Source organism: Triturus cristatus, chromosome 7, assembly GCF_964204655.1.
Source record: "Triturus cristatus chromosome 7, aTriCri1.1, whole genome shotgun sequence".
NCBI classification, from domain to species: Eukaryota; Metazoa; Chordata; class Amphibia; order Caudata; family Salamandridae; genus Triturus; species Triturus cristatus.
Genome location: NC_140590.1, coordinates 1,473,339,492 through 1,473,411,580, shown reverse-complemented (window position 1 = coordinate 1,473,411,580; position 72,089 = coordinate 1,473,339,492).

The window sequence follows — 72,089 nt, the reverse complement described above, 5'->3', positions numbered from 1 at the left end:
TGTGCCTCATGTTGAATAATCACTTTTTAAAGCCTCAATGTGACCAAAATTGACATTTTTACAGACTTTTTCTCCTCCTCAGAAGCTTTTATTTTGACCAATTTCAGGCATTAAAATGACTCTAAACACACTTTTTTTTGTTCCTAAAGTGATAATTCACATGCAATAGTCACAGTCAAAATATTAAATATTAAAAAATTACCATTTTTGACCATCTGGAGAAAATTAGACAGGTCACGGGTCATCCTTTTTATCAGAATTTTTTTTTATGGACTGTAGAAAAATTGATTCAAAATGTCATTTGGATTGTGCCTCATGTTTAATAACTACTTTTTAAAGCCTCAATGTGACCAAAATTGACATTTTTACAGACTTTATCTCCTACTCAGAGGCTTCTATTTTGACCAATTTCAAGCATTAAAATGACTCTAAACACACTTATTTTAGTTCCAAAAGTGATAATTCACATGCAATAGTCATTCACAGTCAAAAAATTTAATATTAAAAAATTACCATTTTTGACCATCTGGAGAAAATTCGACAGGTCACGGGTCATCGTTTTTCATCAGAAAATAGATTTTTGGGACTTTAGAAAAATTGATTCAAAATGTCAATTGGATTGTGCCTCATGTTGAAAAATCACTTTTTAAAGCCTCAATGTGACCAAAATTGACATTTTTACAGACTTTTTCTCCTACTCAGAGGCTTCTATTTTGACCAATTTCAAGCATCAAAATGACTCTAAACACTCTTATTTTTGTTCCAAAAGTGATAATTCACATGCAATAGTCATTTACAGTCAAAAAATTAAATATTAAAAAATTACTATTTTTGACCATATGGAGAAAGTTCGACAGGTCACGGGTCATCGTTTTTCATCAGAAAATTGATTTTTTGGACTGTAGAAAAATTGATTCAAAATGTCATTTGGATTGTGCCTCATGTTGAATAACTACTTTTTAAAGCCTCAATGTGACCAAAATTGCCATTTTTACAGACTTTTTCTACTACTCAGAAGCTTCTATTTCAACCAATTTCAGGCATTAAAATGACTCTAAACACACTTATTTTAGTGCCAAAAGCGATAATTCACATGCAATAGTCATTTACAGTCATAAAATTAAATATTATAAAATTACTATTTTTGACCATATGGAGAAAGTTCGATAGGTCACGGGTCATCGTTTTTCATCAGAAAATTGATTTTTTGGACTGTAGAAAAATTGATTCAAAATGTCATTTGGATTGTGCCTCATGTTGAATAATCACTTTTTAAAGCCTCAATGTGACCAAAATTGACATTTTTACAGACTTTTTCTCCTACTCAGAGGCTTCTATTTTGACCAATTTCAGGCATTAAAATGACTCTAAACACACCTATTTTTGTTCCAAAAGGAATAATTCACATGCAATAGTCATTTACAGTCAAAAAATTAAATATTAAAAAACTTACCATCTGGAGAAAGTTTGACAGGTCACGGGTCATCGTTTTTCATCAAAAGATTGATTTTTTGGACTGTAGAAAAATTGATTCAAAATGTCATTTGGATTGTGCCTCATGTTGAATAATCACTTTTTGAAGCCTCAATGTGACCAAAATTGACATTTTTACAGACTTTTTCTCCTACTCAGAAGCTTTTATTTTGACCAATTTCAGGCATTAAAATGACTCTAAACACACTTATTTTTGTTCCAAAAGTGATAATTCACATGCAGTAGTCATTTACAGTCAAAAAATTTAATATTAAAAAATTACCATTTTTGACCATCTGGAGAAAATTCGACAGGTCACGGGTCATCGTTTTTCATCAGAAAATAGATTTTTTGGACTTTAGAAAAAGTGATTCAAAATGTCATTTAGATTGTGCCTCATGTTGAATAACTACTTTTTAAAGCCTCAATGTGACCAAAATTGCCAATTTTACAGACTTTTTCTCCGACTCTGAAGCTTCTATTTCGACCAATTTCAGGCATTAAAGTGACTCTAAACACACTTATTTTTGTTCCAAAAGTGATAATTCACATTCAATAGTCATTTACAGTCAAAAAATTAAATATTAAAAAATTACCGTTTTTGATAATCTGGAGAAATTTCGACAGGTCACGGGTCATCGTTTTTCATCAGAAAATTTATTTTATGGACTGTAGAAAAATTGATTCAAAATGTCATTTGGATTGTGCCTCATGTTGAATAACTACTTGTTAAAGCCTCAATGTGACCAAAATTGCCATTTTTACAGACTTTTTCTCCTACTCAGAAGCTTCTATTTTGACCAATTTCAGGCATTAAAATGACTCTAAACACACTCATTTTTGTTCCAAAAGTGATAATTCACATGCAATAGTCATTTACAGTCAAAAAATTCAATATTAAAAAATTACTATTTTTGACCATCTGGAGAAAGTTCGACAGGTCACGGGGTCATCGTTTTTCATCAAAAAATAGATTTTTTGGACAGTAGAAAAATTGATTCAAAATGTCATTTGGATTGTGCCTCATGTTGAATAACTACTTTTTAAAGCCTCAATGTTACCAAAATTGCCATTTTTACAGACTTTTTCTCCTACTCAGAAGCTTCTATTTCGACCAATTTCAGGCATTAAAATGACTCTAAACACACTTATTTTAGTTCCAAAAGCGATAATTCACATGCAATAGTCATTTATAGTCAAAAAATTAAATATTAAAAAATTACTATTTTTGACCATATGGAGAAAGTTCGACAGGTCACGGGTCATCGTTTTTCATCAGAAAATTGATTTTTTGGACTGTAGAAAAATTGATTCAAAATGTCATTTGGATTGTGCCTCATGTTGAATAACTACTTTTTAAAGCCTCAATGTGACCAAAATTGCCATTTTTACAGACTTTTTCTCCTACTCAGAAGCTTCTATTTCGACCAATTTCAGGCATTAAAATGACTCCAAACACACTTATTTTTGTTCCAAAAGTGATAATTCACATGCAATAGTCATTTACAGTCAAAAAATTAAATGACAAAATTACCATTTTTGACCATCTGGAGAAAGTTCGACAGGTCACGGGTCATTGTTTTTCATCAAAAGATTGATTTTTTGGACTGTAGAAAAATTGATTCAAAATGTCATTTGGATTGTGCCTCATGTTGAATAATCACTTTTTAAAGCCTCAATGTGACCAAAATTGACATTTTTACAGACTTTTTCTCCTACTCAGAGGCTTCTATTTTGACCAATTTCAAGCATTAAAATGACTCTAAACACACCTATTTTAGTTCCAAAAGTGATAATTCACATGCAATAGTCATTTACAGTCAAAAAATTAAATATTAAAAAATTACTATTTTTGACCATATGGAGAAAGTTCAACAGGTCACGGGTCATCGTTTTTCATCAGAAAATTGATTTTTTGGACTGTAGAAAAATTGATTCAAAATGTCATTTGGATTGTGCCTCATGTTTAATAACTACTTTTTAAAGCCTCAATGTGACCAAAATTGCCATTTTTACAGACTTTTTCTCCTACTCAGAAGCTTCTATTTCGACCAATTTCAGGCATTAAAGTGACTCTAAACACACTTATTTGTGTTCCAAAAGTGATAATTCACATGCAATAGTTATTTACAGTCAAAAAATTAAATATTAAAAAATTACTATTTTTGACCATATGGAGAAAGTTCGACAGGTCACGGGTCATCGTTTTTCATCAAAAAATAGATTTTTTGGACAGTAGAAAAATTGATTCAAAATGTCATTTGGATTGTGCCTCATGTTGAATAACTACTTTTTAAAGCCTCAATGTTACCAAAATTGCCATTTTTACAGACTTTTTCTCCTACTCAGAAGCTTCTATTTCGACCAATTTCAGGCATTAAAATGACTCTAAACACACTTATTTTAGTTCCAAAAGCGATAATTCACATGCAATAGTCATTTATAGTCAAAAAATTAAATATTAAAAAATTACTATTTTTGACCATATGGAGAAAGTTCGACAGGTCACGGGTCATCGTTTTTCATCAGAAAATTGATTTTTTGGACTGTAGAAAAATTGATTCAAAATGTCATTTGGATTGTGCCTCATGTTGAATAACTACTTTTTAAAGCCTCAATGTGACCAAAATTGCCATTTTTACAGACTTTTTCTACTACTCAGAAGCTTCTATTTCAACCAATTTCAGGCATTAAAATGACTCTAAACACGCTTATTTTAGTTCCAAAAGCGATAATTCACATGCAATAGTCATTTACAGTCATAAAATTAAATATTATAAAATTACTATTTTTGACCATATGGAGAAAGTTCGATAGGCAACGGGTCATCGTTTTTCATCAGAAAATTGATTTTTTGGACTGTAGAAAAATTGATTCAAAATGTCATTTGGATTGTGCCTCATGTTGAATAATCACTTTTTAAAGCCTCAATGTGACCAAAATTGACATTTTTACAGACTTTTTCTCCTACTCAGAGGCTTCTATTTTGACAAATTTCAGGCATTAAAATGACTCTAAACACACCTATTTTTGTTCCAAAAGGAATAATTCACATGCAATAGTCATTTACAGTCAAAAAATTAAATATTAAAAAATTACCATCTGGAGAAAGTTTGACAGGTCACGGGTCATCGTTTTTCATCAAAAGATTGATTTTTTGGACTGTAGAAAAATTGATTCAAAATGTCATTTGGATTGTGCCTCATGTTGAATAATCACTTTTTAAAGCCTCAATGTGACCAAAATTGACATTTTTACAGACTTTTTCTCCTACTCAGAGGCTTCTATTTTGAAAAATTTCAGGCATTAAATTGACTCTAAACACACTTATTTTAGTTCCAAAAGCGATAATTCACATGCAATAGTCATTTATAGTCAAAAAATTAAATATTAAAAAATTACTATTTTTGACCATATGGAGAAAGTTCGACAGGTCACGGGTCATCGTTTTTCATCAGAAAATTGATTTTTTGGACTGTAGAAAAATTGATTCAAAATGTCATTTGGATTGTGCCTCATGTTGAATAACTACTTTTTAAAGCCTCAATGTGACCAAAATTGCCATTTTTACAGACTTTTTCTACTACTCAGAAGCTTCTATTTCAACCAATTTCAAGCATTAAAATGACTCTAAACACACTTATTTTAGTTCCAAAAGTGATAATTCACATGCAATAGTCATTTACAGTCAAAAAATTAAATATTAAAAAATTACTATTTTTGACCATATGGAGAAAGTTCAACAGGTCACGGGTCATCGTTTTTCATCAGAAAATTGATTTTTTGGACTGTAGAAAAATTGATTCAAAATGTCATTTGGATTGTGCCTCATGTTGAATAACTACTTTTTAAAGCCTCAATGTGACCAAAATTGCCATTTTTACAGACTTTTTCTCCTACTCAGAAGCTTCTATTTCGACCAATTTCAGGCATTAGAATGACTCTAAACACACTTATTTTTGTTCCAAAAGTGATAATTCACATGCAATAGTCATTTACAGTCTAAATATTAAAAAATTACCATTTTTGACCATCTGGAGAAAATTAGACAGGTCACGGGTCATCGTTTTTCATCAGAAAATAGTTTTTTGGACTTTAGAAAAATTGATTCAAAATGTCATTTGGATTGTCCTCATGTTGAATAATCACGTTTTAAAGCCTCAATGTGACCAAAATTGACATTTTTACAGACTTTTTCTCCTACTCAGAGGCTTCTATTTTGACCAATTTAAAGCATTAAAATGACTCTAAACACACTTATTTTTGTTCCAAAAGTGATAATTCACATGCAATAGTCATTTACAGTCAAAAAATTAAATGACAAAATTACCATTTTTGACCATCTGGAGAAAGTTCGACAGGTCACGGGTCATTGTTTTTCATCAAAAGATTGATTTTTTGGACTGTAGAAAAATTGATTCAAAATGTCATTTGGATTGTGCCTCATGTTGAATAATCACTTTTTAAAGCCTCAATGTGACCAAAATTGACATTTTTACAGACTTTTTCTCCTCCTCAGAAGCTTTTATTTTGACCAATTTCAGGCATTAAAATGACTCTAAACACACTTTTTTTTGTTCCTAAAGTGATAATTCACATGCAATAGTCACAGTCAAAATATTAAATATTAAAAAATTACCATTTTTGACCATCTGGAGAAAATTAGACAGGTCACGGGTCATCCTTTTTATCAGAATTTTTTTTTATGGACTGTAGAAAAATTGATTCAAAATGTCATTTGGATTGTGCCTCATGTTTAATAACTACTTTTTAAAGCCTCAATGTGACCAAAATTGACATTTTTACAGACTTTATCTCCTACTCAGAGGCTTCTATTTTGACCAATTTCAAGCATTAAAATGACTCTAAACACACTTATTTTAGTTCCAAAAGTGATAATTCACATGCAATAGTCATTCACAGTCAAAAAATTTAATATTAAAAAATTACCATTTTTGACCATCTGGAGAAAATTCGACAGGTCACGGGTCATCGTTTTTCATCAGAAAATAGATTTTTGGGACTTTAGAAAAATTGATTCAAAATGTCAATTGGATTGTGCCTCATGTTGAAAAATCACTTTTTAAAGCCTCAATGTGACCAAAATTGACATTTTTACAGACTTTTTCTCCTACTCAGAGGCTTCTATTTTGACCAATTTCAAGCATCAAAATGACTCTAAACACTCTTATTTTTGTTCCAAAAGTGATAATTCACATGCAATAGTCATTTACAGTCAAAAAATTAAATATTAAAAAATTACTATTTTTGACCATATGGAGAAAGTTCGACAGGTCACGGGTCATCGTTTTTCATCAGAAAATTGATTTTTTGGACTGTAGAAAAATTGATTCAAAATGTCATTTGGATTGTGCCTCATGTTGAATAACTACTTTTTAAAGCCTCAATGTGACCAAAATTGCCATTTTTACAGACTTTTTCTACTACTCAGAAGCTTCTATTTCAACCAATTTCAGGCATTAAAATGACTCTAAACACACTTATTTTAGTGCCAAAAGCGATAATTCACATGCAATAGTCATTTACAGTCATAAAATTAAATATTATAAAATTACTATTTTTGACCATATGGAGAAAGTTCGATAGGTCACGGGTCATCGTTTTTCATCAGAAAATTGATTTTTTGGACTGTAGAAAAATTGATTCAAAATGTCATTTGGATTGTGCCTCATGTTGAATAATCACTTTTTAAAGCCTCAATGTGACCAAAATTGACATTTTTACAGACTTTTTCTCCTACTCAGAGGCTTCTATTTTGACCAATTTCAGGCATTAAAATGACTCTAAACACACCTATTTTTGTTCCAAAAGGAATAATTCACATGCAATAGTCATTTACAGTCAAAAAATTAAATATTAAAAAACTTACCATCTGGAGAAAGTTTGACAGGTCACGGGTCATCGTTTTTCATCAAAAGATTGATTTTTTGGACTGTAGAAAAATTGATTCAAAATGTCATTTGGATTGTGCCTCATGTTGAATAATCACTTTTTGAAGCCTCAATGTGACCAAAATTGACATTTTTACAGACTTTTTCTCCTACTCAGAAGCTTTTATTTTGACCAATTTCAGGCATTAAAATGACTCTAAACACACTTATTTTTGTTCCAAAAGTGATAATTCACATGCAGTAGTCATTTACAGTCAAAAAATTTAATATTAAAAAATTACCATTTTTGACCATCTGGAGAAAATTCGACAGGTCACGGGTCATCGTTTTTCATCAGAAAATAGATTTTTTGGACTTTAGAAAAAGTGATTCAAAATGTCATTTAGATTGTGCCTCATGTTGAATAACTACTTTTTAAAGCCTCAATGTGACCAAAATTGCCAATTTTACAGACTTTTTCTCCGACTCTGAAGCTTCTATTTCGACCAATTTCAGGCATTAAAGTGACTCTAAACACACTTATTTTTGTTCCAAAAGTGATAATTCACATTCAATAGTCATTTACAGTCAAAAAATTAAATATTAAAAAATTACCGTTTTTGATAATCTGGAGAAATTTCGACAGGTCACGGGTCATCGTTTTTCATCAGAAAATTTATTTTATGGACTGTAGAAAAATTGATTCAAAATGTCATTTGGATTGTGCCTCATGTTGAATAACTACTTGTTAAAGCCTCAATGTGACCAAAATTGCCATTTTTACAGACTTTTTCTCCTACTCAGAAGCTTCTATTTTGACCAATTTCAGGCATTAAAATGACTCTAAACACACTCATTTTTGTTCCAAAAGTGATAATTCACATGCAATAGTCATTTACAGTCAAAAAATTCAATATTAAAAAATTACTATTTTTGACCATCTGGAGAAAGTTCGACAGGTCACGGGGTCATCGTTTTTCATCAAAAAATAGATTTTTTGGACAGTAGAAAAATTGATTCAAAATGTCATTTGGATTGTGCCTCATGTTGAATAACTACTTTTTAAAGCCTCAATGTTACCAAAATTGCCATTTTTACAGACTTTTTCTCCTACTCAGAAGCTTCTATTTCGACCAATTTCAGGCATTAAAATGACTCTAAACACACTTATTTTAGTTCCAAAAGCGATAATTCACATGCAATAGTCATTTATAGTCAAAAAATTAAATATTAAAAAATTACTATTTTTGACCATATGGAGAAAGTTCGACAGGTCACGGGTCATCGTTTTTCATCAGAAAATTGATTTTTTGGACTGTAGAAAAATTGATTCAAAATGTCATTTGGATTGTGCCTCATGTTGAATAACTACTTTTTAAAGCCTCAATGTGACCAAAATTGCCATTTTTACAGACTTTTTCTCCTACTCAGAAGCTTCTATTTCGACCAATTTCAGGCATTAAAATGACTCTAAACACACTTATTTTTGTTCCAAAAGTGATAATTCACATGCAATAGTCATTTACAGTCTAAATATTAAAAAATTACCATTTTTGACCATCTGGAGAAAATTAGACAGGTCACGGGTCATCGTTTTTCATCAGAAAATAGATTTTTGGGACTTTAGAAAAATTGATTCAAAATGTCAATTGGATTGTGCCTCATGTTGAAAAATCACTTTTTAAAGCCTCAATGTGACCAAAATTGACATTTTTACAGACTTTTTCTCCTACTCAGAGGCTTCTATTTTGACCAATTTCAAGCATCAAAATGACTCTAAACACTCTTATTTTTGTTCCAAAAGTGATAATTCACATGCAATAGTCATTTACAGTCAAAAAATTAAATATTAAAAAATTACTATTTTTGACCATATGGAGAAAGTTCGACAGGTCACGGGTCATCGTTTTTCATCAGAAAATTGATTTTTTGGACTGTAGAAAAATTGATTCAAAATGTCATTTGGATTGTGCCTCATGTTGAATAACTACTTTTTAAAGCCTCAATGTGACCAAAATTGCCATTTTTACAGACTTTTTCTACTACTCAGAAGCTTCTATTTCAACCAATTTCAGGCATTAAAATGACTCTAAACACACTTATTTTAGTGCCAAAAGCGATAATTCACATGCAATAGTCATTTACAGTCATAAAATTAAATATTATAAAATTACTATTTTTGACCATATGGAGAAAGTTCGATAGGTCACGGGTCATCGTTTTTCATCAGAAAATTGATTTTTTGGACTGTAGAAAAATTGATTCAAAATGTCATTTGGATTGTGCCTCATGTTGAATAATCACTTTTTAAAGCCTCAATGTGACCAAAATTGACATTTTTACAGACTTTTTCTCCTACTCAGAGGCTTCTATTTTGACCAATTTCAGGCATTAAAATGACTCTAAACACACCTATTTTTGTTCCAAAAGGAATAATTCACATGCAATAGTCATTTACAGTCAAAAAATTAAATATTAAAAAACTTACCATCTGGAGAAAGTTTGACAGGTCACGGGTCATCGTTTTTCATCAAAAGATTGATTTTTTGGACTGTAGAAAAATTGATTCAAAATGTCATTTGGATTGTGCCTCATGTTGAATAATCACTTTTTGAAGCCTCAATGTGACAAAAATTGACATTTTTACAGACTTTTTCTCCTACTCAGAAGCTTTTATTTTGACCAATTTCAGGCATTAAAATGACTCTAAACACACTTATTTTTGTTCCAAAAGTGATAATTCACATGCAGTAGTCATTTACAGTCAAAAAATTTAATATTAAAAAATTACCATTTTTGACCATCTGGAGAAAATTCGACAGGTCACGGGTCATCGTTTTTCATCAGAAAATAGATTTTTTGGACTTTAGAAAAAGTGATTCAAAATGTCATTTAGATTGTGCCTCATGTTGAATAACTACTTTTTAAAGCCTCAATGTGACCAAAATTGCCAATTTTACAGACTTTTTCTCCGACTCTGAAGCTTCTATTTCGACCAATTTCAGGCATTAAAGTGACTCTAAACACACTTATTTTTGTTCCAAAAGTGATAATTCACATTCAATAGTCATTTACAGTCAAAAAATTAAATATTAAAAAATTACCGTTTTTGATAATCTGGAGAAATTTCGACAGGTCACGGGTCATCGTTTTTCATCAGAAAATTTATTTTATGGACTGTAGAAAAATTGATTCAAAATGTCATTTGGATTGTGCCTCATGTTGAATAACTACTTGTTAAAGCCTCAATGTGACCAAAATTGCCATTTTTACAGACTTTTTCTCCTACTCAGAAGCTTCTATTTTGACCAATTTCAGGCATTAAAATGACTCTAAACACACTCATTTTTGTTCCAAAAGTGATAATTCACATGCAATAGTCATTTACAGTCAAAAAATTCAATATTAAAAAATTACTATTTTTGACCATCTGGAGAAAGTTCGACAGGTCACGGGGTCATCGTTTTTCATCAAAAAATAGATTTTTTGGACAGTAGAAAAATTGATTCAAAATGTCATTTGGATTGTGCCTCATGTTGAATAACTACTTTTTAAAGCCTCAATGTTACCAAAATTGCCATTTTTACAGACTTTTTCTCCTACTCAGAAGCTTCTATTTCGACCAATTTCAGGCATTAAAATGACTCTAAACACACTTATTTTAGTTCCAAAAGCGATAATTCACATGCAATAGTCATTTATAGTCAAAAAATTAAATATTAAAAAATTACTATTTTTGACCATATGGAGAAAGTTCGACAGGTCACGGGTCATCGTTTTTCATCAGAAAATTGATTTTTTGGACTGTAGAAAAATTGATTCAAAATGTCATTTGGATTGTGCCTCATGTTGAATAACTACTTTTTAAAGCCTCAATGTGACCAAAATTGCCATTTTTACAGACTTTTTCTCCTACTCAGAAGCTTCTATTTCGACCAATTTCAGGCATTAAAATGACTCTAAACACACTTATTTTTGTTCCAAAAGTGATAATTCACATGCAATAGTCATTTACAGTCTAAATATTAAAAAATTACCATTTTTGACCATCTGGAGAAAATTAGACAGGTCACGGGTCATCGTTTTTCATCAGAAAATAGTTTTTTGGACTTTAGAAAAATTGATTCAAAATGTCATTTGGATTGTCCTCATGTTGAATAATCACGTTTTAAAGCCTCAATGTGACCAAAATTGACATTTTTACAGACTTTTTCTCCTACTCAGAGGCTTCTATTTTGACCAATTTAAAGCATTAAAATGACTCCAAACACACTTATTTTTGTTCCAAAAGTGATAATTCACATGCAATAGTCATTTACAGTCAAAAAATTAAATGACAAAATTACCATTTTTGACCATCTGGAGAAAGTTCGACAGGTCACGGGTCATTGTTTTTCATCAAAAGATTGATTTTTTGGACTGTAGAAAAATTGATTCAAAATGTCATTTGGATTGTGCCTCATGTTGAATAATCACTTTTTAAAGCCTCAATGTGACCAAAATTGACATTTTTACAGACTTTTTCTCCTCCTCAGAAGCTTTTATTTTGACCAATTTTAGGCATTAAAATGACTCTAAACACACTTATTTTTGTTCCAAAAGTGATAATTCACATGCAGTAGTCATTTACAGTCAAAATATTAAATATTAAAAAATTACCATTTTTGACCATCTGGAGAAAATTCGACAGGTCACGGGTCATCGTTTTTCATCAGAAAATAGATTTTTTGGACTTTAGAAAAATTGATTCAAAATGTCATTTGGATTGTGCCTCATGTTGAATAATCACTTTTTAAAGCCTCAATGTGACCAAAATTGACATTTTTACAGACTTTTTCTCCTACTCAGAGGCTTCTATTTTGACCAATTTCAAGCATTAAAATGACTCTAAACACACCTATTTTAGTTCCAAAAGTGATAATTCACATGCAATAGTCATTTACAGTCAAAAAATTAAATATTAAAAAATTACTATTTTTGACCATATGGAGAAAGTTCAACAGGTCACGGGTCATCGTTTTTCATCAGAAAATTGATTTTTTGGACTGTAGAAAAATTGATTCAAAATGTCATTTGGATTGTGCCTCATGTTTAATAACTACTTTTTAAAGCCTCAATGTGACCAAAATTGCCATTTTTACAGACTTTTTCTCCTACTCAGAAGCTTCTATTTCGACCAATTTCAGGCATTAAAGTGACTCTAAACACACTTATTTGTGTTCCAAAAGTGATAATTCACATGCAATAGTTATTTACAGTCAAAAAATTAAATATTAAAAAATTACTATTTTTGACCATATGGAGAAAGTTCGACAGGTCACGGGTCATCGTTTTTCATCAAAAAATAGATTTTTTGGACAGTAGAAAAATTGATTCAAAATGTCATTTGGATTGTGCCTCATGTTGAATAACTACTTTTTAAAGCCTCAATGTTACCAAAATTGCCATTTTTACAGACTTTTTCTCCTACTCAGAAGCTTCTATTTCGACCAATTTCAGGCATTAAAATGACTCTAAACACACTTATTTTAGTTCCAAAAGCGATAATTCACATGCAATAGTCATTTATAGTCAAAAAATTAAATATTAAAAAATTACTATTTTTGACCATATGGAGAAAGTTCGACAGGTCACGGGTCATCGTTTTTCATCAGAAAATTGATTTTTTGGACTGTAGAAAAATTGATTCAAAATGTCATTTGGATTGTGCCTCATGTTGAATAACTACTTTTTAAAGCCTCAATGTGACCAAAATTGCCATTTTTACAGACTTTTTCTACTACTCAGAAGCTTCTATTTCAACCAATTTCAGGCATTAAAATGACTCTAAACACGCTTATTTTAGTTCCAAAAGCGATAATTCACATGCAATAGTCATTTACAGTCATAAAATTAAATATTATAAAATTACTATTTTTGACCATATGGAGAAAGTTCGATAGGCAACGGGTCATCGTTTTTCATCAGAAAATTGATTTTTTGGACTGTAGAAAAATTGATTCAAAATGTCATTTGGATTGTGCCTCATGTTGAATAATCACTTTTTAAAGCCTCAATGTGACCAAAATTGACATTTTTACAGACTTTTTCTCCTACTCAGAGGCTTCTATTTTGACAAATTTCAGGCATTAAAATGACTCTAAACACACCTATTTTTGTTCCAAAAGGAATAATTCACATGCAATAGTCATTTACAGTCAAAAAATTAAATATTAAAAAATTACCATCTGGAGAAAGTTTGACAGGTCACGGGTCATCGTTTTTCATCAAAAGATTGATTTTTTGGACTGTAGAAAAATTGATTCAAAATGTCATTTGGATTGTGCCTCATGTTGAATAATCACTTTTTAAAGCCTCAATGTGACCAAAATTGACATTTTTACAGACTTTTTCTCCTACTCAGAGGCTTCTATTTTGAAAAATTTCAGGCATTAAAATGACTCTAAACACACTTATTTTAGTTCCAAAAGCGATAATTCACATGCAATAGTCATTTATAGTCAAAAAATTAAATATTAAAAAATTACTATTTTTGACCATATGGAGAAAGTTCGACAGGTCACGGGTCATCGTTTTTCATCAGAAAATTGATTTTTTGGACTGTAGAAAAATTGATTCAAAATGTCATTTGGATTGTGCCTCATGTTGAATAACTACTTTTTAAAGCCTCAATGTGACCAAAATTGCCATTTTTACAGACTTTTTCTACTACTCAGAAGCTTCTATTTCAACCAATTTCAGGCATTAAAATGACTCTAAACACACTTATTTTAGTTCCAAAAGCGATAATTCACATGCAATAGTCATTTACAGTCTTAAAATTAAATATTATAAAATTACTATTTTTGACCATATGGAGAAAGTTCGATAGGTCACGGGTCATCGTTTTTCATCAGAAAATTGATTTTTTGGACTGTAGAAAAATTGATTCAAAATGTCATTTGGATTGTGCCTCATGTTGAATAACTACTTGTTAAAGCCTCAATGTGACCAAAATTGCCATTTTTACAGACTTTTTCTCCTACTCAGAAGCTTCTATTTTGACCAATTTCAGGCATTAAAATGACTCTAAACACACTCATTTTTGTTCCAAAAGTGATAATTCACATGCAATAGTCATTTACAGTCAAAAAATTAAATATTAAAAAATTACTATTTTTGACCATATGGAGAAAGTTCGACAGGTCACGGGTCATCGTTTTTCATCAGAAAATTGATTTTTTGGACTGTAGAAAAATTGATTCAAAATGTCATTTGGATTGTGCCTCATGTTGAATAACTACTTTTTAAAGCCTCAATGTGACCAAAATTGCCATTTTTACAGACTTTTTCTCCTACTCAGAAGCTTCTATTTCGACCAATTTCAGGCATTAAAATGACTCTAAACACACTTATTTTTGTTCCAAAAGTGATAATTCACATGCAATAGTCATTTACAGTCTAAATATTAAAAAATTACCATTTTTGACCATCTGGAGAAAATTAGACAGGTCACGGGTCATCGTTTTTCATCAGAAAATAGTTTTTTGGACTTTAGAAAAATTGATTCAAAATGTCATTTGGATTGTCCTCATGTTGAATAATCACTTTTTAAAGCCTCAATGTGACCAAAATTGACATTTTTACAGACTTTTTCTCCTACTCAGAGGCTTCTATTTTGACCAATTTAAAGCATTAAAATGACTCTAAACACACTTATTTTTGTTCCAAAAGTGATAATTCACATGCAATAGTCATTTACAGTCAAAAAATTAAATGACAAAATTACCATTTTTGACCATCTGGAGAAAGTTCGACAGGTCACGGGTCATTGTTTTTCATCAAAAGATTGATTTTTTGGACTGTAGAAAAATTGATTCAAAATGTCATTTGGATTGTGCCTCATGTTGAATAATCACTTTTTAAAGCCTCAATGTGACCAAAATTGACATTTTTACAGACTTTTTCTCCTCCTCAGAAGCTTTTATTTTGACCAATTTTAGGCATTAAAATGACTCTAAACACACTTATTTTTGTTCCAAAAGTGATAATTCACATGCAGTAGTCATTTACAGTCAAAAAATTTAATATTAAAAAATTACCATTTTTGACCATCTGGAGAAAATTCGACAGGTCACGGGTCATCGTTTTTCATCAGAAAATAGATTTTTTGGACTTTAGAAAAAGTGATTCAAAATGTCATTTAGATTGTGCCTCATGTTGAATAACTACTTTTTAAAGCCTCAATGTGACCAAAATTGCCAATTTTACAGACTTTTTCTCCGACTCTGAAGCTTCTATTTCGACCAATTTCAGGCATTAAAGTGACTCTAAACACACTCATTTTTGTTCCAAAAGTGATAATTCACATGCAATAGTCATTTACAGTCAAAAAATTCAATATTAAAAAATTACTATTTTTGACCATCTGGAGACAGTTCGACAGGTCACGGGGTCATCGTTTTTCATCAAAAAATAGATTTTTTGGACAGTAGAAAAATTGATTCAAAATGTCATTTGGATTGTGCCTCATGTTGAATAACTACTTTTTAAAGCCTCAATGTTACCAAAATTGCCATTTTTACAGACTTTTTCTCCTACTCAGAAGCTTCTATTTCGACCAATTTCAGGCATTAAAATGACTCTAAACACACTTATTTTAGTTCCAAAAGCGATAATTCACATGCAATAGTCATTTATAGTCAAAAAATTAAATATTAAAAAATTACTATTTTTGACCATATGGAGAAAGTTCGACAGGTCACGGGTCAGCGTTTTTCATCAGAAAATTGATTTTTTGGACTGTAGAAAAATTGATTCAAAATGTCATTTGGATTGTGCCTCATGTTGAATAACTACTTTTTAAAGCCTCAATGTGACCAAAATTGCCATTTTTACAGACTTTTTCTACTACTCAGAAGCTTCTATTTCAACCAATTTCAGGCATTAAAATGACTCTAAACACGCTTATTTTAGTTCCAAAAGCGATAATTCACATGCAATAGTCATTTACAGTCATAAAATTAAATATTATAAAATTACTATTTTTGACCATATGGAGAAAGTTCGATAGGCAACGGGTCATCGTTTTTCATCAGAAAATTGATTTTTTGGACTGTAGAAAAATTGATTCAAAATGTCATTTGGATTGTGCCTCATGTTGAATAATCACTTTTTAAAGCCTCAATGTGACCAAAATTGACATTTTTACAGACTTTTTCTCCTACTCAGAGGCTTCTATTTTGACAAATTTCAGGCATTAAAATGACTCTAAACACACTTATTTTTGTTCCAAAAGTGATAATTCACATGCAATAGTCATTTACAGTCAAAAATTTATATGTTAAAAAATTACCATTTTTGACCATCTGGAGTAAGTTTGACAGGTCACAGGTCATCGTTTTTCATCAAAAAATTTATTTTATGGACTGTAGAAAAATTGATTCAAAATGTCATTTAGATTGTGCCTTATGTTGAATAACTACTTTTTAAAGCCTCAATGTGACCAAAATTGCCATTTTTACAGACTTTTTCTCCGACTCTGAAGCTTCTATTTCGACCAATTTCAGGCATTAAAGTGACTCTAAACACACTTATTTTTGTTCCAAAAGTGATAATTCACATTCAATAGTCATTTACAGTAAAAAAATTAAATATTAAAAAATTACCATTTTTGACAATCTGGAGAAATTTCGACAGGTCACGGGTCATCGTTTATCATCAGAAATTTTTTTTTATGGACTGTAGAAAAATTGATTCAAAATGTCATTTGGATTGTGCCTCATGTTGAATAACTACTTTTTAAAGCCTCAATGTGACCAAAATTGCCATTTTTACAGACTTTTTCTCCTACTCAGAGGCTTCTATTTTGACCAATTTCAGGCATTAAAGTGACTCTAAACACACTCATTTTTGTTCCAAAAGTGATAATTCACATGCAATAGTCATTTACAGTCTAAATATTAAAAAATTACCATTTTTGACCATCTGGAGAAAATTAGACAGGTCACGGGTCATCGTTTTTCATCAGAAAATAGTTTTTTGGACTTTAGAAAAATTGATTCAAAATGTCATTTGGATTGTCCTCATGTTGAATAATCACGTTTTAAAGCCTCAATGTGACCAAAATTGACATTTTTACAGACTTTTTCTCCTACTCAGAGGCTTCTATTTTGACCAATTTAAAGCATTAAAATGACTCTAAACACACTTATTTTTGTTCCAAAAGTGATAATTCACATGCAATAGTCATTTACAGTCAAAAAATTAAATGACAAAATTACCATTTTTGACCATCTGGAGAAAGTTCGACAGGTCACGGGTCATTGTTTTTCATCAAAAGATTGATTTTTTGGACTGTAGAAAAATTGATTCAAAATGTCATTTGGATTGTGCCTCATGTTGAATAATCACTTTTTAAAGCCTCAATGTGACCAAAATTGACATTTTTACAGACTTTTTCTCCTCCTCAGAAGCTTTTATTTTGACCAATTTTAGGCATTAAAATGACTCTAAACACACTTATTTTTGTTCCAAAAGTGATAATTCACATGCAGTAGTCATTTACAGTCAAAATATTAAATATTAAAAAATTACCATTTTTGACCATCTGGAGAAAATTCGACAGGTCACGGGTCATCGTTTTTCATCAAAAGATTGATTTTTTGGACTGTAGAAAAATTGATTCAAAATGTCATTTGGATTGTGCCTCATGTTGAATAATCACTTTTTAAAGCCTCAATGTGACCAAAATTGACATTTTTACAGACTTTTTCTCCTACTCAGAGGCTTCTATTTTGAAAAATTTCAGGCATTAAAATGACTCTAAACACACTTATTTTAGTTCCAAAAGCGATAATTCACATGCAAGTCATTTATAGTCAAAAAATTAAATATTAAAAAATTACTATTTTTGACCATATGGAGAAAGTTCGACAGGTCACGGGTCATCGTTTTTCATCAGAAAATTGATTTTTTGGACTGTAGAAAAATTGATTCAAAATGTCATTTGGATTGTGCCTCATGTTGAATAACTACTTGTTAAAGCCTCAATGTGACCAAAATTGCCATTTTTACAGACTTTTTCTCCTACTCAGAAGCTTCTATTTTGACCAATTTCAGGCATTAAAATGACTCTAAACACACTTATTTTTGTTCCAAAAGTGATAATTCACATACAAAGTCATTTACAGTCAAAAAATTAAATGACAAAATTACCATTTTTGACCATCTGGAGAAAGTTCGACAGGTCACGGGTCATTGTTTTTCATCAAAAGATTGATTTTTTGGACTGTAGAAAAATTGATTCAAAATGTCATTTGGATTGTGCCTCATGTTGAATAATCACTTTTTAAATCCTCAATGTGACCAAAATTGACATTTTTACAGACTTTTTCTCCTCCTCAGAAGCTTTTATTTTGACCAATTTTAGGCATTAAAATGACTCTAAACACACTTATTTTTGTTCCAAAAGTGATAATTCACATGCAGTAGTCATTTACAGTCAAAATATTAAATATTAAAAAATTACCATTTTTGACCATCTGGTGAAAATTCGACAGGTCACGGGTCATCGTTTTTCATCAGAAAATAGATTTTTGGGACTTTAGAAAAATTGATTCAAAATGTCATTTGGATTGTGCCTCATGTTGAATAATCACTTTTTAAAGCCTCAATGTGACCAAAATTGACATTTTTACAGACTTTTTCTCCTACTCAGAGGCTTCTATTTTGACCAATTTCAAGCATTAAAATGACTCTAAACACACTTATTTTTGTTCCAAAAGTGATAATTCACATGCAATAGTCATTTACAGTCAAAAATTTATATGTTAAAAAATTACCATTTTTGACCATCTGGAGTAAGTTTGACAGGTCACAGGTCATCGTTTTTCATCAAAAAATTTATTTTATGGACTGTAGAAAAATTGATTCAAAATGTCATTTAGATTGTGCCTCATGTTGAATAACTACTTTTTAAAGCCTCAATGTGACCAAAATTGCCATTTTTACAGACTTTTTCTCCGACTCTGAAGCTTCTATTTCGACCAATTTCAGGCATTATAGTGACTCTAAACACACTTATTTTTGTTCCAAAAGTGATAATTCACATTCAATAGTCATTTACAGTCAAAAAATTAAATATTAAAAAATTACCATTTTTGACAATCTGGAGAAATTTCGACAGGTCACGGGTCATCGTTTATCATCAGAAATTTTTTTTTATGGACTGTAGAAAAATTGATTCAAAATGTCATTTGGATTGTGCCTCATGTTGAATAACTACTTGTTAAAGCCTCAATGTGACCAAAATTGCCATTTTTACAGACTTTTTCTCCTACTCAGAAGCTTCTATTTTGACCAATTTCAGGCATTAAAATGACTCTAAACACACTCATTGTTGTTCCAAAAGTGATAATTCACATGCAATAGTCATTTACAGTCAAAAAATTCAATATTAAAAAATTACTATTTTTGACCATCTGGAGAAAGTTCGACAGGTCACGGGGTCTTCGTTTTTCATCAGAAAATTTATTTTATGGACTGTTGAAAAATTGATTCAAAATGTCATTTGGATTGTGCCTCATGTTGAATAATCACTTTTTAAAGCCTCAATGTGACCAAAATTGACATTTTTACAGACTTTTTCTCCTACTCAGAGGCTTCTATTTTGACCAATTTCAAGCATTAAAATGACTCTAAACACACTTATTTTAGTTCCAAAAGTGATAATTCACATGCAATAGTCATTTACAGTCAAAAAACTTAAATATTAAAAAATTACTATTTTTGACCATATGGAGAAAGTTCAACAGGTCACGGGTCATCGTTTTTCATCAGAAAATTGATTTTTTGGACTGTAGAAAAATTGATTCAAAATGTCATTTGGATTGTGCCTCATGTTGAATAACTACTTTTTAAAGACTCAATGTGACCAAAATTGCCATTTTTACAGACTTTTTCTCCTACTCAGAAGCTTCTATTTCGACCAATTTCAGGCATTAAAATGACTCTAAACACACTTATTTTTGTTCCAAAAGTGATAATTCACATGCAATAGTCATTTACAGTCTAAATATTAAAAAATTACCATTTTTGACCATCTGGAGAAAATTAGACAGGTCACGGGTCATCGTTTTTCATCAGAAAATAGTTTTTTGGACTTTAGAAAAATTGATTCAAAATGTCATTTGGATTGTCCTCATGTTGAATAATCACGTTTTAAAGCCTCAATGTGACCAAAATTGACATTTTTACAGACTTTTTCTCCTACTCAGAGGCTTCTATTTTGACCAATTTAAAGCATTAAAATGACTCTAAACACACTTATTTTTGTTCCAAAAGTGATAATTCACATGCAATAGTCATTTACAGTCAAAAAATTAAATGACAAAATTACCATTTTTGACCATCTGGAGAAAGTTCGACAGGTCACGGGTCATTGTTTTTCATCAAAAGATTGATTTTTTGGACTGTAGAAAAATTGATTCAAAATGTCATTTGGATTGTGCCTCATGTTGAATAATCACTTTTAAAGCCTCAATGTGACCAAAATTGACATTTTTACAGACTTTTTCTCCTCCTCAGAAGCTTTTATTTTGACCAATTTTAGGCATTAAAATGACTCTAAACACACTTATTTTTGTTCCAAAAGTGATAATTCACATGCAATAGTCATTTACAGTCAAAAATTTATATGTTAAAAAATTACCATTTTTGACCATCTGGAGTAAGTTTGACAGGTCACAGGTCATCGTTTTTCATCAAAAAATTTATTTTATGGACTGTAGAAAAATTGATTCAAAATGTCATTTAGATTGTGCCTCATGTTGAATAACTACTTTTTAAAGCCTCAATGTGACCAAAATTGCCATTTTTACAGACTTTTTCTCCGACTCTGAAGCTTCTATTTCGACCAATTTCAGGCATTAAAGTGACTCTAAACACACTTATTTTTGTTCCAAAAGTGATAATTCACATTCAATAGTCATTTACAGTCAAAAAATTAAATATTAAAAAATTACCATTTTTGACAATCTGGAGAAATTTCGACAGGTCACGGGTCATCGTTTATCATCAGAATTTTTTTTTTATGGACTGTAGAAAAATTGATTCAAAATGTCATTTGGATTGTGCCTCATGTTGAATAACTACTTGTTAAAGCCTCAATGTGACCAAAATTGCCATTTTTACAGACTTTTTCTCCTACTCAGAAGCTTCTATTTTGACCAATTTCAGGCATTAAAATGACTCTAAACACACTCATTGTTGTTCCAAAAGTGATAATTCACATGCAATAGTCATTTACAGTCAAAAAATTCAATATTAAAAAATTACTATTTTTGACCATCTGGAGAAAGTTCGACAGGTCACGGGGTCATCGTTTTTCATCAGAAAATTTATTTTATGGACTGTAGAAAAATTGATTCAAAATGTCATTTGGATTGTGCCTCATGTTGAATAATCACTTTTTAAAGCCTCAATGTGACCAAAATTGACATTTTTACAGACTTTTTCTCCTACTCAGAGGCTTCTATTTTGACCAATTTCAAGCATTAAAATGACTCTAAACACACTTATTTTAGTTCCAAAAGTGATAATTCACATGCAATAGTCATTTACAGTCAAAAAATTAAATATTAAAAAATTACTATTTTTGACCATATGGAGAAAGTTCAACAGGTCACGGGTCATCGTTTTTCATCAGAAAATTGATTTTTTGGACTGTAGAAAAATTGATTCAAAATGTCATTTGGATTGTGCCTCATGTTGAATAACTACTTTTTAAAGCCTCAATGTGACCAAAATTGCCATTTTTACAGACTTTTTCTACTACTCAGAAGCTTCTATTTCAACCAATTTCAGGCATTAAAATGACTCTAAACACACTTATTTTAGTTCCAAAAGCAATAATTCACATGCAATAGTCATTTACAGTCAAAAAATTAAATATTAAAAAATTACTATTTTTGACCATATAGTGAAAGTTCGACAGGTCACGGGTCATCATTTTTCATCAGAAAATTGATTTTTTGGACTGTAGAAAAATTGAGTCAAAATGTCATTAGGATTGAGCCTCATGTTGAATAATCACTTTTTAAAGCCTCAATGTGACCAAAATTGACATTTTTACAGACTTTTTCTCCTACTCAGAGGCTTCTATTTTGACCAATTTCAGGCATTAAAATAACTCTAAACACACCTATTTTTGTTACAAAAGGAATAATTCACATGCAATAGTCATTTACAGTCAAAAAAATAAATATTAAAAAATTACCATCTGGAGAAAGTTTGACAGGTCACGGGTCATCGTTTTTCATCAGAAGATTGATTTTTTGGACTGTAGAAAAATTGATTCAAAATGTCATTTGGATTGTGCCTCATGTTGAATAATCACTTTTTAAAGCCTCAATGTGACCAAAATTGACATTTTTACAGACTTTTTCTCCTACTCAGAAGCTTCTATTTCGATCCATTTCAGGCATTAAAGTGACTCTAAACACACTTATTTTAGTTCGAAAAGCAATAATTCACATGGATAGTCATTTACAGTCAAAAAATTAAATGACAAAATTACCATTTTTGACCATCTGGAGAAAGTTCGACAGGTCACGGGTCATTGTTTTTCATCAGAAAATTGATTTTTTGGACTGTAGAAAAATTGATTCAAAATGTCATTTGGATTGTGCCTCATGTTGAATAATCACTTTTTAAAGCCTCAATGTGACCAAAATTGAAATTTTTACAGACTTTTTCTCCTACTCAGAGGCTTCTATTTTGACCAATTTCAGGCATTAAAATGACTCTAAACACAATTATTTTTGTTCCAAAAGTGATAATTCACATGCAATAGTCATTTCCAGTCAAAAAATTAAATATTAAAAAATTACCATTTTTGATCATCTGGAGAAAGTTCGACAGGTCACGGGTCATCGTTTTTCATCAGAAAATTGATTTTTTGGACTGTAGAAAAATCGATTCAAAATGTCATTTGGATTGTGCCTCATGTTTAATAACTACTTTTTAAAGCCTCAATGTGACCAAAATTGCCATTTTTACAGACTTTTTCTCCTACTCAGAAGCTTCTATTTCGACCAATTTCAGGCATTAAAGTGACTCTAAACACACTTATTTTTGTTCCAAAAGTGATATTTCACATGCAATAGTCATTTACAGTCAAAAAATTAAATATTAAAAAATTACTATTTTTGACCATATGGAGAAAGTCATCGTTTTTCATCAGAAAATTGATTTTTTGGACTGTAGAAAAATTGATTCAAAATGTCATTTGGATTGTGCCTCATGTTGAATAACTACTTTTTAAAGCCTCAATGTGACCAAAATTGCCATTTTTACAGACTTTTTCTCCTACTCAGAAGCTTCTATTTCGACCAATTTCAGGCATTAAAATGACTCTAAACACACTTATTTTAGTTCCAAAAGCGATAATTCACATGCAATAGTCATTTACAGTCAAAAAATTAAATATTAAAAAATTACCATTTTTGACCATCTGGAGAAAATTAGACAGGTCACGGGTCATCGTTTTTATCAGAATTTTTTTTTATGGAATGTAGAAAAATTGATTCAAAATGTCATTTGGATTGTGCCTCATGTTTAATAACTACTTTTTAAAGCCTCAATGTGACCAAAATTGACATTTTTACAGACTTTATCTCCTACTCAGAGGCTTCTATTTTGACCAATTTCAAGCATTAAAATGACTCTAAACACACTTATTTTAGTTCCAAAAGTGATAATTCACATGCAATAGTCATTCACAGTCAAAAAATTTAATATTAAAAAATTACCATTTTTGACCATCTGGAGAAAATTCGACAGGTCACGGGTCATCGTTTTTCATCAGAAAATAGATTTTTTGGACTTTAGAAAAATTGATTCAAAATGTCATTTGGATTGTGCCTCATGTTGAAAAATCACTTTTTAAAGCCTCAATGTGACCAAAATTGACATTTTTACAGACTTTTTCTCCTACTCAGAGGCTTCTATTTTGACCAATTTCAAGCATCAAAATGACTCTAAACACTCTTATTTTTGTTCCAAAAGTGATAATTCACATGCAATAGTCATTTACAGTCAAAAAATTAAATATTAAAAAATTACTATTTTTGACCATATGGAGAAAGTTCGACAGGTCACGGGTCATCGTTTTTCATCAGAAAATTGATTTTTTGGACTGTAGAAAAATTGATTCAAAATGTCATTTGGATTGTGCCTCATGTTGAATAACTACTTTTTAAAGCCTCAATGTGACCAAAATTGCCGTTTTTACAGACTTTTTCTACTACTCAGAAGCTTCTATTTCAACCAATTTCAGGCATTAAAATGACTCTAAACACACTTATTTTAGTGCCAAAAGCGATAATTCACATGCAATAGTCATTTACAGTCATAAAATTAAATATTATAAAATTACTATTTTTGACCATATGGAGAAAGTTCGATAGGTCACGGGTCATCGTTTTTCATCAGAAAATTGATTTTTTGGACTGTAGAAAAATTGATTCAAAATGTCATTTGGATTGTGCCTCATGTTGAATAATCACTTTTTAAAGCCTCAATGTGACCAAAATTGAAATTTTTACAGACTTTTTCTCCTACTCAGAGGCTTCTATTTTGACCAATTTCAGGCATTAAAATGACTCTAAACACACCTATTTTTGTTCCAAAAGGAATAATTCACATGCAATAGTCATTTACAGTCAAAAAATTAAATATTAAAAAACTTACCATCTGGAGAAAGTTTGACAGGTCACGGGTCATCGTTTTTCATCAAAAGATTGATTTTTTGGACTGTAGAAAAATTGATTCAAAATGTCATTTGGATTGTGCCTCATGTTGAATAATCACTTTTTGAAGCCTCAATGTGACCAAAATTGACATTTTTACAGACTTTTTCTCCTACTCAGAAGCTTTTATTTTGACCAATTTCAGGCATTAAAATGACTCTAAACACACTTATTTTTGTTCCAAAAGTGATAATTCACATGCAGTACTCATTTACAGTCAAAAAATTTAATGTTAAAAAATTACCATTTTTGACCATCTGGAGAAAATTCGACAGGTCACGGATCATCGTTTTTCATCAGAAAATAGATTTTTTGGACTTTAGAAAAAGTGATTCAAAATGTCATTTAGATTGTGCCTCATGTTGAATAACTACTTTTTAAAGCCTCAATGTAACCAAAATTGCCAATTTTACAGACTTTTTCTCCGACTCTGAAGCTTCTATTTCGACCAATTTCAGGCATTAAAGTGACTCTAAACACACTTATTTTTGTTCCAAAAGTGATAATTCACATTCAATAGTCATTTACAGTCAAAAAATTCAATATTAAAAAATTACCGTTTTTGATAATCTGGAGAAATTTCGACAGGTCACGGGTCATCGTTTTTCATCAGAAAATTTATTTTATGGACTGTAGAAAAATTGATTCAAAATGTCATTTGGATTGTGCCTCATGTTGAATAACTACTTGTTAAAGCCTCAATGTGACCAAAATTGCCATTTTTACAGACTTTTTCTCCTACTCAGAAGCTTCTATTTTGACCAATTTCAGGCATTAAAATGACTCTAAACACACTCATTTTTGTTCCAAAAGTGATAATTCACATGCAATAGTTATTTACAGTCAAAAAATTAAATATTAAAACAATTACTATTTTTGACCATATGGAGAAAGTTCGACAGGTCACGGGTCATCGTTTTTCATCAGAAAATAGATTTTTTGGACTTTAGAAAAATTGATTCAAAATATCATTTGGATTGTGCCTCATGTTGAATAATCACTTTTTAAAGCCTCAATGTGACCAAAATTGACATTTTTACAGACTTTTTCTCCGACTCAGAGGCTTCTATTTTGACCAATTTAAAGCATTAAAATGACTCTAAACACACTTATTTTTGTTCCAAAAGTGATAATTCGCATGCAATAGTCATTTACAGTCAAAAAATTAAATGACAAAATTACCATTTTTGACCATCTGGAGAAAGTTCGACAGGTCACGGGTCATTGTTTTTCATCAGAAAATTGATTTTTTGGACTGTAGAAAAATTGATTCAAAATGTCATTTGGATTGTGCCTCATGTTGAATAATCACTTTTTAAAGCCTCAATGTGACCAAAATTGAAATTTTTACAGACTTTTTCTCCTACTCAGAGGCTTCTATTTTGACCAATTTCAGGCATTAAAATGACTCTAAACACAATTATTTTTGTTCCAAAAGTGATAATTCACATGCAATAGTCATTTACAGTCAAAAAATTAAATATTAAAAAATTACTATTTTTGACCATATGGAGAAAGTTCGACAGGTCACGGGTCATCGTTTTTCATCAGAAAATTGATTTTTTGGACTGTAGAAAAATTGATTCAAAATGTCATTTGGATTGTGCCTCATGTTGAATAATTACTTCTTAAAGCCTCAATGTGACCAAAATTGACATTTTTACAGACTTTCTCTCCTACTCAGAAGCTTTTATTTTGACCAATTTTAGGCATTAAAATGACTCTAAACACACTTATTTTAGTTCCAAATGTGATAATTCACATGCAATAGTCATTTACAGTAAAAAAACTTTAATATTAAAAAATTACCATTTTTGACCATCTGGAGTAAGTTTGACAGGTCACAGGTCATCGTTTTTCATCAAAAAATTTATTTTATGGACTGTAGAAAAATTGATTCAAAATGTCATTTAGATTGTGCCTCATGTTGAATAACTACTTTTTAAAGCCTCAATGTGACCAAAATTGAAATTTTTACAGACTTTTTCTCCTACTCAGAGGCTTCTATTTTGACCAATTTCAAGCATTAAAATGACTCTAAACACACTTATTTTAGTTCCAAAAGTGATAATTCACATGCAATAGTCATTTACAGTCAAACAATTAAATATTAAAAAATTACTATTTTTGACCATATAGTGAAAGTTCGACAGGTCACGGGTCATCATTTTTCATCAGAAAATTGATTTTTTGGACTGTAGAAAAATTGATTCAAAATGTCATTTGGATTGTGCCTCATGTTGAATAACTACTTTTTAAAGCCTCAATGTGACCAAAATTGCCATTTTTACAGACCTTTTCTCCTACTCAGAAGCTTCTATTTCGACCAATTTCAGGCATTAAAATGACTCTAAACACACTTATTTTTGTTCCAAAAGTGATAATTCACATGCAATAGTCATTTACAGTCAAAATATTAAATAATAAAAAATTACCATTTTTGACCATCTGGAGAAAATTAGACAGGTCACGGGTCATCGTTTTTCATCAGAAAATTGATTTTTTGGACTGTAGAAAAATTGATTCAAAATGTCATTTGGATTGTGCCTCATGTTGAATAATTACTTTTTAAAGCCTCAATGTGACCAAAATTGACATTTTTACAGACTTTCTCTCCTACTCGGAAGCTTTTATTTTGACCAATTTTAGGCATTAAAATGACTCTAAACACACTTATTTTAGTTCCAAATGTGATAATTCACATGCAATAGTCATTTACAGTAAAAAAACTTTAATATTAAAAAATTACCATTTTTGACCATCTGGAGAAAATTCGACAGGTCACGGGTCATCGTTTTTCATCAGAAAATAGATTTTTGGGACTTTAGAAAAATTGATTCAAAATGTCATTTGGATTGTGCCTCATGTTGAATAATCACTTTTTAAAGCCTCAATGTGACCAAAATTGACATTTTTACAGACTTTTTCTCCTACTCAGAGGCTTCTATTTTGACCAATTTCAAGCATTAAAATGACTCTAAACACACTTATTTTTGTTCCAAAAGTGATAATTCACATGCAATAGTCATTTACAGTCAAAAATTTATATATTAAAAAATTACCATTTTTGACCATCTGGAGTAAGTTTGACAGGTCACAGGTCATCGTTTTTCATCAAAAAATTTATTTCATGGGCTGTAGAAAAATTGATTAAAAATGTCATTTAGATTGTGCCTCATGTTGAATAACTACTTTTTAAAGCCTCAATGTGACCAAAATTGCCATTTTTACAGACTTTTTCTCCGACTCTGAAGCTTCTATTTCGACCAATTTCAGGCATAAAGTGACTCTAAACACACTTATTTTTGTTCCAAAAGTGATAATTCACATTCAATAGTCATTTACAGTCAAAAAATTAAATATTAAAAAATTACCATTTTTGACAATCTGGAGAAATTTCGACAGGTCACGGGTCATCGTTTTTCATCAGAAATTTTTTTTATGGACTGTAGAAAAATTGATTCAAAATGTCATTTGGATTGTGCCTCATGTTGAATAACTACTTGTTAAAGCCTCAATGTGACCAAAATTGCCATTTTTACAGACTTTTTCTACTACTCAGAAGCTTCTATTTCAACCAATTTCAGGCATTAAAATGACTCTAAACACACTTATTTTAGTTCCAAAAGCGATAATTCACATGCTATAGTCATTTACAGTCAAAAAATTAAATATTAAAAAATTACTATTTTTGACCATATAGTGAAAGTTCGACAGGTCACGGGTCATCATTTTTCATCAGAAAATTGATTTTTTTGGACTGTAGAAAAATTGATTCAAAATGTCATTTGGATTGTGCCTCATGTTGAATAACTACTTTTTAAAGCCTCAATGTGACCAAAATTGCCATTTTTACAGACTTTTTCTACTACTCAGAAGTTTCTATTTCAACCAATTTCAGGCATTAAAATGACTCTAAACACACTTATTTTAGTTCCAAAAGCGATAATTCACATGCTATAGTCATTTACAGTCAAAAAATTAAATATTAAAAAATTACTATTTTTGACCATATAGTGAAAGTTCGACAGGTCACGGGTCATCATTTTTCATCAGAAAATTGATTTTTTGGACTGTAGAAAAATTGATTCAAAATGTCATTTGGATTGTGCCTCATGTTGAATAACTACTTTTTAAAGCCTCAATGTGACCAAAATTGCCCTTTTTCCAGACTTTTTCTCCTACTCAGAAGCTTCTATTTTGACCAATTTCAGGCATTAAAATGACTCTAAACACACTTATTTTAGTTCCAAAAGCGATAATTCACATGCAATAGTCATTTACAGTCAAAATATTAAATAATAAAAAATTACCATTTTTGACCATCTGGAGAAAATTAGACAGGTCACGGGTCATCGTTTTTCATCAGAAAATTGATTTTTTGGACTGTAGAAAAATTGATTCAAAATGTCATTTGGATTGTGCCTCATGTTGAATAATTACTTTTTAAAGCCTCAATGTGACCAAAATTGACATTTTTACACACTTTCTCTCCTACTCAGAAGCTTTTATTTTGACCAATTTTAGGCATTAAAATGAGTCTAAACACACTTATTTTAGTTCCAAATGTGATAATTCACATGCAATAGTCATTTACAGTAAAAAAACTTTAATATTAAAAAATTACCATTTTTGACCATCTGGAGAAAATTCGACAGGTCACGGGTCATCGTTTTTCATCAGAAAATAGATTTTTTGGACTTTAGAAAAATTGATTCAAAATGTCATTTGGATTGTGCCTCTTGTTGAATATTCACTTTTTAAATCCTCAATGTGACCAAAATTGACATTTTTACAGACTTTTTCTCCTACTCAGAGGCTTCTATTTTGACCAATTTCAAGCATTAAAATGACTCTAAACACAATTATTTTTGTTCCAAAAGTGATAATTCACATGCAATAGTCATTTACAGTCAAAAATTTATATATTAAAAAATTACCATTTTTGACCATCTGGAGTAAGTTTGACAGGTCACAGGTCATCGTTTTTCATCAAAAAATTTATTTCATGGACTGTAGAAAAATTGATTCAAAATGTCATTTAGATTGTGCCTCATGTTGAATAACTACTTTTTAAAGCCTCAATGTGGCCAAAATTGCCATTTTTACAGACTTTTTCTCCGACTCTGAAGCTTCTATTTCGACCAATTTCAGGCATTAAAGTGACTCTAAACACACTTATTTTTGTTCCAAAAGTGATAATTCACATTCAATAGTCATTTACAGTCAAAAAATTAAATATTAAAAAATTACCATTTTTGACAATCTGGAGAAATTTCGACAGGTCACGGGTCATCATTTTTCATCAGAAATTTTTTTTATGGACTGTAGAAAAATTGATTCAAAATGTCATTTGGATTGTGCCTCATGTTGAATAACTACTTGTTAAAGCCTCAATGTGACCAAAATTGCCATTTTTACAGACTTTTTCTCCTACTCAGAAGCTTCTATTTTGACCAATTTCAGGCATTAAAATGACTCTAAACACACTCATTTTTGTTCCAAAAGTGATAATTCACATGCAATAGTCATTTACAGTCAAAAAATTCAATATTAAAAAATTACTATTTTTAACCATCTGGAGAAAGTTCGACAGGTCACGGGGTCATCGTTTTTCATCAGAAAATTTATTTTATGGACTGTAGAAAAATTGATTCAAAATGTCATTTGGATTTTGCCTCATGTTGAATAATCACTTTTTAAAGCCTCAATGTGACCAAAATTGACAATTTTACAGACTTTTTCTACTACTCAGAAGCTTCTATTTCAACCAATTTCAAGCATTAAAATGACTCTAAACACACTTATTTTGGTTCCAAAAGTGATAATTCACATGCAATAGTCATTTACAGTCAAAAAATTAAATATTAAAAAATTACTATTTTTGACCATATGGAGAAAGTTCAACAGGTCACGGGTCATCATTTTTCATCAGAAAATTGATTTTTTTGGACTGTAGAAAAATTGATTCAAAATGTCATTTGGATTGTGCCTCATGTTGAATAACTACTTTTTAAAGCCTCAATGTGACCAAAATTGCCATTTTTACAGACTTTTTCTACTACTCAGAAGCTTCTATTTCGACCAATTTCAGGCATTAAAATGACTCTAAACACACTTATTTTTGTTCCAAAAGTGATAATTCACATGCAATAGTCATTTACAGTCAAAAAATTAAATGACAAAATTACCATTTTTGACCATCTGGAGAAAGTTCGACAGGTCACGGGTCATTGTTTTTCATCAGAAAATTGATTTTTTGGACTGTAGAAAAATTGATTCAAAATGTCATTTGGATTGTGCCTCATGTTGAATAATCACTTTTTAAAGCCTCAATGTGACCAAAATTGAAATTTTTACAGACTTTTTCTCCTACTCAGAGCCTTCTATTTTGACCAATTTCAGGCATTAAAATGACTCTAAACACAATTATTTTTGTTCCAAAAGTGATAATTCCCATGCAATAGTCATTTACAGTCAAAAAATTAAATATTAAAAAATTACTATTTTTGACCATCTGGAGAAAGTTCGACAGGTCACGGGTCATCATTTTTCATCAGAAAATTGATTTTTTTGGACTGTAGAAAAATTGATTCAAAATGTCATTTGGATTGTGCCTCATGTTGAATAACTACTTTTTAAAGCCTCAATGTGACCAAAATTGCCATTTTTACAGACTTTTTCTACTACTCAGAAGCTTCTATTTCGACCAATTTCAGGCATTAAAATGACTCTAAACACACTTATTTTAGTTCCAAAAGTGATAATTCACATGCAATAGTCATTTACAGTCAAAATATTAAATAATAAAAAATTACCATTTTTGACCATCTGGAGAAAATTCGACAGGTCACGGGTCATCGTTTTTCATCAGAAAATTGATTTTTTGGACTGTAGAAAAATTGATTCAAAATGTCATTTGGATTGTGCCTCATGTTGAATAATTACTTTTTAAAGCCTCAATGTGACCAAAATTGACATTTTTACAGACTTTCTCTCCTACTCAGAAGCTTTTATTTTGACCAATTTTAGGCATTAAAATGACTCTAAACACACTTATTTTAGTTCCAAATGTGATAATTCACATGCAATAGTCATTTACAGTAAAAAAACTTTAATATTAAAAAATTATCATTTTTGACCATCTGGAGAAAATTCGACAGGTCACGGGTCATCGTTTTTCATCAGAAAATAGATTTTTTGGACTTTAGAAAAATTGATTCAAAATGTCATTTGGATTGTGCCTCATGTTGAATAATCACTTTTTAAAGCCTCAATGTGACCAAAATTGACATTTTTACAGACTTTTTCTCCTACTCAGAGGCTTCTATTTTGACCAATTTCAAGCATTAAAATGACTCTAAACACACTTATTTTTGTTCCAAAAGTGATAATTCACATGCAATAGTCATTTACAGTCAAAAATGTATATATTAAAAAATTACCATTTTTGACCATCTGGAGTAAGTTTGACAGGTCACAGGTCATCGTTTTTCATCAAAAAATTTATTTTATGGACTGTAGAAAAATTGATTCAAAATGTCATTTAGATTGTGCCTCATGTTGAATAACTACTTTTTAAAGCCTCAATGTGACCAAAATTGCCATTTTTACAGACTTTTTCTCCGACTCTGAAGCTTCTATTTCGACCAATTTCAGGCATTAAAGTGACTCTAAACACACTTATTTTTGTTCCAAAAGTGATAATTCACATGCAATAGTCATTTACAGTCAAAAATTTATATATTAAAAAATTACCATTTTTGACCATCTGGAGTAAGTTTGACAGGTCACAGGTCATCGTTTTTCATCAAAAAATTTATTTCATGGACTGTAGAAAAATTGATTAATAATGTCATTTAGATTGTGCCTCATGTTGAATAACTACTTTTTAAAGCCTCAATGTGACCAAAATTGCCATTTTTACAGACTTTTTCTCCGACTCTGAAGCTTCTATTTCGACCAATTTCAGGCATTAAAGTGACTCTAAACACACTTATTTTTGTTCCAAAAGTGATAATTCACATTCAATAGTCATTTACAGTCAAAAAATTAAATATTAAAAAATTACCATTTTTGACAATCTGGAGAAATTTCGACAGGTCACGGGTCATCGTTTTTCATCAGAAATTTTTTTTATGGACTGTAGAAAAATTGATTCAAAATGTCATTTAGATTGTGCCTCATGTTGAATAACTACTTGTTAAAGCCTCAATGTGACCAAAATTGCCATTTTTACAGACTTTTTCTCCTACTCAGAAGCTTCTATTTTGACCAATTTCAGGCATTAAAATGACTCTAAACACACTCATTTTTGTTCCAAAAGTGATAATTCACATGCAATAGTCATTTACAGTCAAAAAATTCAATATTAAAAAATTACTATTTTTGACCATCTGGAGAAAGTTCGACAGGTCACGGGGTCATCGTTTTTCATCAGAAAATTTATTTTATGGACTGTAGAAAAATTGATTCAAAATGTCATTTGGATTTTGCCTCATGTTGAATAATCACTTTTTAAAGCCTCAATGTGACCAAAATTGACATTTTTACAGACTTTTTCTCCTACTCAGAGGCTTCTATTTTGACCAATTTCAAGCATTAAAATGACTCTAAACACACTTATTTTAGTTCCAAAAGTGATAATTCACATGCAATAGTCATTTACAGTCAAAAAATTAAATATTAAAAAATTACTATTTTTGACCATATGGAGAAAGTTCAACAGGTCCGGGTCATCATTTTTCATCAGAAAATTGATTTTTTTGGACTGTAGAAAAATTGATTCAAAATGTCATTTGGATTGTGCCTCATGTTGAATAACTACTTTTTAAAGCCTCAATGTGACCAAAATTGCCATTTTTACAGACTTTTTCTACTACTCAGAAGCTTCTATTTCAACCAATTTCAGGCATTAAAATGACTCTAAACACACTTATTTTAGTTCCAAAAGCGATAATTCACATGCTATAGTCATTTACAGTCAAAAAATTAAATATTAAAAAATTACTATTTTTGACCATATAGTGAAAGTTCGACAGGTCACGGGTCATCATTTTTCATCAGAAAATTGATTTTTTGGACTGTAGAAAAATTGATTCAAAATGTCATTTGGATTGTGCCTCATGTTGAATAACTACTTTTTAAAGCCTCAATGTGACCAAAATTGCCATTTTTACAGACTTTTTCTCCTACTCAGAAGCTTCTATTTTGACCAATTTCAGGCATTAAAATGACTCTAAACACACTTATTTTAGTTCCAAAAGCGATAATTCACATGCAATAGTCATTTACAGTCAAAATATTAAATAATAAAAAATTACCATTTTTGACCATCTGGAGAAAATTAGACAGGTCACGGGTCATCGTTTTTCATCAGAAAATTGATTTTTTGGACTGTAGAAAAATTGATTCAAAATGTCATTTGGATTGTGCCTCATGTTGAATAATTACTTTTTAAAGCCTCAATGTGACCAAAATTGACATTTTTACACACTTTCTCTCCTACTCAGAAGCTTTTATTTTGACCAATTTTAGGCATTAAAATGAGTCTAAACACACTTATTTTAGTTCCAAATGTGATAATTCACATGCAATAGTCATTTACAGTAAAAAAACTTTAATATTAAAAAATTACCATTTTTGACCATCTGGAGAAAATTCGACAGGTCACGGGTCATCGTTTTTCATCAGAAAATAGATTTTTTGGACTTTAGAAAAATTGATTCAAAATGTCATTTGGATTGTGCCTCTTGTTGAATATTCACTTTTTAAATCCTCAATGTGACCAAAATTGACATTTTTACAGACTTTTTCTCCTACTCAGAGGCTTCTATTTTGACCAATTTCAGGCATTAAAGTGACTCTAAACACACTTATTTTTGTTCCAAAAGTGATAATTCACATTCAATAGTCATTTACAGTCAAAAAATTAAATATTAAAAAATTACCATTTTTGACAATCTGGAGAAATTTCGACAGGTCACGGGTCATCATTTTTCATCAGAAATTTTTTTTATGGACTGTAGAAAAATTGATTCAAAATGTCATTTGGATTGTGCCTCATGTTGAATAACTACTTGTTAAAGCCTCAATGTGACCAAAATTGCCATTTTTACAGACTTTTTCTCCTACTCAGAAGCTTCTATTTTGACCAATTTCAGGCATTAAAATGACTCTAAACACACTCATTTTTGTTCCAAAAGTGATAATTCACATGCAATAGTCATTTACAGTCAAAAAATTCAATATTAAAAAATTACTATTTTTAACCATCTGGAGAAAGTTCGACAGGTCACGGGGTCATCGTTTTTCATCAGAAAATTTATTTTATGGACTGTAGAAAAATTGATTCAAAATGTCATTTGGATTTTGCCTCATGTTGAATAATCACTTTTTAAAGCCTCAATGTGACCAAAATTGACAATTTTACAGACTTTTTCTACTACTCAGAAGCTTCTATTTCAACCAATTTCAAGCATTAAAATGACTCTAAACACACTTATTTTGGTTCCAAAAGTGATAATTCACATGCAATAGTCATTTACAGTCAAAAAATTAAATATTAAAAAATTACTATTTTTGACCATATGGAGAAAGTTCAACAGGTCACGGGTCATCATTTTTCATCAGAAAATTGATTTTTTTGGACTGTAGAAAAATTGATTCAAAATGTCATTTGGATTGTGCCTCATGTTGAATAACTACTTTTTAAAGCCTCAATGTGACCAAAATTGCCATTTTTACAGACTTTTTCTACTACTCAGAAGCTTCTATTTCGACCAATTTCAGGCATTAAAATGACTCTAAACACACTTATTTTTGTTCCAAAAGTGATAATTCACATGCAATAGTCATTTACAGTCAAAAAATTAAATGACAAAATTACCATTTTTGACCATCTGGAGAAAGTTCGACAGGTCACGGGTCATTGTTTTTCATCAGAAAATTGATTTTTTGGACTGTAGAAAAATTGATTCAAAATGTCATTTGGATTGTGCCTCATGTTGAATAATCACTTTTTAAAGCCTCAATGTGACCAAAATTGAAATTTTTACAGACTTTTTCTCCTACTCAGAGCCTTCTATTTTGACCAATTTCAGGCATTAAAATGACTCTAAACACAATTATTTTTGTTCCAAAAGTGATAATTCCCATGCAATAGTCATTTACAGTCAAACAATTAAATATTAAAAAATTACTATTTTTGACCATCTGGAGAAAGTTCGACAGGTCACGGGTCATCATTTTTCATCAGAAAATTGATTTTTTTGGACTGTAGAAAAATTGATTCAAAATGTCATTTGGATTGTGCCTCATGTTGAATAACTACTTTTTAAAGCCTCAATGTGACCAAAATTGCCATTTTTACAGACTTTTTCTACTACTCAGAAGCTTCTATTTCGACCAATTTCAGGCATTAAAATGACTCTAAACACACTTATTTTAGTTCCAAAAGTGATAATTCACATGCAATAGTCATTTACAGTCAAAAAATTAAATATTAAAAAATTACTATTTTTGACCATATGGAGAAAGTTCAACAGGTCCGGGTCATCATTTTTCATCAGAAAATTGATTTTTTTGGACTGTAGAAAAATTGATTCAAAATGTCATTTGGATTGTGCCTCATGTTGAATAACTACTTTTTAAAGCCTCAATGTGACCAAAATTGCCATTTTTACAGACTTTTTCTACTACTCAGAAGCTTCTATTTCAACCAATTTCAGGCATTAAAATGACTCTAAACACACTTATTTTAGTTCCAAAAGCGATAATTCACATGCTATAGTCATTTACAGTCAAAAAATTAAATATTAAAAAATTACTATTTTTGACCATATAGTGAAAGTTCGACAGGTCACGGGTCATCATTTTTCATCAGAAAATTGATTTTTTGGACTGTAGAAAAATTGATTCAAAATGTCATTTGGATTGTGCCTCATGTTGAATAACTACTTTTTAAAGCCTCAATGTGACCAAAATTGCCATTTTTACAGACTTTTTCTCCTACTCAGAAGCTTCTATTTTGACCAATTTCAGGCATTAAAATGACTCTAAACACACTTATTTTAGTTCCAAAAGCGATAATTCACATGCAATAGTCATTTACAGTCAAAATATTAAATAATAAAAAATTACCATTTTTGACCATCTTGAGAAAATTAGACAGGTCACGGGTCATCGTTTTTCATCAGAAAATTGATTTTTTGGACTGTAGAAAAATTGATTCAAAATGTCATTTGGATTGTGCCTCATGTTGAATAATTACTTTTTAAAGCCTCAATGTGACCAAAATTGACATTTTTACACACTTTCTCTCCTACTCAGAAGCTTTTATTTTGACCAATTTTAGGCATTAAAATGAGTCTAAACACACTTATTTTAGTTCCAAATGTGATAATTCACATGCAATAGTCATTTACAGTAAAAAAACTTTAATATTAAAAAATTACCATTTTTGACCATCTGGAGAAAATTCGACAGGTCACGGGTCATCGTTTTTCATCAGAAAATAGATTTTTTGGACTTTAGAAAAATTGATTCAAAATGTCATTTGGATTGTGCCTCTTGTTGAATATTCACTTTTTAAATCCTCAATGTGACCAAAATTGACATTTTTACAGACTTTTTCTCCTACTCAGAGGCTTCTATTTTGACCAATTTCAGGCATTAAAGTGACTCTAAACACACTTATTTTTGTTCCAAAAGTGATAATTCACATTCAATAGTCATTTACAGTCAAAAAATTAAATATTAAAAAATTACCATTTTTGACAATCTGGAGAAATTTCGACAGGTCACGGGTCATCATTTTTCATCAGAAATTTTTTTTATGGACTGTAGAAAAATTGATTCAAAATGTCATTTGGATTGTGCCTCATGTTGAATAACTACTTGTTAAAGCCTCAATGTGACCAAAATTGCCATTTTTACAGACTTTTTCTCCTACTCAGAAGCTTCTATTTTGACCAATTTCAGGCATTAAAATGACTCTAAACACACTCATTTTTGTTCCAAAAGTGATAATTCACATGCAATAGTCATTTACAGTAAAAAAATTCAATATTAAAAAATTACTATTTTTAACCATCTGGAGAAAGTTCGACAGGTCACGGGGTCATCGTTTTTCATCAGAAAATTTATTTTATGGACTGTAGAAAAATTGATTCAAAATGTCATTTGGATTTTGCCTCATGTTGAATAATCACTTTTTAAAGCCTCAATGTGACCAAAATTGACAATTTTACAGACTTTTTCTACTACTCAGAAGCTTCTATTTCAACCAATTTCAAGCATTAAAATGACTCTAAACACACTTATTTTGGTTCCAAAAGTGATAATTCACATGCAATAGTCATTTACAGTCAAAAAATTAAATATTAAAAAATTACTATTTTTGACCATATGGAGAAAGTTCAACAGGTCACGGGTCATCATTTTTCATCAGAAAATTGATTTTTTTGGACTGTAGAAAAATTGATTCAAAATGTCATTTGGATTGTGCCTCATGTTGAATAACTACTTTTTAAAGCCTCAATGTGACCAAAATTGCCATTTTTACAGACTTTTTCTACTACTCAGAAGCTTCTATTTCGACCAATTTCAGGCATTAAAATGACTCTAAACACACTTATTTTTGTTCCAAAAGTGATAATTCACATGCAATAGTCATTTACAGTCAAAAAATTAAATGACAAAATTACCATTTTTGACCATCTGGAGAAAGTTCGACAGGTCACGGGTCATTGTTTTTCATCAGAAAATTGATTTTTTGGACTGTAGAAAAATTGATTCAAAATGTCATTTGGATTGTGCCTCATGTTGAATAATCACTTTTTAAAGCCTCAATGTGACCAAAATTGAAATTTTTACAGACTTTTTCTCCTACTCAGAGCCTTCTATTTTGACCAATTTCAGGCATTAAAATGACTCTAAACACAATTATTTTTGTTCCAAAAGTGATAATTCCCATGCAATAGTCATTTACAGTCAAAAAATTAAATATTAAAAAATTACTATTTTTGACCATCTGGAGAAAGTTCGACAGGTCACGGGTCATCATTTTTCATCAGAAAATTGATTTTTTTGGACTGTAGAAAAATTGATTCAAAATGTCATTTGGATTGTGCCTCATGTTGAATAACTACTTTTTAAAGCCTCAATGTGACCAAAATTGCCATTTTTACAGACTTTTTCTACTACTCAGAAGCTTCTATTTCGACCAATTTCAGGCATTAAAATGACTCTAAACACACTTATTTTAGTTCCAAAAGTGATAATTCACATGCAATAGTCATTTACAGTCAAAATATTAAATAATAAAAAATTACCATTTTTGACCATCTGGAGAAAATTCGACAGGTCACGGGTCATCGTTTTTCATCAGAAAATTGATTTTTTGGACTGTAGAAAAATTGATTCAAAATGTCATTTGGATTGTGCCTCATGTTGAATAATTACTTTTTAAAGCCTCAATGTGACCAAAATTGACATTTTTACAGACTTTCTCTCCTACTCAGAAGCTTTTATTTTGACCAATTTTAGGCATTAAAATGACTCTAAACACACTTATTTTAGTTCCAAATGTGATAATTCACATGCAATAGTCATTTACAGTAAAAAAACTTTAATATTAAAAAATTATCATTTTTGACCATCTGGAGAAAATTCGACAGGTCACGGGTCATCGTTTTTCATCAGAAAATAGATTTTTTGGACTTTAGAAAAATTGATTCAAAATGTCATTTGGATTGTGCCTCATGTTGAATAATCACTTTTTAAAGCCTCAATGTGACCAAAATTGACATTTTTACAGACTTTTTCTCCTACTCAGAGGCTTCTATTTTGACCAATTTCAAGCATTAAAATGACTCTAAACACACTTATTTTTGTTCCAAAAGTGATAATTCACATGCAATAGTCATTTACAGTCAAAAATTTATATATTAAAAAATTACCATTTTTGACCATCTGGAGTAAGTTTGACAGGTCACAGGTCATCGTTTTTCATCAAAATATTTATTTTATGGACTGTAGAAAAATTGATTCAAAATGTCATTTAGATTGTGCCTCATGTTGAATAACTACTTTTTAAAGCCTCAATGTGACCAAAATTGCCATTTTTACAGACTTTTTCTCCGACTCTGAAGCTTCTATTTCGACCAATTTCAGGCATTAAAGTGACTCTAAACACACTTATTTTTGTTCCAAAAGTGATAATTCACATGCAATAGTCATTTACAGTCAAAAATTTATATATTAAAAAATTACCATTTTTGACCATCTGGAGTAAGTTTGACAGGTCACAGGTCATCGTTTTTCATCAAAAAATTTATTTCATGGACTGTAGAAAAATTGATTAATAATGTCATTTAGATTGTGCCTCATGTTGAATAACTACTTTTTAAAGCCTCAATGTGACCAAAATTGCCATTTTTACAGACTTTTTCTCCGACTCTGAAGCTTCTATTTCGACCAATTTCAGGCATTAAAGTGACTCTAAACACACTTATTTTTGTTCCAAAAGTGATAATTCACATTCAATAGTCATTTACAGTCAAAAAATTAAATATTAAAAAATTACCATTTTTGACAATCTGGAGAAATTTCGACAGGTCACGGGTCATCGTTTTTCATCAGAAATTTTTTTTATGGACTGTAGAAAAATTGATTCAAAATGTCATTTAGATTGTGCCTCATGTTGAATAACTACTTGTTAAAGCCTCAATGTGACCAAAATTGCCATTTTTACAGACTTTTTCTCCTACTCAGAAGCTTCTATTTTGACCAATTTCAGGCATTAAAATGACTCTAAACACACTCATTTTTGTTCCAAAAGTGATAATTCACATGCAATAGTCATTTACAGTCAAAAAATTCAATATTAAAAAATTACTATTTTTGACCATCTGGAGAAAGTTCGACAGGTCACGGGGTCATCGTTTTTCATCAGAAAATTTATTTTATGGACTGTAGAAAAATTGATTCAAAATGTCATTTGGATTTTGCCTCATGTTGAATAATCACTTTTTAAAGCCTCAATGTGACCAAAATTGACATTTTTACAGACTTTTTCTCCTACTCAGAGGCTTCTATTTTGACCAATTTCAAGCATTAAAATGACTCTAAACACACTTATTTTAGTTCCAAAAGTGATAATTCACATGCAATAGTCATTTACAGTCAAAAAATTATATATTAAAAAATTACTATTTTTGACCATATGGAGAAAGTTCAACAGGTCCGGGTCATCATTTTTCATCAGAAAATTGATTTTTTTGGACTGTAGAAAAATTGATTCAAAATGTCATTTGGATTGTGCCTCATGTTGAATAACTACTTTTTAAAGCCTCAATGTGACCAAAATTGCCATTTTTACAGACTTTTTCTACTACTCAGAAGCTTCTATTTCAACCAATTTCAGGCATTAAAATGACTCTAAACACACTTATTTTAGTTCCAAAAGCGATAATTCACATGCTATAGTCATTTACAGTCAAAAAATTAAATATTAAAAAATTACTATTTTTGACCATATAGTGAAAGTTCGACAGGTCACGGGTCATCATTTTTCATCAGAAAATTGATTTTTTGGACTGTAGAAAAATTGATTCAAAATGTCATTTGGATTGTGCCTCATGTTGAATAACTATTTTTTAAAACCTCAATGTGACCAAAATTGCCATTTTTACAGACTTTTTCTCCTACTCAGAAGCTTCTATTTCGACCAATTTCAGGCATTAAAATGACTCTAAACACACTTATTTTTGTTCCAAAAGTGATAATTCACATGCAATAGTCATTTACAGTCTAAATATTAAATATTAAAAAATTACCAGTTTTGACCATCTGGAGAAAATTAGACAGGTCACGGGTCATCGTTTTTCATCAGAAAATAGATTTTTTGGACTTTAGAAAAATTGATTCAAAATGTCATTTGGATTGTCCTCATGTTGAATAATCACTTTTTAAAGCCTCAATGTGACCAAAATTGAAATTTTTACAGACTTTTTCTCCTACTCAGAGGCTTCTATTTTGATCAATTTCAGGCATTAAAATGACTCTAAACACAATTATTTTTGTTCCAAAAGTGATAATTCACATGCAATAGTCATTTACAGTCAAAAAATTAAATATGAAAAAATTACTATTTTTGACCATATGGAGAAAGTTTGACAGGTCACAGGTCATCGTTTTTCATCAGAAAATTGATTTTTTGGACTGTAGAAAAATTGATTCAAAATGTCATTTGGATTGTGCCTCATGTTGAATAATCACTTTTTAAAGCCTCAATGTGACCAAAATTGACATTTTTACAGACTTTTTCTCCGACTCTGAAGCTTCTATTTCGACCAATTTCAGGCATTAAAGTGACTCTAAACACACTTATTTTTGTTCCAAAAGTGATAATTCACATTCAATAGTCATTTACAGTCAAAAAATTAAATATTAAAAAATTACCATTTTTGACAATCTGGAGAAATTTCGACAGGTCACGGGTCATCGTTTTTCATCAGAAATTTTTTTTATGGACTGTAGAAAAATTGATTCAAAATGTCATTTAGATTGTGCCTCATGTTGAATAACTACTTGTTAAAGCCTCAATGTGACCAAAATTGCCATTTTTACAGACTTTTTCTCCTACTCAGAAGCTTCTATTTTGACCAATTTCAGGCATTAAAATGACTCTAAACACACTCATTTTTGTTCCAAAAGTGATAATTCACATGCAATAGTCATTTACAGTCAAAAAATTCAATATTAAAAAATTACTATTTTTGACCATCTGGAGAAAGTTCGACAGGTCACGGGGTCATCGTTTTTCATCAGAAAATTTATTTTATGGACTGTAGAAAAATTGATTCAAAATGTCATTTGGATTTTGCCTCATGTTGAATAATCACTTTTTAAAGCCTCAATGTGACCAAAATTGCCATTTTTACAGACTTTTTCTACTACTCAGAAGCTTCTATTTCAACCAATTTCAGGCATTAAAATGACTCTAAACACACTTATTTTAGTTCCAAAAGCGATAATTCACATGCTATAGTCATTTACAGTCAAAAAATTAAATATTAAAAAATTACTATTTTTGACCATATAGTGAAAGTTCGACAGGTCACGGGTCATCATTTTTCATCAGAAAATTGATTTTTTGGACTGTAGAAAAATTGATTCAAAATGTCATTTGGATTGTGCCTCATGTTGAATAACTATTTTTTAAAACCTCAATGTGACCAAAATTGCCATTTTTACAGACTTTTTCTCCTACTCAGAAGCTTCTATTTCGACCAATTTCAGGCATTAAAATGACTCTAAACACACTTATTTTTGTTCCAAAAGTGATAATTCACATGCAATAGTCATTTACAGTCTAAATATTAAATATTAAAAAATTACCAGTTTTGACCATCTGGAGAAAATTAGACAGGTCACGGGTCATCGTTTTTCATCAGAAAATAGATTTTTTGGACTTTAGAAAAATTGATTCAAAATGTCATTTGGATTGTCCTCATGTTGAATAATCACTTTTTAAAGCCTCAATGTGACCAAAATTGAAATTTTTACAGACTTTTTCTCCTACTCAGAGGCTTCTATTTTGATCAATTTCAGGCATTAAAATGACTCTAAACACAATTATTTTTGTTCCAAAAGTGATAATTCACATGCAATAGTCATTTACAGTCAAAAAATTAAATATGAAAAAATTACTATTTTTGACCATATGGAGAAAGTTTGACAGGTCACGGGTCATCGTTTTTCATCAGAAAATTGATTTTTTGGACTGTAGAAAAATTGATTCAAAATGTCATTTGGATTGTGCCTCATGTTGAAGAATTACTTTTTAAAGCCTCAATGTGACCAAAATTGACATTTTTACAGACTTTCTCTCCTACTCAGAAGCTTTTATTTTGACCAATTTTAGGCATTAAAATGACTCTAAACACACTTATTTTAGTTCCAAATGTGATAATTCACATGCAATAGTCATTTACAGTAAAAAAACTTTAATATTAAAAAATTACCATTTTTGACCATCTGGAGAAAATTCGACAGGTCACGGGTCATCGTTTTTCATCAGAAAATAGATTTTTTGGACTTTAGAAAAATTGATTCAAAATGTCAGTTGGATTGTCCTCATGTTGAATAATCACTTTTTAAAGCCTCAATGTGACCAAAATTGACATTTTTACAGACTTTTTCTCCTACTCAGAAGCTTTTATTTTGACCAATTTCAGGCATTAAAATGACTCTAAACACACTTATTTTAGTTCCAAAAGCGATAATTCACATGCAATAGTCATTTACAGTCAAAATATTAAATAATAAAAAATTACCATTTTTGACCATCTGGAGAAAATTAGACAGGTCACGGGTCATCGTTTTTCATCAGAAAATTGATTTTTTGGACTGTAGAAAAATTGATTCAAAATGTCATTTGGATTGTGCCTCATGTTGAATAATTACTTTTTAAAGCCTCAATGTGACCAATATTGACATTTTTACAGACTTTCTCTCCTACTCAGAAGCTTTTATTTTGACCAATTTTAGGCATTAAAATGACTCTAAACACACTTATTTTAGTTCCAAATGTGATAATTCACATGCAATAGTCATTTACAGTAAAAAAAACTTTAATATTAAAAAATTACCATTTTTGACCATCTGGAGAAAATTCGACAGGTCACGGGTCATCGTTTTTCATCAGAAAATAGATTTTTTGGACTTTAGAAAAATTGATTCAAAATGTCATTTGGATTGTGCCTCTTGTTGAATAATCACTTTTTAAAGCCTCAATGTGACCAAAATTGACATTTTTACAGACTTTTTCTCCTACTCAGAGGCTTCTATTTTGACCAATTTCAAGCATTAAAATGACTCTAAACACACTTATTTTTGTTCCAAAAGTGATAATTCACATGCAATAGTCATTTACAGTCAAAAATTTATATATTAAAAAATTACCATTTTTGACCATCTGGAGTAAGTTTGACAGGTCACAGGTCATCGTTTTTCATCAAAAAATTTATTTCATGGACTGTAGAAAAATTGATTCAAAATGTCATTTAGATTGTGCCTCATGTTGAATAACTACTTTTTAAAGCCTCAATGTGACCAAAATTGCCATTTTTACAGACTTTTTCTCCGACTCTGAAGCTTCTATTTCGACCAATTTCAGGCATTAAAGTGACTCTAAACACACTTATTTTTGTTCCAAAAGTGATAATTCACATTCAATAGTCATTTACAGTCAAAAAATTAAATATTAAAAAATTACCATTTTTGACAATCTGGAGAAATTTCGACAGGTCACGGGTCATCGTTTTTCATCAGAATTTTTTTTTTATGGACTGTAGAAAAATTGATTCAAAATGTCATTTGGATTGTGCCTCATGTTGAATAACTACTTTTTAAAGCCTCAATGTGACCAAATTGCCATTTTTACAGACTTTTTCTACTACTCAGAACCTTCTATTTCAACCAATTTCAGGCATTAAAATGACTCTAAACACACTTATTTTAGTTCCAAAAGCGATAATTCACATGCTATAGTCATTTACAGTCAAAAAATTAAATATTAAAAAATTACTATTTTTGACCATATAGTGAAAGTTCGACAGGTCACGGGTCATCATTTTTCATCAGAAAATTGATTTTTTGGACTGTAGAAAAATTGATTCAAAATGTCATTTGGATTGTGCCTCATGTTGAATAACTACTTTTTAAAGCCTCAATGTGAGCAAAATTGCCATTTTTACAGACTTTTTCTCCTACTCAGAAGCTTCTATTTCGACCAATTTCAGGCATTAAAATGACTCTAAACACACTTATTTTTGTTCCAAAAGTGATAATTCACATGCAATAGTCATTTACAGTCTAAATATTAAATATTAAAAAATTACCATTTTTGACCATCTGGAGAAAATTAGACAGGTCACGGGTCATTGTTTTTCATCAGAAAATTGATTTTTTGGACTGTAGAAAAATTGATTCAAAATGTCATTTGGATTGTGCCTCATGTTGAATAATCACTTTTTAAAGCCTCAATGTTACCAAAATTGAAATTTTTACAGACTTTTTCTCCTACTCAGAGCCTTCTATTTTGACCAATTTCAGGCATTAAAATTACTCTAAACACAATTATTTTTGTTCCAAAAGTGATAATTCACATGCAATAGTCATTTACAGTCAAAAAATTAAATATTAAAAAATTACTATTTTTGACCATATGGAGAAAGTTCGACAGGTCACGGGTCATCGTTTTTCATCAGAAAATTGATTTTTTGGACTGTAGAAAAATTGATTCAAAATGTCATTTGGATTGTGCCTCATGTTGAATAATCACTTTTTAAAGCCTCAATGTGACCAAAATTGACATTTTTACAGACTTTTTCTCCTCCTCAGAAGCTTTTATTTTGACCAATTTTAGGCATTAAAATGACTCTAAACACACGTATTTTTGTTCCAAAAGTGATAATTCACATGCAGTAGTCATTTACAGTCAAAATAATAAATATGAAGAAATTACCATTTTTGACCATCTGGAGAAAATTCGACAGGTCACGGGTCATCGTTTTTCATCAGAAAATAGATTTTTTGGACTTTAGAAAAATTGATTCAAAATGTCATTTGGATTGTGCCTCATGTTGAATAATCACTTTTTAAAGCCTCAATGTGACCAAAATTGACATTTTTACAGACTTTTTCTCCTACTCAGAGGCTTCTATTTTGACCAATTTCAAGCATTAAAATGACTCTAAACACACTTATTTTTGTCCCAAAAGTGATAATTCACATGCAATAGTCATTTACAGTCAAAAATTTATATATTAAAAAATTACCATTTTTGACCATCTGGAGTAAGTTTGACAGGTCACAGGTCATCGTTTTTCATCAAAAAATTTATTTCATGGACTGTAGAAAAATTGATTCAAAATGTCATTTAGATTGTGCCTCATGTTGAATAACTACTTTTTAAAGCCTCAATGTGACCAAAATTGCAATTTTTACAGACTTTTTCTCCGACTCTGAAGCTTCTATTTCGACCAATTTCAGGCATTAAAGTGACTCTAAACACACTTATTTTTGTTCCAAAAGTGATAATTCACATTCAATAGTCATTTACAGTCAAAAAATTAAATATTAAAAAATTACCATTTTTGACAATCTGGAGAAATTTCGACAGGTCACGGGTCATCGTTTTTCATCAGAAATTTGTTTTTTATGGACTGTAGAGAAATTGATTCAAAATGTCATTTGGATTGTGCCTCATGTTGAATAACTACTTGTTAAAGCCTCAATGTGACCAACATTGCCATTTTTACAGACTTTTTCTCCTACTCAGAAGCTTCTATTTTGACCAATTTCAGGCATTAAAATGACTCTAAACACACTCATTTTTGTTCCAAAAGTGATAATTCACATGCAATAGTCATTTACAGTCAAAAAATTCAATATTAAAAAATTACTATTTTTGACCCTCTGGAGAAAGTTTGACAGGTCACGGGGTCATCGTTTTTCATCAGAAAATTTATTTTATGGACTGTAGAAAAATTGATTCAAAATGTCATTTGGATTGTGCCTCATGTTGAATAATCACTTTTTAAAGCCTCAATGTGACCAAAATTGACATTTTTACAGACTTTTTCTCCTACTCAGAGGCTTCTATTTTGACCAATTTCAAGCATTAAAATGACTCTAAACACACTTATTTTAGTTCCAAAAGTGATAATTCACATGCAATAGTCATTTACAGTCAAAAAATTAAATATTAAAAAATTACTATTTTTGACCATATGGAAAAAGTTCAACAGGTCACGGGTCATCGTTTTTCATCAGAAAATTTATTTTTTGGACTGTAGAAAAATTGATTCAAAATGTCATTTGGATTGTGCCTCATGTTGAATAACTACTTTTTAAAGCCTCAATGTGACCAAAATTGCCATTTTTACAGACTTTTTCTACTACTCAGAAGCTTCTATTTCAACCAATTTCAGGCATTAAAATGACTCTAAACACACTTATTTTAGTTCCAAAAGCGATAATTCACATGCAATAGTCATTTACAGTCAAAAAATTAAATATTAAAAAATTACTATTTTTGACCATATAGTGAAAGTTCGACAGGTCACGGGTCATCATTTTTCATCAGAAGATTGATTTTTTGGACTGTAGAAAAATTGATTCAAAATGTCATTTGGATTGTGCCTCATGTTGAATAATCACTTTTTGAAGCCTCAATGTGACCAAAATTGACATTTTTACAGACTTTTTCTACTACTCAGAACCTTCTATTTCAACCAATTTCAGGCATTAAAATGACTCTAAACACACTTATTTTAGTTCCAAAAGCGATAATTCACATGCTATAGTCATTTACAGTCAAAAAATTAAATATTAAAAAATTACTATTTTTGACCATATAGTGAAAGTTCGACAGGTCACGGGTCATCATTTTTCATCAGAAAATTGATTTTTTGGACTGTAGAAAAATTGATTCAAAATGTCATTTGGATTGTGCCTCATGTTGAATAACTACTTTTTAAAGCCTCAATGTGAGCAAAATTGCCATTTTTACAGACTTTTTCTCCTACTCAGAAGCTTCTATTTCGACCAATTTCAGGCATTAAAATGACTCTAAACACACTTATTTTTGTTCCAAAAGTGATAATTCACATGCAATAGTCATTTACAGTCTAAATATTAAATATTAAAAAATTACCATTTTTGACCATCTGGAGAAAATTAGACAGGTCACGGGTCATTGTTTTTCATCAGAAAATTGATTTTTTGGACTGTAGAAAAATTGATTCAAAATGTCATTTGGATTGTGCCTCATGTTGAATAATCACTTTTTAAAGCCTCAATGTTACCAAAATTGAAATTTTTACAGACTTTTTCTCCTACTCAGAGCCTTCTATTTTGACCAATTTCAGGCATTAAAATTACTCTAAACACAATTATTTTTGTTCCAAAAGTGATAATTCACATGCAATAGTCATTTACAGTCAAAAAATTAAATATTAAAAAATTACTATTTTTGACCATATGGAGAAAGTTCGACAGGTCACGGGTCATCGTTTTTCATCAGAAAATTGATTTTTTGGACTGTAGAAAAATTGATTCAAAATGTCATTTGGATTGTGCCTCATGTTGAATAATCACTTTTTAAAGCCTCAATGTGACCAAAATTGACATTTTTACAGACTTTTTCTCCTCCTCAGAAGCTTTTATTTTGACCAATTTTAGGCATTAAAATGACTCTAAACACACGTATTTTTGTTCCAAAAGTGATAATTCACATGCAGTAGTCATTTACAGTCAAAATAATAAATATGAAAAAATTACCATTTTTGACCATCTGGAGAAAATTCGACAGGTCACGGGTCATCGTTTTTCATCAGAAAATAGATTTTTTGGACTTTAGAAAAATTGATTCAAAATGTCATTTGGATTGTGCCTCATGTTGAATAATCACTTTTTAAAGCCTCAATGTGACCAAAATTGACATTTTTACAGACTTTTTCTCCTACTCAGAGGCTTCTATTTTGACCAATTTCAAGCATTAAAATGACTCTAAACACACTTATTTTTGTCCCAAAAGTGATAATTCACATGCAATAGTCATTTACAGTCAAAAATTTATATATTAAAAAATTACCATTTTTGACCATCTGGAGTAAGTTTGACAGGTCACAGGTCATCGTTTTTCATCAAAAAATTTATTTCATGGACTGTAGAAAAATTGATTCAAAATGTCATTTAGATTGTGCCTCATGTTGAATAACTACTTTTTAAAGCCTCAATGTGACCAAAATTGCAATTTTTACAGACTTTTTCTCCGACTCTGAAGCTTCTATTTCGACCAATTTCAGGCATTAAAGTGACTCTAAACACACTTATTTTTGTTCCAAAAGTGATAATTCACATTCAATAGTCATTTACAGTCAAAAAATTAAATATTAAAAAATTACCATTTTTGACAATCTGGAGAAATTTCGACAGGTCACGGGTCATCGTTTTTCATCAGAAATTTGTTTTTTATGGACTGTAGAGAAATTGATTCAAAATGTCATTTGGATTGTGCCTCATGTTGAATAACTACTTGTTAAAGCCTCAATGTGACCAACATTGCCATTTTTACAGACTTTTTCTCCTACTCAGAAGCTTCTATTTTGACCAATTTCAGGCATTAAAATGACTCTAAACACACTCATTTTTGTTCCAAAAGTGATAATTCACATGCAATAGTCATTTACAGTCAAAAAATTCAATATTAAAAAATTACTATTTTTGACCCTCTGGAGAAAGTTTGACAGGTCACGGGGTCATCGTTTTTCATCAGAAAATTTATTTTATGGACTGTAGAAAAATTGATTCAAAATGTCATTTGGATTGTGCCTCATGTTGAATAATCACTTTTTAAAGCCTCAATGTGACCAAAATTGACATTTTTACAGACTTTTTCTCCTACTCAGAGGCTTCTATTTTGACCAATTTCAAGCATTAAAATGACTCTAAACACACTTATTTTAGTTCCAAAAGTGATAATTCACATGCAATAGTCATTTACAGTCAAAAAATTAAATATTAAAAAATTACTATTTTTGACCATATGGAAAAAGTTCAACAGGTCACGGGTCATCGTTTTTCATCAGAAAATTTATTTTTTGGACTGTAGAAAAATTGATTCAAAATGTCATTTGGATTGTGCCTCATGTTGAATAACTACTTTTTAAAGCCTCAATGTGACCAAAATTGCCATTTTTACAGACTTTTTCTACTACTCAGAAGCTTCTATTTCAACCAATTTCAGGCATTAAAATGACTCTAAACACACTTATTTTAGTTCCAAAAGCGATAATTCACATGCAATAGTCATTTACAGTCAAAAAATTAAATATTAAAAAATTACTATTTTTGACCATATAGTGAAAGTTCGACAGGTCACGGGTCATCATTTTTCATCAGAAGATTGATTTTTTGGACTGTAGAAAAATTGATTCAAAATGTCATTTGGATTGTGCCTCATGTTGAATAATCACTTTTTGAAGCCTCAATGTGACCAAAATTGACATTTTTACAGACTTTTTCTCCTACTCAGAAGCTTTTATTTTGACCAATTTTAGGCATTAAAATGACTCTAAACACACTTATTTTTGTTCCAAAAGTGATAATTCACATGCAATAGTCATTTACAGTCAAACTATTAAATATTAAAAAATTACCATTTTTGACCATCTGGAGAAAATTAGACAGGTCACGGGTCATCGTTTTTCATCAGAATTTGTTTTTTTATGGACTGTAGAAAAATTGATTCAAAATGTCATTTGGATTGTGCCTCATGTTGAATAACTACATTTTAAAGCCTCAATGTGACCAAAATTGCCATTTTACAGACTTTTTCTCCTACTCAGAAGCTTCTATTTCGATCAATTTCAGGCATTAAAGTGACTCTAAAACACTTATTTTAGTTCGAAAAGCAATAATTCACATGGATAGTCATTTACAGTAAAAAAATTAAATGACAAAATTACCATTTTTGACCATCTGGAGAAAGTTCGACAGGTCACGGGTCATTGTTTTTCATCAGAAAATTGATTTTTTGGACTGTAGAAAAATTGATTCAAAATGTCATTTGGATTGTGCCTCATGTTGAATAATCACTTTTTAAAGCCTCAATGTGACCAAAATTGAAATTTTTACAGACTTTTTCTCCTACTCAGAGGCTTCTATTTTGACCAATTTCAGGCATTAAAATGACTCTAAACACACTTATTTTTGTTCCAAAAGTGATAATTCACATGCAATAGTCATTTACAGTAAAAAAACCTTTAATATTAAAAAATTACCATTTTTGACCATCTGGAGAAAATTCGACAGGTCACGGGTCATCGTTTTTCATCAGAAAATAGATTTTTTGGACTTTAGAAAAATTGATTCAAAATGTCATTTGGATTGTGCCTCATGTTGAATAATCACTTTTTAAAGCCTCAATGTGACCAAAATTGACATTTTTACAGACTTTTTCTCCTACTCAGAGGCTTCTATTTTGACCAATTTCAAGCATTAAAATGACTCTAAACACACTTATTTTTGTTCCAAAAGTGATAATTCACATGCAATAGTCATTTACAGTCAAAAATTTATATATTAAAAAATTACCATTTTTGACCATCTGGAGTAAGTTTGACAGGTGACAGGTCATCGTTTTTCATCAAAAAATTTATTTTATGGACTGTAGAAAAATTGATTCAAAATGTCATTTAGATTGTGCCTCATGTTGAATAACTACTTTTTAAAGCCTCAATGTGACCAAAATTGCCATTTTTACAGACTTTTTCTCCGACTCTGAAGCTTCTATTTCGACCAATTTCAGGCATTAAAGTGACTCTAAACACACTTATTTTTGTTCCAAAAGTGATAATTCACATTCAATAGTCATTTACAGTCAAAAAATTAAATATTAAAAAATTACCATTTTTGACAATCTGGAGAAATTTCGACAGGTCACGGGTCATCGTTTTTCATCAGAATTTTTTTTTTATGGACTGTAGAAAAATTGATTCAAAATGTCATTTGGATTGTGCCTCATGTTGAATAACTACTTGTTAAAGCCTCAATGTGACCAAAATTGCCATTTTTACAGACTTTTCTCCTACTCAGAAGCTTCTATTTTGACCAATTTCAGGCATTAAAATGACTCTAAACACACTCATTTTTGTTCCAAAAGTGATAATTCACATGCAATAGTCATTTACAGTCAAACTATTAAATATTAAAAAATTACCATTTTTGACCATCTGGAGAAAATTAGACAGGTCACGGGTCATCGTTTTTCATCAGAATTTTTTTTTATGGACTGTAGAAAAATTGATTCAAAATGTCATTTGGATTGTGCCTCATGTTGAATAACTACATTTTAAAGCCTCAATGTGACCAAAATTGCCATTTTACAGACTTTTTCTCCTACTCAGAAGCTTCTATTTCGATCAATTTCAGGCATTAAAGTGACTCTAAACACACTTATTTTAGTTCGAAAAGCAATAATTCACATGGATAGTCATTTACAGTCAAAAAATTAAATGACAAAATTACCATTTTTGACCATCTGGAGAAAGTTCGACAGGTCACGGGTCATTGTTTTTCATCAGAAAATAGATTTTTTGGACAGTAGAAAAATTGATTCAAAATGTCATTTGGATTGTGCCTCATGTTGAATAATCACTTTTTAAAGCCTCAATGTGACCAAAATTGAAATTTTTACAGACTTTTTCTCCTACTCAGAGGCTTCTATGTTGACCAATTTCAGGCATTAAAATGACTCTAAACACACTTATTTTTGTTCCAAAAGTGATAATTCACATGCAATAGTCATTTACAGTCAAAAAATTAAATATTATAAAATTACTATTTTTGACCATATGGAGAAAGTTTGACAGGTCACGGGTCATCGTTTTTCATCAAAAGATTGATTTTTTGGACTGTAGAAAAATTGATTCAAAATGTCATTTGGATTGTGCCTCATGTTGAATAATCACTTTTTAAAGCCTCAATGTGACCAAAATTGCCATTTTTACAGACTTTTTCTACTACTCAGAAGCTTCTATTTTGACCAATTTCAGGCATTAAAATGACTCTAAACACACTCATTTTTGTTCCAAAAGTGATAATTCACATGCAATAGTCATTTACAGTCAAAAAATTCAATATTAAAAAATTACTATTTTTGACCATCTGGAGAAAGTTCGACAGGTCACGGGGTCATCGTTTTTCATCAGAAAATTTATTTTATGGACTGTAGAAAAATTGATTCAAAATGTCATTTGGATTGTGCCTCATGTTGAATAATCACTTTTTAAAGCCTCAATGTGACCAAAATTGACATTTTTACAGACTTTTTCTCCTACTCAGAGGCTTCTATTTTGACCAATTTCAAGCATTAAAATGACTCTAAACACACTTATTTTAGTTCCAAAAGTGATAATTCACATGCAATAGTCATTTACAGTCAAAAAATTAAATATTAAAAAATTACTATTTTTGACCATATGGAGAAAGTTCAACAGGTCACGGGTCATCGTTTTTCATCAGAAAATAGATTTTTTGGACTGTAGAAAAATTGATTCAAAATGTCATTTGGATTGTGCCTCATGTTGAATAATCACTTTTTAAAGCCTCAATGTGACCAAAATTGACATTTTTACAGACTTTTTCTCCTACTCAGAGGCTTCTATTTTGACCAATTTCAAGCATTAAAATGACTCTAAACACACTTATTTTAGTTCCAAAAGTGATAATTCACATGCAATAGTCATTTACAGTCAAAAAATTAAATATTAAAAAATTACTATTTTTGACCATATGGAGAAAGTTCAACAGGTCACGGGTCATCGTTTTTCATCAGAAAATTGATTTTTTGGACTGTAGAAAAATTGATTCAAAATGTCATTTGGATTGTGCCTCATGTTGAATAACTACTTTTTAAAGCCTCAATGTGACCAAAATTGCCATTTTTACAGACTTTTTCTACTACTCAGAAGCTTCTATTTCAACCAATTTCAGGCATTAAAATGACTCTAAACACACTTATTTTAGTTCCAAAAGCGATAATTCACATGCAATAGTCATTTACAGTCAAAAAATTAAATATTAAAAAATTACTATTTTTGACCATATAGTGAAAGTTCGACCGGTCACGGGTCATCATTTTGCATCAGAAAATTGATTTTTTGGACTGTAGAAAAATTGATTCAAAATGTCATTTGGATTGAGCCTCATGTTGAATAATCACTTTTTAAAGCCTCAATGTGACCAAAATTGACATTTTTACAGACTTTTTCACCTACTCAGAGGCTTCTATTTTGACCAATTTCAGGCATTAAAATAACTCTAAACACACCTATTTTTGTTACAAAAGGAATAATTCACATGCAATAGTCATTTACAGTCAAAAAAATAAATATTAAAAAATTACCATCTGGAGAAAGTTTGACAGGTCACGGGTCATCGTTTTTCATCAGAAGATTGATTTTTTGGACTGTAGAAAAATTGATTCAAAATGTCATTTGGATTGTGCCTCATGTTGAATAATCACTTTTTAAAGCCTCAATGTGACCAATATTGACATTTTTATAGACTTTTTCTCCTACTCAGAAGCTTTTATTTTTACCAATTTTAGGCATTAAAATGACTCTAAACACACTTATTTTTGTTCCAAAAGTGATAATTCACATGCAATAGTCATTTACAGTCAAACTATTAAATATTAAAAAATTACCATTTTTGACCATCTGGAGAAAATTAGACAGGTCACGGGTCATCGTTTTTCATCAGAATTGTTTTTTTTATGGACTGTAGAAAAATTGATTCAAAATGTCATTTGGATTGTGCCTCATGTTGAATAACTACATTTTAAAGCCTCAATGTGACCAAAATTGCCATTTTACAGACTTTTTCTCCTACTCAGAAGCTTCTATTTCGATCAATTTCAGGCATTAAAGTGACTCTAAACACACTTATTTTAGTTCGAAAAGCAATAATTCACATGGATAGTCATTTACAGTCAAAAAATTAAATGACAAAATTACCATTTTTGACCATCTGGAGAAAGTTCGACAGGTCACGGGTCATCGTTTTTCATCAGAATTGTTTTTTTTATGGACTGTAGAAAAATTGATTCAAAATGTCATTTGGATTGTGCCTCATGTTGAATAACTACATTTTAAAGCCTCAATGTGACCAAAATTGCCATTTTACAGACTTTTTCTCCTACTCAGAAGCTTCTATTTCGATCAATTTCAGGCATTAAAGTGACTCTAAACACACTTATTTTAGTTCGAAAAGCAATAATTCACATGGATAGTCATTTACAGTCAAAAAATTAAATGACAAAATTACCATTTTTGACCATCTGGAGAAAGTTCGACAGGTCACGGGTCATCGTTTTTCATCAGAAAATTGATTTTTTGGACTGTAGAAAAATTGATTCAAAATGTCATTTGGATTGTGCCTCATGTTGAATAACTACTTTTTAAAGCCTCAATGTGACCAAAATTGCCATTTTTACAGACTTTTTCTACTACTCAGAAGCTTCTATTTCAACCAATTTCAGGCATTAAAATGACTCTAAACACACTTATTTTAGTTCCAAAAGCGATAATTCACATGCAATAGTCATTTACAGTCAAAAAATTAAATATTAAAAAATTACTATTTTTGACCATATAGTGAAAGTTCGACCGGTCACGGGTCATCATTTTTCATCAGAAAATTGATTTTTTGGACTGTAGAAAAATTGATTCAAAATGTCATTTGGATTGAGCCTCATGTTGAATAATCACTTTTTAAAGCCTCAATGTGACCAAAATTGACATTTTTACAGACTTTTTCTCCTACTCAGAGGCTTCTATTTTGACCAATTTCAGGCATTAAAATAACTCTAAACACACCTATTTTTGTTACAAAAGGAATAATTCACATGCAATAGTCATTTACAGTCAAAAAAATAAATATTAAAAAATTACCATCTGGAAAAAGTTTGACAGGTCACGGGTCATTGTTTTTCATCAGAAAATTGATTTTTTGGACTGTAGAAAAATTGATTCAAAATGTCATTTGGATTGTGCCTCATGTTGAATAATCACTTTTTAAAGCCTCAATGTGACCAAAATTGAAATTTTTACAGACTTTTTCTCCTACTCAGAGGCTTCTATTTTGACCAATTTCAGGCATTAAAATGACTCTAAACACACTTATTTTTGTTCCAAAAGTGATAATTCACATGCAATAGTCATTTACAGTCAAAAAATTAAATATTATAAAATTACTATTTTTGACCATATGGAGAAAGTTTGACAGGTCACGGGTCATCGTTTTTCATCAAAAGATTGATTTTTTGGACTGTAGAAAAATTGATTCAAAATGTCATTTGGATTGTGCCTCATGTTGAATAATCACTTTTTAAAGCCTCAATGTGACCAAAATTGCCATTTTTACAGACTTTTTCTACCACTCAGAAGCTTCTATTTCAACCAATTTCAGGCATTAAAATGACTCTAAACACACTTATTTTAGTTCCAAAAGCGATAATTCACATGCAATAGTCATTTACAGTCAAAAAATTAAATATTATAAAATTACTATTTTTGACCATATGGAGAAAGTTTGACAGGTCACGGGTCATCGTTTTTCATCAAAAGATTGATTTTTTGGACTGTAGAAAAATTGATTCAAAATGTCATTTGGATTGTGCCTCATGTTGAATAATCACTTTTTAAAGCCTCAATGTGACCAAAATTGACATTTTTACACACTTTTTCTCCTCCTCAGAAGCTTTTATTTTCACCAATTTTAGGCATTAAAATGACTCTAAACACACTTATTTTTGTTCCAAAAGTGATAATTCACATGCAGTAGTCATTTACAGTCAAAATATTAAATATTAAAAAATTACCATTTTTGACCATCTGGAGAAAATTAGACAGGTCACGGGTCATCGTTTTTCATCAGAAAATTGATTTTTTGGACTGTAGAAAAATTGATTCAAAATGTCATTTGGATTGTGCCTCATGTTGAATAATTACTTTTTAAAGCCTCAATGTGACCAAAATTGACATTTTTACAGACTTTCTCTCCTACTCAGAAGCTTTTATTTTGACCAATTTTAGGCATTAAAATGACTCTAAACACACTTATTTTAGTTCCAAATGTGATAATTCACATGCAATAGTCATTTACAGTAAAAAAAACTTTAATATTAAAAAATTACCATTTTTGACCATCTGGAGAAAATTCGACAGGTCACGGGTCATCGTTTTTCATCAGAAAATAGATTTTTTGGACTTTAGAAAAATTGATTCAAAATGTCATTTGGATTGTGCCTCATGTTGAATAATCACTTTTTAAAGCCTCAATGTGACCAAAATTGCCATTTTTACAGACTTTTTCTACTACTCAGAAGCTTCTATTTCAACCAATTTCAGGCATTAAAATGACTCTAAACACACTTATTTTAGTTCCAAAAGCGATAATTCACATGCAATAGTCATTTACAGTCAAAAAATTAAATATTAAAAAATTACTATTTTTGACCATATAGTGAAAGTTCGACCGGTCACGGGTCATCATTTTGCATCAGAAAATTGATTTTTTGGACTGTAGAAAAATTGATTCAAAATGTCATTTGGATTGAGCCTCATGTTGAATAATCACTTTTTAAAGCCTCAATGTGACCAAAATTGACATTTTTACAGACTTTTTCACCTACTCAGAGGCTTCTATTTTGACCAATTTCAGGCATTAAAATAACTCTAAACACACCTATTTTTGTTACAAAAGGAATAATTCACATGCAATAGTCATTTACAGTCAAAAAACATAAATATTAAAAAATTACCATCTGGAGAAAGTTTGACAGGTCACGGGTCATCGTTTTTCATCAGAAGATTGATTTTTTGGACTGTAGAAAAATTGATTCAAAATGTCATTTGGATTGTGCCTCATGTTGAATAATCACTTTTTAAAGCCTCAATGTGACCAAAATTGACATTTTTATAGACTTTTTCTCCTACTCAGAAGCTTTTATTTTGACCAATTTTAGGCATTAAAATGACTCTAAACACACTTATTTTTGTTCCAAAAGTGATAATTCACATGCAATAGTCATTTACAGTCAAACTATTAAATATTAAAAAATTACCATTTTTGACCATCTGGAGAAAATTAGACAGGTCACGGGTCATCGTTTTTCATCAGAATTTTTTTTTTATGGACTGTAGAAAAATTGATTCAAAATGTCATTTGGATTGTGCCTCATGTTGAATAACTACATTTTAAAGCCTCAATGTGACCAAAATTGCCATTTTACAGACTTTTTCTCCTACTCAGAAGCTTCTATTTCGATCAATTTCAGGCATTAAAGTGACTCTAAACACACTTATTTTAGTTCGAAAAGCAATAATTCACATGGATAGTCATTTACAGTCAAAAAATTAAATGACAAAATTACCATTTTTGACCATCTGGAGAAAGTTCGACAGGTCACGGGTCATTGTTTTTCATCAGAAAATTGATTTTTTGGACTGTAGAAAAATTGATTCAAAATGTCATTTGGATTGTGCCTCATGTTGAATAATCACTTTTTAAAGCCTCAATGTGACCAAAATTGAAATTTTTACAGACTTTTTCTCCTACTCAGAGGCTTCTATTTTGACCAATTTCAGGCATTAAAATGACTCTAAACACACTTATTTTTGTTCCAAAAGTGATAATTCACATGCAATAGTCATTTACAGTCAAAAAATTAAATTTTATAAAATTACTATTTTTGACCATATGGAGAAAGTTTGACAGGTCACGGGTCATCGTTTTTCATCAAAAGATTGATTTTTTGGACTGTAGAAAAATTGATTCAAAATGTCATTTGGATTGTGCCTCATGTTGAATAATCACTTTTTAAAGCCTCAATGTGACCAAAATTGCCATTTTTACAGACTTTTTCTACTACTCAGAAGCTTCTATTTCAACCAATTTCAGGCATTAAAATGACTCTAAACACACTTATTTTAGTTCCAAAAGCGATAATTCACATGCAATAGTCATTTACAGTCAAAAAATTAAATATTATAAAATTACTATTTTTGACCATATGGAGAAAGTTTGACAGGTCACGGGTCATCGTTTTTCATCAAAAGATTGATTTTTTGGACTGTAGAAAAATTGATTCAAAATGTCATTTGGATTGTGCCTCATGTTGAATAATCACTTTTTAAAGCCTCAATGTGACCAAAATTGACATTTTTACAGACTTTTTCTCCTACTCAGAGGCTTCTATTTTGACCAATTTCAAGCATTAAAATGACTCTAAACACACTTATTTTAGTTCCAAAAGTGATAATTCACATGCAATAGTCATTTACAGTCAAAAAATTAAATATTAAAAAATTACTATTTTTGACCATATGGAGAAAGTTCAACAGGTCACGGGTCATCGTTTTTCATCAGAAAATTGATTTTTTGGACTGTAGAAAAATTGATTCAAAATGTCATTTGGATTGTGCCTCATGTTGAATAACTACTTTTTAAAGCCTCAATGTGACCAAAATTGCCATTTTTACAGACTTTTTCTACTACTCAGAAGCTTCTATTTCAACCAATTTCAGGCATTAAAATGACTCTAAACACACTTATTTTTGTTCCAAAAGTGATAATTCACATGCAGTAGTCATTTACAGTCAAAATATTAAATATTAAAAAATTACTATTTTTGAGCATATAGTGAAAGTTCGACAGGTCACGGGTCATCGTTTTTCATCAGAATTGTTTTTTTTATGGACTGTAGAAAAATTGATTCAAAATGTCATTTGGATTGTGCCTCATGTTGAATAACTACATTTTAAAGCCTCAATGTGACCAAAATTGCCATTTTACAGACTTTTTCTCCTACTCAGAAGCTTCTATTTCGATCAATTTCAGGCATTAAAGTGACTCTAAACACACTTATTTTAGTTCGAAAAGCAATAATTCACATGGATAGTCATTTACAGTCAAAAAATTAAATGACAAAATTACCATTTTTGACCATCTGGAGAAAGTTCGACAGGTCACGGGTCATCGTTTTTCATCAGAAAATTGATTTTTTGGACTGTAGAAAAATTGATTCAAAATGTCATTTGGATTGTGCCTCATGTTGAATAACTACTTTTTAAAGCCTCAATGTGACCAAAATTGCCATTTTTACAGACTTTTTCTACTACTCAGAAGCTTCTATTTCAACCAATTTCAGGCATTAAAATGACTCTAAACACACTTATTTTAGTTCCAAAAGCGATAATTCACATGCAATAGTCATTTACAGTCAAAAAATTAAATATTAAAAAATTACTATTTTTGACCATATAGTGAAAGTTCGACCGGTCACGGGTCATCATTTTTCATCAGAAAATTGATTTTTTGGACTGTAGAAAAATTGATTCAAAATGTCATTTGGATTGAGCCTCATGTTGAATAATCACTTTTTAAAGCCTCAATGTGACCAAAATTGACATTTTTACAGACTTTTTCTCCTACTCAGAGGCTTCTATTTTGACCAATTTCAGGCATTAAAATAACTCTAAACACACCTATTTTTGTTACAAAAGGAATAATTCACATGCAATAGTCATTTACAGTCAAAAAAATAAATATTAAAAAATTACCATCTGGAAAAAGTTTGACAGGTCACGGGTCATCGTTTTTCATCAGAAGATTGATTTTTTGGACTGTAGAAAAATTGATTCAAAATGTCATTTGGATTGTGCCTCATGTTGAATAATCACTTTTTAAAGCCTCAATGTGACCAAAATTGACATTTTTATAGACTTTTTCTCCTACTCAGAAGCTTTTATTTTGACCAATTTTAAGCATTAAAATGACTCTAAACACACTTATTTTTGTTCCAAAAGTGATAATTCACATGCAATAGTCATTTACAGTCAAACTATTAAATATTAAAAAATTACCATTTTTGACCATCTGGAGAAAATTAGACAGGTCACGGGTCATCGTTTTTCATCAAAAGATTGATTTTTTGGACTGTAGAAAAATTGATTCAAAATGTCATTTAGATTGTGCCTCATGTTGAATAACTACTTTTTAAAGCCTCAATGTGACCAAAATTGCCATTTTTACAGACTTTTTCTCCGACTCTGAAGCTTCTATTTCGACCAATTTCAGGCATTAAAGTGACTCTAAACACACTTATTTTTGTTCCAAAAGTGATAATTCACATTCAATAGTCATTTACAGTCAAAAAATTAAATATTAAAAAATTACCATTTTTGACAATCTGGAGAAATTTCGACAGGTCACGGGTCATCGTTTTTCATCAGAAATTTTTTTTATGGACTGTAGAAAAATTGATTCAAAATGTCATTTGGATTGTGCCTCATGTTGAATAACTACTTGTTAAAGCCTCAATGTGACCAAAATTGCCATTTTTACAGACTTTTTCTCCTACTCAGAAGCTTCTATTTTGACCAATTTCAGGCATTAAAATGACTCTAAACACACTCATTTTTGTTCCAAAAGTGATAATTCACATGCAATAGTCATTTACAGTCAAAAAATTCAATATTAAAAAATTACTATTTTTGACCATCTGGAGAAAGTTCGACAGGTCACGGGGTCATCGTTTTTCATCAGAAAATTTATTTTATGGACTGTAGAAAAATTGATTCAAAATGTCATTTGGATTGTGCCTCATGTTGAATAATCACTTTTTAAAGCCTCAATGTGACCAAAATTGACATTTTTACAGACTTTTTCTCCTACTCAGAGGCTTCTATTTTGACCAATTTCAAGCATTAAAATGACTCTAAACACACTTATTTTAGTTCCAAAAGTGATAATTCACATGCAATAGTCATTTACAGTCAAAAAATTAAATATTAAAAAATTACTATTTTTGACCATATGGAGAAAGTTCAACAGGTCACGGGTCATCGTTTTTCATCAGAAAATTGATTTTTTGGACTGTAGAAAAATTGATTCAAAATGTCATTTGGATTGTGCCTCATGTTGAATAATCACTTTTTAAAGCCTCAATGTGACCAAAATTGACATTTTTACAGACTTTTTCTCCTACTCAGAGGCTTCTATTTTGACCAATTTCAAGCATTAAAATGACTCTAAACACACTTATTTTAGTTCCAAAAGTGATAATTCACATTCAATAGTCATTTACAGTCAAAAAATTAAATATTAAAAAATTACTATTTTTGACCATATGGAGAAAGTTCAACAGGTCACGGGTCATCGTTTTTCATCAGAAAATTGATTTTTTGGACTGTAGAAAAATTGATTCAAAATGTCATTTGGATTGTGCCTCATGTTGAATAACTACTTTTTAAAGCCTCAATGTGACCAAAATTGCCATTTTTACAGACTTTTTCTACTACTCAGAAGCTTCTATTTCAACCAATTTCAGGCATTAAAATGACTCTAAACACACTTATTTTAGTTCCAAAAGCGATAATTCACATGCAATAGTCATTTACAGTCAAAAAATTAAATATTAAAAAATTACTATTTTTGACCATATAGTGAAAGTTCGACCGGTCACGGGTCATCATTTTGCATCAGAAAATTGATTTTTTGGACTGTAGAAAAATTGATTCAAAATGTCATTTGGATTGAGCCTCATGTTGAATAATCACTTTTTAAAGCCTCAATGTGACCAAAATTGACATTTTTACAGACTTTTTCACCTACTCAGAGGCTTCTATTTTGACCAATTTTAGGCATTAAAATGACTCTAAACACACTTATTTTTGTTCCAAAAGTGATAATTCACATGCAATAGTCATTTACAGTCAAACTATTAAATATTAAAAAATTACCATTTTTGACCATCTGGAGAAAATTAGACAGGTCACGGGTCATCGTTTTTCATCAGAATTTTTTTTTATGGACTGTAGAAAAATTGATTCAAAATGTCATTTGGATTGTGCCTCATGTTGAATAACTACATTTTAAAGCCTCAATGTGACCAAAATTGCCATTTTACAGACTTTTTCTCCTACTCAGAAGCTTCTATTTCGATCAATTTCAGGCATTAAAGTGACTCTAAACACACTTATTTTAGTTCGAAAAGCAATAATTCACATGGATAGTCATTTACAGTCAAAAAATTAAATGACAAAATTACCATTTTTGACCATCTGGAGAAAGTTCGACAGGTCACGGGTCATTGTTTTTCATCAGAAAATAGATTTTTTGTAATGTAGAAAAATTGATTCAAAATGTCATTTGGATTGTGCCTCATGTTGAATAATCACTTTTTAAAGCCTCAATGTGACCAAAATTGAAATTTTTACAGACTTTTTCTCCTACTCAGAGGCTTCTATTTTGACCAATTTCAGGCATTAAAATGACTCTAAACACACTTATTTTTGTTCCAATAGTGATAATTCACATGCAATAGTCATTTACAGTCAAAAAATTAAATATTATAAAATTACTATTTTTGACCATATGGAGAAAGTTTGACAGGTCACGGGTCATCGTTTTTCATCAAAAGATTGATTTTTTGGACTGTAGAAAAATTGATTCAAAATGTCATTTGGATTGTGCCTCATGTTGAATAATCACTTTTTAAAGCCTCAATGTGACCAAAATTGCCATTTTTACAGACTTTTTCTCCTACTCAGAAGCTTCTATTTTGACCAATTTCAGGCATTAAAATGACTCTAAACACACTCATTTTTGTTCCAAAAGTGATAATTCACATGCAATAGTCATTTACAGTCAAAAAATTCAATATTAAAAAATTACTATTTTTGACCATCTGGAGAAAGTTCGACAGGTCACGGGGTCATCGTTTTTCATCAGAAAATTTATTTTATGGACTGTAGAAAAATTGATTCAAAATGTCATTTGGATTGTGCCTCATGTTGAATAATCACTTTTTAAAGCCTCAATGTGACCAAAATTGACATTTTTACAGACTTTTTCTCCTACTCAGAGGCTTCTATTTTGACCAATTTCAAGCATTAAAATGACTCTAAACACACTTATTTTAGTTCCAAAAGTGATAATTCACATGCAATAGTCATTTACAATCAAAAAATTAAATATTAAAAAATTACTATTTTTGACCATATGGAGAAAGTTCAACAGGTCACGGGTCATCGTTTTTCATCAGAAAATTGATTTTTTGGACTGTAGAAAAATTGATTCAAAATGTCATTTGGATTGTGCCTCATGTTGAATAATCACTTTTTAAAGCCTCAATGTGACCAAAATTGAAATTTTTACAGACTTTTTCTCCTACTCAGAGGCTTCTATTTTGACCAATTTCAGGCATTAAAATGACTCTAAACACACTTATTTTTGTTCCAAAAGTGATAATTCACATGCAATAGTCATTTACAGTAAAAAAACCTTTAATATTAAAAAATTACCATTTTTGACCATCTGGAGAAAATTCGACAGGTCACGGGTCATCGTTTTTCATCAGAAAATAGATTTTTTGGACTTTAGAAAAATTGATTCAAAATGTCATTTGGATTGTGCCTCATGTTGAATAATCACTTTTTAAAGCCTCAATGTGACCAAAATTGACATTTTTACAGACTTTTTCTCCTACTCAGAGGCTTCTATTTTGACCAATTTCAAGCATTAAAATGACTCTAAACACACTTATTTTTGTTCCAAAAGTGATAATTCACATGCAATAGTCATTTACAGTCAAAAATTTATATATTAAAAAATTACCATTTTTGACCATCTGGAGTAAGTTTGACAGGTGACAGGTCATCGTTTTTCATCAAAAAATTTATTTTATGGACTGTAGAAAAATTGATTCAAAATGTCATTTAGATTGTGCCTCATGTTGAATAACTACTTTTTAAAGCCTCAATGTGACCAAAATTGCCATTTTTACAGACTTTTTCTCCGACTCTGAAGCTTCTATTTCGACCAATTTCAGGCATTAAAGTGACTCTAAACACACTTATTTTTGTTCCAAAAGTGATAATTCACATTCAATAGTCATTTACAGTCAAAAAATTAAATATTAAAAAATTACCATTTTTGACAATCTGGAGAAATTTCGACAGGTCACGGGTCATCGTTTTTCATCAGAAATTTTTTTTATGGACTGTAGAAAAATTGATTCAAAATGTCATTTGGATTGTGCCTCATGTTGAATAACTACTTGTTAAAGCCTCAATGTGACCAAAATTGCCATTTTTACAGACTTTTTCTCCTACTCAGAAGCTTCTATTTTGACCAATTTCAGGCATTAAAATGACTCTAAACACACTCATTTTTGTTCCAAAAGTGATAATTCACATGCAATAGTCATTTACAGTCAAAAAATTCAATATTAAAAAATTACTATTTTTGACCATCTGGAGAAAGTTCGACAGGTCACGGGGTCATCGTTTTTCATCAGAAAATTTATTTTATGGACTGTAGAAAAATTGATTCAAAATGTCATTTGGATTGTGCCTCATGTTGAATAATCACTTTTTAAAGCCTCAATGTGACCAAAATTGACATTTTTACAGACTTTTTCTCCTACTCAGAGGCTTCTATTTTGACCAATTTCAAGCATTAAAATGACTCTAAACACACTTATTTTAGTTCCAAAAGTGATAATTCACATGCAATAGTCATTTACAGTCAAAAAATTAAATATTAAAAAATTACTATTTTTGACCATATGGAGAAAGTTCAACAGGTCACGGGTCATCGTTTTTCATCAGAAAATTGATTTTTTGGACTGTAGAAAAATTGATTCAAAATGTCATTTGGATTGTGCCTCATGTTGAATAATCACTTTTTAAAGCCTCAATGTGACCAAAATTGACATTTTTACAGACTTTTTCTCCTACTCAGAGGCTTCTATTTTGACCAATTTCAAGCATTAAAATGACTCTAAACACACTTATTTTAGTTCCAAAAGTGATAATTCACATTCAATAGTCATTTACAGTCAAAAAATTAAATATTAAAAAATTACTATTTTTGACCATATGGAGAAAGTTCAACAGGTCACGGGTCATCGTTTTTCATCAGAAAATTGATTTTTTGGACTGTAGAAAAATTGATTCAAAATGTCATTTGGATTGTGCCTCATGTTGAATAACTACTTTTTAAAGCCTCAATGTGACCAAAATTGCCATTTTTACAGACTTTTTCTACTACTCAGAAGCTTCTATTTCAACCAATTTCAGGCATTAAAATGACTCTAAACACACTTATTTTAGTTCCAAAAGCGATAATTCACATGCAATAGTCATTTACAGTCAAAAAATTAAATATTAAAAAATTACTATTTTTGACCATATAGTGAAAGTTCGACCGGTCACGGGTCATCATTTTGCATCAGAAAATTGATTTTTTGGACTGTAGAAAAATTGATTCAAAATGTCATTTGGATTGAGCCTCATGTTGAATAATCACTTTTTAAAGCCTCAATGTGACCAAAATTGACATTTTTACAGACTTTTTCACCTACTCAGAGGCTTCTATTTTGACCAATTTTAGGCATTAAAATGACTCTAAACACACTTATTTTTGTTCCAAAAGTGATAATTCACATGCAATAGTCATTTACAGTCAAACTATTAAATATTAAAAAATTACCATTTTTGACCATCTGGAGAAAATTAGACAGGTCACGGGTCATCGTTTTTCATCAGAATTTTTTTTTATGGACTGTAGAAAAATTGATTCAAAATGTCATTTGGATTGTGCCTCATGTTGAATAACTACATTTTAAAGCCTCAATGTGACCAAAATTGCCATTTTACAGACTTTTTCTCCTACTCAGAAGCTTCTATTTCGATCAATTTCAGGCATTAAAGTGACTCTAAACACACTTATTTTAGTTCGAAAAGCAATAATTCACATGGATAGTCATTTACAGTCAAAAAATTAAATGACAAAATTACCATTTTTGACCATCTGGAGAAAGTTCGACAGGTCACGGGTCATTGTTTTTCATCAGAAAATAGATTTTTTGGACTGTAGAAAAATTGATTCAAAATGTCATTTGGATTGTGCCTCATGTTGAATAATCACTTTTTAAAGCCTCAATGTGACCAAAATTGAAATTTTTACAGACTTTTTCTCCTACTCAGAGGCTTCTATTTTGACCAATTTCAGGCATTAAAATGACTCTAAACACACTTATTTTTGTTCCAATAGTGATAATTCACATGCAATAGTCATTTACAGTCAAAAAATTAAATATTATAAAATTACTATTTTTGACCATATGGAGAAAGTTTGACAGGTCACGGGTCATCGTTTTTCATCAAAAGATTGATTTTTTGGACTGTAGAAAAATTGATTCAAAATGTCATTTGGATTGTGCCTCATGTTGAATAATCACTTTTTAAAGCCTCAATGTGACCAAAATTGCCATTTTTACAGACTTTTTCTCCTACTCAGAAGCTTCTATTTTGACCAATTTCAGGCATTAAAATGACTCTAAACACACTCATTTTTGTTCCAAAAGTGATAATTCACATGCAATAGTCATTTACAGTCAAAAAATTCAATATTAAAAAATTACTATTTTTGACCATCTGGAGAAAGTTCGACAGGTCACGGGGTCATCGTTTTTCATCAGAAAATTTATTTTATGGACTGTAGAAAAATTGATTCAAAATGTCATTTGGATTGTGCCTCATGTTGAATAATCACTTTTTAAAGCCTCAATGTGACCAAAATTGACATTTTTACAGACTTTTTCTCCTACTCAGAGGCTTCTATTTTGACCAATTTCAAGCATTAAAATGACTCTAAACACACTTATTTTAGTTCCAAAAGTGATAATTCACATGCAATAGTCATTTACAATCAAAAAATTAAATATTAAAAAATTACTATTTTTGACCATATGGAGAAAGTTCAACAGGTCACGGGTCATCGTTTTTCATCAGAAAATTGATTTTTTGGACTGTAGAAAAATTGATTCAAAATGTCATTTGGATTGTGCCTCATGTTGAATAATCACTTTTTAAAGCCTCAATGTGACCAAAATTGACATTTTTACAGACTTTTTCTCCTACTCAGAGGCTTCTATTTTGACCAATTTCAAGCATTAAAATGACTCTAAACACACTTATTTTAGTTCCAAAAGTGATAATTCACATGCAATAGTCATTTACAGTCAAAAAATTAAATATTAAAAAATTACTATTTTTGACCATATAGTGAAAGTTCGACCGGTCACGGGTCATCATTTTGCATCAGAAAATTGATTTTTTGGACTGTAGAAAAATTGATTCAAAATGTCATTTGGATTGAGCCTCATGTTGAATAATCACTTTTTAAAGCCTCAATGTGACCAAAATTGACATTTTTACAGACTTTTTCACCTACTCAGAGGCTTCTATTTTGACCAATTTTAGGCATTAAAATGACTCTAAACACACTTATTTTTGTTCCAAAAGTGATAATTCACATGCAATAGTCATTTACAGTCAAACTATTAAATATTAAAAAATTACCATTTTTGACCATCTGGAGAAAATTAGACAGGTCACGGGTCATCGTTTTTCATCAGAATTTTTTTTTATGGACTGTAGAAAAATTGATTCAAAATGTCATTTGGATTGTGCCTCATGTTGAATAACTACATTTTAAAGCCTCAATGTGACCAAAATTGCCATTTTACAGACTTTTTCTCCTACTCAGAAGCTTCTATTTCGATCAATTTCAGGCATTAAAGTGACTCTAAACACACTTATTTTAGTTCGAAAAGCAATAATTCACATGGATAGTCATTTACAGTCAAAAAATTAAATGACAAAATTACCATTTTTGACCATCTGGAGAAAGTTCGACAGGTCACGGGTCATTGTTTTTCATCAGAAAATAGATTTTTTGGACTGTAGAAAAATTGATTCAAAATGTCATTTGGATTGTGCCTCATGTTGAATAATCACTTTTTAAAGCCTCAATGTGACCAAAATTGAAATTTTTACAGACTTTTTCTCCTACTCAGAGGCTTCTATTTTGACCAATTTCAGGCATTAAAATGACTCTAAACACACTTATTTTTGTTCCAAAAGTGATAATTCACATGCAATAGTCATTTACAGTCAAAAAATTAAATATTATAAAATTACTATTTTTGACCATATGGAGAAAGTTTGACAGGTCACGGGTCATCGTTTTTCATCAAAAGATTGATTTTTTGGACTGTAGAAAAATTGATTCAAAATGTCATTTGGATTGTGCCTCATGTTGAATAATCACTTTTTAAAGCCTCAATGTGACCAAAATTGCCATTTTTACAGACTTTTTCTACTACTCAGAAGCTTCTATTTTGACCAATTTCAGGCATTAAAATGACTCTAAACACACTCATTTTTGTTCCAAAAGTGATAATTCACATGCAATAGTCATTTACAGTCAAAAAATTCAATATTAAAAAATTACTATTTTTGACCATCTGGAGAAAGTTCGACAGGTCACGGGGTCATCGTTTTTCATCAGAAAATTTATTTTATGGACTGTAGAAAAATTGATTCAAAATGTCATTTGGATTGTGCCTCATGTTGAATAATCACTTTTTAAAGCCTCAATGTGACCAAAATTGACATTTTTACAGACTTTTTCTCCTACTCAGAGGCTTCTATTTTGACCAATTTCAAGCATTAAAATGACTCTAAACACACTTATTTTAGTTCCAAAAGTGATAATTCACATGCAATAGTCATTTACAGTCAAAAAATTAAATATTAAAAAATTACTATTTTTGACCATATGGAGAAAGTTCAACAGGTCACGGGTCATCGTTTTTCATCAGAAAATTGATTTTTTGGACTGTAGAAAAATTGATTCAAAATGTCATTTGGATTGTGCCTCATGTTGAATAATCACTTTTTAAAGCCTCAATGTGACCAAAATTGACATTTTTACAGACTTTTTCTCCTACTCAGAGGCTTCTATTTTGACCAATTTCAAGCATTAAAATGACTCTAAACACACTTATTTTAGTTCCAAAAGTGATAATTCACATGCAATAGTCATTTACAGTCAAAAAATTAAATATTAAAAAATTACTATTTTTGACCATATGGAGAAAGTTCAACAGGTCACGGGTCATCGTTTTTCATCAGAAAATTGATTTTTTGGACTGTAGAAAAATTGATTCAAAATGTCATTTGGATTGTGCCTCATGTTGAATAACTACTTTTTAAAGCCTCAATGTGACCAAAATTGCCATTTTTACAGACTTTTTCTACTACTCAGAAGCTTCTATTTCAACCAATTTCAGGCATTAAAATGACTCTAAACACACTTATTTTAGTTCCAAAAGCGATAATTCACATGCAATAGTCATTTACAGTCAAAAAATTAAATATTATAAAATTACTATTTTTGACCATATAGTGAAAGTTCGACAGGTCACGGGTCATCATTTTTCATCAGAAGATTGATTTTTTGGACTGTAGAAAAATTGATTCAAAATGTCATTTGGATTGTGCCTCATGTTGAATAATCACTTTTTGAAGCCTCAATGTGACCAAAATTGACATTTTTACAGACTTTTTCTCCTACTCAGAAGCTTTTATTTTGACCAATTTTAGGCATTAAAATGACTCTAAACACACTTATTTTTGTTCCAAAAGTGATAATTCACATGCAATAGTCATTTACAGTCAAACTATTAAATATTAAAAAATTACCATTTTTGACCATCTGGAGAAAATTAGACAGGTCACGGGTCATCGTTTTTCATCAGAATTTGTTTTTTTATGGACTGTAGAAAAATTGATTCAAAATGTCATTTGGATTGTGCCTCATGTTGAATAACTACATTTTAAAGCCTCAATGTGACCAAAATTGCCATTTTACAGACTTTTTCTCCTACTCAGAAGCTTCTATTTCTATCAATTTCAGGCATTAAAGTGACTCTAAAACACTTATTTTAGTTCGAAAAGCAATAATTCACATGGATAGTCATTTACAGTAAAAAAATTAAATGACAAAATTACCATTTTTGACCATCTGGAGAAAGTTCGACAGGTCACGGGTCATTGTTTTTCATCAGAAAATTGATTTTTTGGACTGTAGAAAAATTGATTCAAAATGTCATTTGGATTGTGCCTCATGTTGAATAATCACTTTTTAAAGCCTCAATGTGACCAAAATTGAAATTTTTACAGACTTTTTCTCCTACTCAGAGGCTTCTATTTTGACCAATTTCAGGCATTAAAATGACTCTAAACACACTTATTTTTGTTCCAAAAGTGATAATTCACATGCAGTAGTCATTTACAGTCAAAATATTAAATATTAAAAAATTACCATTTTTGACCATCTGGAGAAAATTAGACAGGTCACGGGTCATCGTTTTTCATCAGAAAATTGATTTTTTGGACTGTAGAAAAATTGATTCAAAATGTCATTTGGATTGTGCCTCATG